The following is a 60,948-nucleotide window of genomic DNA, read 5'->3' on the forward strand; positions in this document are numbered from 1 at the left end:
CAAATGTCTTTTGAGACGCCCGACCAATGACGACAATTCGATATCAGGCAATAAAACATTCAGAGTAACAGATATATCGGCCTATCAAATTTTTTACATTTTCCATATAAAGACCAAATACCTGCTTTCGATGCTTGAATATTGATCCCAAACTTGTTCCAAAGATGTAGAGTGCAGGGCGACACCCACTCTCATCTCAGTAAACACAAAGTCTCTCTGACAGAGTCAGCATTTACAAAGCAACCCATTTATTGAAATAGGACTCACGGTAGAGCTGCCATTGGTGTGCGTTACATTACACAGTGTCTACATAAGAGCTCAGTGAGTGTGTGTCTGCAGGCGAGAGGCAGGTGGATGAACAGCATCATAAAAGTCTCTCCTACAACAGGATTTGAAACGCGCCTCTCGCCTGCGTTCACATTTTCTTTCCTCCATGAAGTTCAAACAAGAAAGTTTTAATCTCACAAACTCGTTATCATAAACTAACCATCGAGGCTAACCGCTCGGCATTACTACGCATGCGCTGTTGGCTTTTCAGACCCTACGCTACTTCCCTCTCACTCTGTGGGGTGCTGTGGAGCAACATGAGAGGAGTCAGAGCGCCCCCTACTGGATACACAAGGGCACCATTTCTAGGAAAACCCCACACTCATGGCATTTCATTACTGAAAATTACAAATTAAAATCAGCGTCAAACAGCCAAATTTTGGCAGATTACCAATGACGCTCTAAAGGCGTTGAGCGGCCGATTAACTGGTCAGGCGCTACGAGTGCGTTGGTTAAGTGTAAACTTTAGCCAGAATCAACTCTCCAACCCCCCAAACATGACCAAGGTAACATGTTAACACAGCCAGGAGCTGAAGACCCCCAGGTCCTGAGCGACGCCGAGGATCGGAGCCTGCCGACGCCAACCGAGCAGCTGGGGTGGATTTTCAGTGAAAGGTGTCTTGTCCTCCAACCTCCTCATTAGAGTCAGTGCTGGTGGAGGTTTATATGAGGGTTTATTTTAAAGGGATTCTTAATTGGTAATCAAGTTGTGATGCATCTTGTGATGTTCTTGAGTCACCCCAATGAAACATAACTACGAATCATTTCTACTGAAATGTTACATCGGACTGTTCCATGGTTAGGGTGAAGATCGAAAAACATTTCAGGGAGGGGCTGAGCCAGACCTCGATGGAGCAACTTGAAGACAGCAGAGCTCCATTCATATACAGTAAACTGGCGCGTTTACATGAGTGAAGGACTTTGAGCAGAAGAGAACCGGACTCAAACCGTCATTCATTTCATTTCATTCATTTACTGGACGTACCAGTTATTTGCATTGAAAGGGAAACACAGTGTGCAGATTTCCTGTTGTGTCAGCGCTGAAGTACACAACCCTATGATGAGAAAACAACGTCAGGGATGAGGAGGAGCATGAAAGATTCTTTTTCTTTTCAAGATAAGAGTTTTTCACCCTCACGTCAAACCAGCTGTTCCATACATGTTTCAGTTTTGAGTTTTATATATGACTTGATTTGCATGGATGTATGTTACGATTGTAATTTTACTCCTGTAGTGTGCGGCTGCTACCAGCGAGCTGATTGGGGTGTCGATCCAGGTGGTTTCAGGCGGAGTAGAGCTTCCTGAGGCTGTGCTGAGCCTTCTGAGCTCGTCTGGTTCTCTCCTCAAAGAAACTTTGTTGGTGCTGATTCCTCTGATCCAACCAGACCAACCACTGCTCTCTCAGCCTGGAGACAGACAGACGGACAGATAGAGAGATGCCAGGAGACAGCAAAGGAGAGGAAGGGGGAGGGAGGGGAAGGATGTCAGTGGAGAAAATCAAATTAGCCTTGTTGAAATTAGACTTGCGTCAGTAGTGTCAAGGACCAGGGAGACAAACCAACCCTTTATAGAACCCCTCAAGGGCCCATCATCAACCCAACTGGGCTAACTACGATGGGTCTCCATGGAAACTAAAGACAGATTTGTCTCGGCCCCAGCTGGCAGTCCCAGAAGGGCCCCACGTGTGTGATCAGGCTGCCAACTGGGCCAACAACTATTTTCACTGGACCTCAAAGTTTCAGAAGCATTTATGAATTCCAGCAAGCAAGGAGGTGATGCGTTTGCTTTGTTCTGTTCTGTTGTTTGAGTCTCATCACTATGACCTGACGCTAAACATGTCAGCCCACCGAACAAAAACAGGAGACATCTGGGGAAACAAGGAAAGTACACCACACACACACACACACACACACACACACACACACACACACACACACACACACACATAGCCTGTCTTCAGTATAAGAAGGGATGTCACGCTCTGGAACGTTGGAAGACATCTCTGACTACGTTGCTAGTAGGGTTGCTGTTCATAAAGAGATTCCTCACCCAACACCTGTGGCCCGGTCCTATGATTCTTCTGATCGACCTCTTTCTGCCTCAACACTTGTAAATTGCTCTCATATTACACAAAAACTCAACAGTCCAGATCCAATATGAAACAACATCCCTAGAACCTTCTCAGAACGTTGCAGTTAGGACATTTAAGCTGATAGGAACATTATTTGAAATGAGTTAACATCATTAAAACCTTCTGCATCTGTCCTTTAACTCCTACATTCATCAAATCTCCAGGACGCCTTCTTCCATCTACGTAACATCTCTAAGATCAGACACATCCTGGCTCAAGAAGACGCAGAAAAACTAGTCCCTGCTTTTGTCACTTCCAGGCTGGATTACTGCACCTCCCTCCTATCAGACCGGACTAATAAGTCCCTAAAGACTCTCCAGCTGGTCCAGAACACTGCTGCCATGTGTTGACTAGAACTGGTAGCAGAGACCAGGTCTCTCCTGGACTGCTTCTCTGCATGGCTCCCTGTCAGATTCAGAACAGAATTTAAAATTCTTCTTCTACCATCAAAGTCCTCAACAATCAGGCTCCTTCATCCCTGACAGAGCTCCTAGTCCCCTATGATCCAGCTAGAACCCTACACTCCCAGGATGCAGGGTTCCTGCTGGTTCCTAGAGTTCTAGCAGTAGAATGGAGCCAGAGCCTTCAGCTATCAGGCCCCCCTCCTGTGGAACCGTCTCCCAGTTTCAGTCCGGGACCCAGACCCCCTCTCTAGGTTTAAGAGCAGACTTAAGACCTCCTTGTTGATCAGGCTTATAGTCAGGACTGCTTAGGCTGGCCGTTAAATCTGCTGCTATAGGCTCAGACTGCTGGGATCTCCCATGATGCACTGGGCTTCTCTCTCCTCCTCCTGTCCTCTGTCCCAACTCTCCCCTGCCCCCACATTGCACCACTGAGCACCACAGGCAATCATTCCTACTGGTGGCTATCCAACTGTTTAACTCTGTCCTCTAATCATCATCATCACCATCACATCATCATCATCATCATCACCATCACCATCACCACCACCACCACCACCACCATCACCATCACCATCACCACCACCACCACCATCACCATCATCATCACCACCACCATCACCACCACCACCACCACCACCACCACCACCACCATCACCATCACCATCACCACCACCACCACCATCACCATCATCATCACCACCACCATCACCACCACCACCACCACCACCACCATCACCACCATCATCATCATCATCATCATTAATCATATCATCTAAACCTATCAAGTCCCTTGCTGGGGGGTTCAGTCCCTCCCACACTGAGCACAGGTGAACACAGACGCTGGTCAGTCCGTCTGGCTCAGATCCTCAAGCCTCCTCTGTACTGTCTCTACCTTGGGCTGCTGCACGAGCATCTCTTCAAACTTGAGGTGGCCTTTTTGCTCAGTGCCCCCCCCCCCCAAGCCATTTGCTCAGGGGCTGTAACATCCCAACACTGCCAGGGTGGCAGACGTCTGACCCCTGGGACCCCCCTACTGGGCTAAGGAACCCTCAGAGGTCCAGGCAGCCATCACATCTCTGTCTTAGTGATGTGTCACATGCCCGGACCGTGTTGTTGGGTGTCCTGTGAGGTGACGTTTAGGATCGGTTGGCGGCAGCACATGTGGCAGTGCATTTGATCGTATCAAAGACAACAACATCATTGAGTAGATGTCCAGAAATTGTTTCCAGTGTGAATGCATTCATTGAGCTGAGAGGTCAACTGCATCCGCCCTTTCTTAGACCAGGTGAATGATGGATGAAATTCCCACGTTTGGACCAAAACTCACCAACATGTGTGCTGCTGCCACCATCTGATTCCTGGACGTCACAACTGAAGTGGCAATGAGGATGCATTCATTCAGCAGAGGTGGGTTTTGACCTGCCGAGAACTGCACCCCTGTTCCTTTTTTTTAGGCAGGAACAGTCAAACATGGACAAAATCCACATTGCTGAGCCAAAACTCCGTTAAAATGTGCTGATTACTTTAATCGTGATGTCCAGTAAAGTAGCCAAATAATGTAATTATTCATGGCCAGTACGGTGGTTATTTGTGTTGCAGTGGCTATTTCAGCACTTTAACAAAAGTTATTACCACAACAGAAAATGCCAGATACAAATTCAATCATCTGGGAACTCAAATTCTAAACATGCAGATATTAGGTCCAAGTTGTTTGGCCATTATGATTGTTGGCACACAGTTGTCGCCTGTCTTGAGTTCACGCTCAGCAATTTCATGCCTCTCTGTGGGCAACATCTGTGGAAACCGGGTTCACCGTATTTTGGATCGTCTCATTCTCTTGATCATTTTTAAAGATGTTAGTGGTCGAAAGTCAAGGCTCACTGTCACCTCACATAAACCCAACCTTGCTGAACACCTTGATGGAATTTGTCTGACATCTTCAGGAAATAATTTTCGATATCATATTTTACCATGAAGTTTAACCAAACCAAGACAGTGTTCAAACAAAACCATAAAAAGTTGGATCATGACATGCTTATATGCGTATTATTCGACTGTAAGATGTGATCTTGATTCATTGACAATTCTAGAATGATGCTGACCTGATTTTTTTTTAATCGTATCAATATACCGCTCAAATGTGCACTCTCTTTACAGCCCCGTCAACAGATAGAACCTGTAAAAATAAAACTGATTTTGTGAAGGCTGCATTCATTGTTTAATTCTGAATGACGTCACAACATCAGAGGCCAGTCTTCACCCCGGCACCAAACCTCCTGGGCTTAAATTAATTGAGCAGACATTCAGTGAAACCTGATCTGAAGACATTGCTGTCAGGGATAATTGTGTTAGAGGAAAAGAGCACCAGTGTGTGTGTGCGTGTGTGGGTGTGTGTGGGTGGGTTAGAGAGAGAGAGAGAGAGAGAGAGAGAGAGAGAGACTGCTACATGTGACAGGATTAAAACTGTTGTGTCTGTGTTAGCAAGCGCTCATCTGTCAACACGCGCCGTCATGTGTCAGCTAATCTGCGTCGTTCTGGGATGTCCACACTGATCTCCAGGATTCCGATGTATTGCCAGAGTGCCTCTAATCAACATTCTCAGGCTACCATGTGATGACAGACAGACGAGCTGCAAACATAACTGTGGCATTTTCACCCATAACTTGATTAGTTATGAGTGACGAAAGCTGGAGACAGTCATATAGTTTATTTTTAATGCTAATCCTTCCTCTCTGACCCTCGCACAGTTTATCCATGTAAGTCACCCCATGTTTGTTCAAACCCATAGACCTCTTCTTTAATTTGAATTGGAAATCCCAAAGTCTCCAAGGACATCAGATATGCTCTATTTAATTTGTCAGGAACTGTGACTGAATGATGCACAAGACATTAAGAAGAATTTTAAAGCCATAAAAAAGAATTTCCCACGGCATAAACATCAAAGCAGCCATGACCATGATGAAGCAAACTATAGTCTGGAGGGGGAAAAGTGGAAGTTATCCCTATTATGGCAGATCTAATTCAACTGCAAGGTTGATTCTAAGAGAGCTGAGTCATGTTTGTCATCTGTCACCATGACAGCAAGCTGACTTTTAAATTGAAATAACGAGCGGATTAGCCATGCGGTTTCAGTCAGCTAGAACTTTCTTGGCAAGGGACGGACGATGTATCACAGCCAGTCACATGGGGGAAAGCCAACATGACATTAACTTTGTTTTGACAACTTGTACAGTAACTTTACTACAGTAATATTTTCATACATGCATACTCTACATCTTGCAGCTTGCATCTAAATGTGTGGTTTTACCTTCGCATCATTGGATTTGATTTTTCTTACTTTTGTTCACAGTCTTTACATGATTGATTGATTTTAGTGCTCGTCATAATTCATAAATCAAAAAGGAAACTGTCCCTTAAATAGAATATATTAAAATATAAAGAATAAATAGATAAAATAAGTATAGTTCATCAATATTTTATCTTTTTACTCTACTCCTGTGTGCAACCTTATCACAAGCGTCATAAGTCAGCCTGATTACAGAATTAATAGCATTGAATTACAAGGTCTGATCACGAGAAAAGTTCAGAGAATATTATAATGTTGCATCAAAATATTTGTTGGATTTTTTTTAGGAACAAGCATTTTTTGCCATTTCTCTCTCTTCTGGTTTAATTACTGGCTGATGAGCATGTGGAAAGCATCACCAGCTGCGCCGCTCCCTCAGTAAAGAGAAAATGTCGCTTGATAATCAGCTGATTGCTCTCTTTCTCTCTCTCATTTTCTGCTTGTAATAAATACAAACTATTGCATGTAAATTTGCAGAATAAAAACCCTGAACAGAGCAAACAGAAGCACAATATGAGTGTTTATTCACCTACAGATCGGGCAGGTGGGATCCCATCACAGCAGAGGTATGTGGAGATGCATGTTAGGCCAGGAACAGTGACCACACCCAGCAGAGCTGTCCTCTTGTGATCGGATCACATCAAGGCCAGGGACAATCAAACATGTACAGCTTAACAACATCTTCGGTCCTTCTCAAGGTTTCTCTGCTACATTTGGTGACAGTGGTATGATGTTTTGTTGTCATAGTAGCTGACAAATACGGCATTATAACGCAAGGCTTGTACATAGAGCCATGCAGAATGACCAGGCCAGGGCCACATGACCTCACTCAGGAGGCCCTCTGGCTTGCTAGTGTAGACCAAGTCAAAGGGACGGATGCTAGCGAAGGTCCCAGATTCTTTGACCAAGGAATCATTGATCCACATTACTGCACTGATCCAGAAAAGAGAGGCCTACAAAAAGGAACGATGATGGAGGACAAGTGCAATTGAATCAGGTATGAGACAGAATGAAGAAAGCCAGGAGGCAAATGGACAGGAAGTGGTTTGAGCGAGGACACCCAGAAAAAGTGGACTCAGTGGCAGATGCAATGAAGAGATGTGTTGATAAAGGTTTAGAAAGCCAGACATAAAGTTTGCAGGCAAGACAATCTAAACCTGTCTCAAAGATCTTTGGAGGAAGTTGGAGAAATACTGATCCCGGAGCATCTACGAACTCTGTCCCCTGAGGTCAAAGCAAGGCAAGGCAAGGCAAGGCAATTTTATTTGTATAGCCTGTTTCCACCACCAGTTTGTCTCAAAGGGCTTCACATGGCATCATAACAACATCCTCTGCCCTCAGAGCCTCACATCGACTGAGGAAAAACTCCATAGAAAACCCTTTTAACAGGGAAAAATCTGAGAAACCTCAGGGTGAGGAGGGGAGGAGGATCCCTCACCAGGAGGGACAGACGTGCAGGAGATGTTGTTACAGACAAGAAAACAGTTTACAATGCAGAATGGAGGAAACATGGAAATGTTAATAACAGCTGAAGAAGGAAGCGTGGCTTAAACAACAGTACGTTGAGACTGGCCATCAAGCCTTGTCCAGGGTCCAGTCTGATGCGTTTGGTGGGAGTCATCCCGTTGTTGATGAGGGTAGTCAATGCAAAAGAGAGAGAAACTTTGCCATGAGAGCTGCAGAGTGTCTGGTGATGTGCCAGGCTAAAGTCATTCCTAAGGTCAGATAGTTGAAGTATCCCCTTTCCCCATGGGATACTGCAACTATCCAGTTATTAAAAATGACAAGGTTGAACAACAAAGAAGATGGCAAAGTAACTGGAGGTAAGCAGAACAGAGTCATCAAGTCAGTCATCAGGTGGGAGGTGCATAGGGGAAGAGAGGATGCAGCTCGGAAGGCAGTTTTTAGCAAAGCCTTGAGAAAGATGGAGGGCTGCCAGGAACAGCTCTGACACGGTGAAGTTATTTCCTGAATGATGGGTTGTTACATCACTGGTCAGAACTGGGATGTTGCTGCACCCAGTATGAAGGACCACTGTGTGAGAAAGCTAAGAGATGGCATACCTATGGGAACATGGAGAACCTTGGGACCAGAGAACTGTGATGGAGGATACACAAGGCAGAGTGCAATGGGTAGAGGGCACTGGTGCACCTGAGACCAGGACCAAGACCAGGATAAAGTCACAACATTGCACCATTGAATTTTTTGTTTTTGTGAAATTCCATACATTACTGGTCAGGGTTATCCAACTAATCCAATTAAGAAATCCACTTGGGTACCATTTACATTTGATCTGCTACCAGTAAATAATGGTACTTTTATCTGTACTTTATTTTGTAAGAACAACAATGACTTTCACAGATTAATGTATTCATTTCAACCATGAACACATTATTTCTTTATACCACCTCCATACATAAAAGTGATGCCTACCAATGGGTTTTGACCACTTTCAAATCAGCGTTACTTCTTGCTGTTGAAGTGCGAGTGTGATGTAATCACGCTCGCACAATGTGTTGGGTTCCTCTCCCTCTCTCTGTTTCTCCTCATTTTCTAACCATCACCATGATGCCTTTAGGTCCTGACATTTGGTACCATCTGATTTCATGTGTACCAGTACTCTGTTGTACTTGTACTGCCACAAGGGTATTGTTTCATTTCTGGTTCTGCTTTCAAAATTTCTAGTGCAGAGAGCCTAGTTTCATGGGAAGCCACAGATTATTTAATCTCAGACAGTGCTCTTAAAATGAAATTCTCCGATCTGTTGTCTTTTTCCTTGATGAGACACCTCTGATGGACGTGCACGCACCTTCACCTGGTAGACAAGGAGATCCATCTATCCAGATGAAAAGGAATCACTTCTCTGGAGTTGAAGTGCACAGGCCACTGATACAGCAACATACTAAGTCCTTCCTGGCACAACCTGGGCTTTACAGGGAATGACACAAGACCCTCTGATGGGTGTGACTGATGTCATGGCCTAATTAGGTGTCCAATGACGGCCTCTTTGGCCCGTGTGCTCTCATTACGCACCCTCGAAATACAAAAACCAAAGTTAGCACGCCCAGAATGCAGAGCACACGCCTGGAGCCACTTAAACAGGTTTGAGGGTGCTTTGGTTCCACGACAAAGTTGCAGCCACCTGGGAGTGGACTTGGAGCCGGTTCATTCGGATTGGTTGGTTGGTGGTCAAAAAGAGCCGTCCCTTTCTTCTGGTTTATCTCATCAGAACCACGTGCACGTCTCAGTTGTTCAAACTGGCCAGTTTCATGACGAGACATCTGTCCAAGAACTGCTTTTTGAACTCTGGGTTAGTATTTCAGGGGGAACTTTTTCAACTCAGTGATGTAAGCTGCTCAGTGAGGGCTGAGTTTGCAGTAAAATTAAAACAATGAACTCAAGTGAATCTTAAACTCTATAGTCTAAATTTTCATCCTCCTGGATTTATGTTGATGTTAGTTGCCTTCAATTCAATCTTAGCGCATAGAAATATTTGGAATGACCACAACATGGCACCACATCAATGACCTCATAAACATCGGCAGTAGAAAGTCAGGGAGGATCCTTTTGTGATGGAGACACAGATCCTTTTGAACACGTGAGTCTGTGATTCCACAAAGTCACACTGTGGGTGGTGGTTAATGTTGTTTAGTAGTTTCAAAACTTTATCATTATTTGCTGACAACAACCTCTTGAAAAGACATTCATGGTTGAAAAATTATGTTTTGAAATGTGTAACCAAAGTTAAGGTCTGGTTAGGTTCACTTTCAGGTGAGGGGAGTCATGGGATTTGTTCATTCACACCTCTCATTTATCCATTTCTAACTCTGCGGGACACAGCAAGTGTAAGTGGGTGTTTCAAGACAATATGTCAGTCTGAATGTAGCTGTGAGTGTGTAGCTGCTGTTCTATGTAACATCTCAAATGGGTAACAGCTGTCCTTCAGGACACGGCGGCGAGTGGCTGTTGAAGCTGCTGCTGACCGTGTAAGAGCGCTGCTCCTCAAGCGGATCTCCTCTTCATCCATCTGCTGGCTGTGCTGCTGGATCCTTCCCTCCCAGAAGGTCTTCAGCTTCTGTTTGTCATGGATCCGAGCTGCATTCATCGCCTGAGGTCACATGAAGGTGCGTGATACATAAGTCTCATCTGATCGACCAGCATTCTTCTCACGGTTGTTTCCATGGGTTCAAATTCTGTAAATCCAAAACTGTGTTTGGGTACTTACTCCTGTTTGTTCAAGCTTCTCTCTCTCTCTCTGCTCTCTCTCTCTCTCCTCTCGTTTTTCTCCACTCCTTCCCTCTCTATCTCGTGCTTTATTTGTCTTCTCAGCCTCTCATCATTCCTCCTCTTTGCTCCCCCATCCTCCTCTCTTTTCTCCTTCCTCTTCTTCTTTTATCTTCTTTTTGAACTCCTCCCCTCTCACCTTTCAGTTTCATCGCCTTCATCGCTCTATCTCCTCTTCCCTCCAACTTTTTTCTTCTTTTTTCTGCCTTCCGTTCTCTACATTTCTCATCCTATGCTCCCTCATCCTTCTTTCTTTTCACCTCTTTTTTACCTTTATTGTCCTTTCTTTATTTTTGGGGTCAATACCACATTTCCCCTCTCCCCACTTTACTTTCATTACTCTTCCATTCATCCTCCTCATGTTCATTTATTCCTCTCTTACTCACATTTTGATCTTTCTGCTGGTGCTTCTCTCTCTTGCTGGTCCTCTTCCTCTCCTCTTATGAGAGCAGATAGAAATATTTGACAGCATGTTTGGAATTGTTACCCATGACAGTCAAACCAAATATGACCCCTTGTTCTTTTATGCCATACTGAGCTAAGATGAGGGCAAAAGAACAGCTTTGTAGGGCAGTAATTCCACCTCCAGTGTGTGGTATGGAAAGTTGAAAACAGTGCAATGTTGCACTCCTCATTAAGCACAGAGCAAAGGCTAATAATTTGTTTTATTATTATTCACTGACAGGCGCTGTTTGAAACTCTACTCACTCTTGAGAGTGTGTCCAGACAGCCAGGGTTAGATATGTTGAAGGCCGTGGCACCCTGCTGAAAACCAGAGGGTTTTAAGGACATGAGCAGCAAATCTGCTTTTGTTGACAGGGAACTATTGAGGAAGTATCTCATGTCCGACCACGGAAGGGACATCTGAGCTCGTGGTGAATAACGGAATGATTTCCTATGTTTTCTGGCATTCAGCAAATGTAGGACGATCAAATCCTTCATTTCATGAATGAAATGTTTCTTCCTCACTCCAATAATCGTGTGGCTGTGGCTGGCCATGTTTGTTGTTGCTGGTGACTGTATCTGTGAGCTACATCCTTTACACATTCAAAGATGTAAAAGGCTGAGAGAAACCAGACTAAGAGAATATGTACACCAAGTAAAGGGACAATTGGGCAAAAAGCAACGTGTTTATTGGATTTTTTATAATCCAAAAAGGTCTTTGATCAATTGAATTAAGATGGTCCATACATGACCTCTTGAATAATTTTGTAACTCCAAAAATCAACAATGGTGAGTGTATTGGTGCGCATGTAAACATGGTATATCCAGGCCTTTGTCACTGTGCTCATGAGGGGGAGTCACCCGCTGAGTAATTCTGTGACAACATTAAAATACCTGCTACCTACCGGTAGAGAGGGGTGGTTACCACCAGCTGCAGAAGGAACCAGTGTGGTCCTTCCCCAAATCTAGTGATGAGCAGCTCAAACTGAATCAAGAAGACACACACAGGCACACACACGCATACAGGCACACACACACAGGCACACACACACACACACAGGCACACACACACACACAGGCACACACACTGATTGTACATGGAGACACAGATGTCACTTGGCTTAACAAAATGGCACCAGGCTTTTAATGGTAGCTTAGTCATCTTTACACCCCCAGTGTTGCAGAGCTGCTGTAATTATGTGAAATGTGTGTGTGCGCGTATGTGGGTATGTGCCTGTGTGCGTGCCTGTGTGTGTTTGTGGTTCAGACAGACCCTCTCTCAGTAAAGTGTCATGGGACAACGTTGACTTGAACTGTAGTTTTAGTACATATTCTCTGACATTTATTTCATATTTTCCGACTTGCTGTGTCATGATTTAACGTGTTGGTGAGCCAAACGGCACCACCCACTGGATCTTTGTATGCTTGTGTGCCACTGCCGCTCATTGCTTTCTGGTGTAATCCGCCTCATTCCTGTTAACATGATAACTCAGGAGCACCTTGAGGGCACTGCTTCAAATTTGGTATGAATGTCCTTTAGCTGGATCAGAGGTCAAGGGTCACTGTATCCTGGGCTGTGCATTAGCAAGGACTCCATGATACCAATGAAGATGGATATTCATCCATCAGTAGAGTATCTTCTGATTACTGGTCATATAATATCATGTGCATTATTAAGCCCAAAAGATATCTCTCCTTTTCACTCTCATTTTTTTCTGAAGCCAAGTTTTCTGGTAAGACTGACATGTTTGGTTCTGGTGTGCAGAACATTTGACAACAACTCCAGTTCACCTGAAGCAGAGTGACAGCCAACAGGTGAGGGTCACATGAGCCAGTAGCTCGGGACGTCCAGGCGTCGCTGGTAAGGGTCAACCTCTTTGCTGACTTTAAGGCTCTGCCTGCTTCATGTCACTGTACAGGTTACCGTGGTTCCACGTTTCAGGTGCTTCAGGTGCATCTCCTGCCTCATCAGCTGGGATCTTCACTGAAAATAACCACAAACTCACTTGTTTTATGTGCAACGCTGAGTCCGTTGTATTTGTTTGGGATCTGATGATGTAACATCAGGTTTTTAATCAAGTTTCTCTTTTTAAGACTCTCAGATCTGCAGTTTTATCCACCGCCGCCATTGTTGAACAGAGGGGTCTTTGTCTGGCGGAGGCTCCATACAATACAAAAAAGCTCTAGGCTGACTTCCACATGAGTGAAGAAACTTGATCACCATAAGAAATGAACTCTGCTTCCTTTCACAACTGTAAAACAAGGAGGTTATGAGAGTCAGTATGAGAGTTTCAAAATCAATGATAAAATCAGAAAAAATAATACTATTATACACGGAGGAAGATTATTTTTATCCACCCCTACAATCACCTCACACGTGTGTGGCAACTGTCATGTTCTGGTTCACACGATATCTCAGGAAGGCCCCTGAGACTTGCTTCAAATTTGGCTCAAACTTCCACTGGGACTCCAGAACTGAACTGGACTGAACATCTGGCAGTAACATGAACACGGTCTGAGTTTCTGCCGGGAGAATGAAGATGAGATGCTGCAGCAGAACACGCCTCTACTTAAGAGTCAGTCAGAAGACATGGATGGATGTGAATGATGCACAAGAATTATAGAAATGTAGACTTTGTGTGCTTGCTTGTGTGTGTGTGTGTGTGTGTGTGTGTGTGTGTGTGTGTGTGTGTGTGTGTGTGTGTGTGTGTGTGTGTGTGTGGCCACCTTGTGGCTGATGACAGAATCCCTCAACCAGCAAGTCAGATCAAAGGAATTCTGAAACTCGGATATCATATGACAAACACACACACACACACACACACACACACACACACACACACACACGATACCATTTACTCAAATCCATCCAAGCAGCTGGTCAGCACCACAGAGAAACCTAAGAACTGGTATCAAACCATGTCTGTTTCTGTGTGTCACTACTGAAGTAGGATGTTATGGGCCATTCCAAGTTAAAGGTCACGTGATGTCAGCAGGTACTTTATCCTGAACAAGGATGAGGATACATTTTCCTAAAAAATTTTGACCCCAATTTTTCTAAAAAAAAATGGCTTCAACTAAAGTGTTGCCACAGTAATTTTGATCCAGTAATAACTTTGACACTGTAAGATGTTGCTTCAAAATGCAGGGCTTCCAAAATGTCATTGTTCAGATGACAAATGGAGTTTCAACTCTGTAATGGAAGCTGATATCATTTGAAGTGGCTTTGCACCAACCAGTCATTTATTGATTTTTATACCATGGTCTGGATAAATACTCAATTCTGATGGGCTGGCAGGTGTCCGTTAAAAGTGATATATGGACACCTAATAAAGAAGTGCCGAATTACCTGATATCATCTTTGATATCATTGCACTGAATCAACTGCCAGTTGGTAACCACGGCAATGGAGGCTCAGAGCAAACTGTCTTACATGGCTTACTTTTTTTCCCTTAAGGTACACATATGATGAATTTAAATGGTTGTTAATATTTGCTGTTGACTTGTTAGTTTAATTAAACGTTGATAGCTTGAATGCTGTTACTATTTGCTGTTGACTTGTTAGTTTAATAAAACGTTGATAGTTTGAATGATGTTAATATTTGCTGTTGACTGTTAGTTTAATAAAACGTTGATAGTTTGATTGTTGTTACTATTTGCTGTTGACTGTTAGTTTAATAAAACGTTGATAGCTTGAATGCTGTTACTATTGGCTGTTGACTGTTAGTTTAATAAAACGTTGATAGTTTGAATGTTGTTACTATTTGCTGTTGACTTGTTAGTTTAATAAAACGTTGATAGTCTGAATGTTGTTAATATTGGCTGTTGACTGTTAGTTTAATAAAACGTTGATAGTTTGAATGCTGTTACTATTTGCTGTTGACTGTTAGTTTAATACAACGTTGATAGTTTGAATGATGTTAATATTTGCTGTTGACTGTTAGTTTAATAAAACGTTGATAGTTTGAATGCTGTTACTATTTGCTGTTGACTGTTAGTTTAATAAAACGTTGATAGTTTGAATGTTGTTACTATTTGCTGTTGACTGTTAGTTTAATAAAACGTTGATAGTTTGAATGCTGTTACTATTTGCTGTTGACTTGTTAGTTTAATAAAACGTTGATAGTTTGAATGCTGTTACTATTTGCTGTTGACTTGTTAGTTTAATAAAACGTTGATAGTTTGAATGCTGTTACTATTTGCTGTTGACTGTTAGTTTAATAAAACGTTGATAGTTTGAATGCTGTTACTATTTGCTGTTGACTGTTAGTTTAATAAAACGTTGATAGTTTGAATGTTGTTAATATTTGCTGTTGACTGTTAGTTTAATAAAACGTTGATAGTCTGAATGTTGTTACTATTTGCTGTTGACTGTTAGTTTAATAAAACGTTGATAGTTTGAATGTTGTTACTATTGGCTGTTGACTTGTTAGTTTAATAAAACGTTGATAGTTTGAATGCTGTTACTATTTGCTGTTGACTTGTTAGTTTAATAAAACGTTGATAGTCTGAATGTTGTTACTATTGGCTGTTGACTGTTAGTTTAATAAAACGTTGATAGTTTGAATGTTGTTACTATTTGCTGTTGACTTGTTAGTTTAATAAAACGTTGATAGTCTGAATGATGTTAATATTTGCTGTTGACTGTTAGTTTAATAAAACGTTGATAGTTTGAATGCTGTTACTATTTGCTGTTGACTGTTAGTTTAATAAAACGTTGATAGTTTGAATGTTGTTACTATTTGCTGTTGACTGTTAGTTTAATAAAACGTTGATAGTTTGAATGCTGTTACTATTTGCTGTTGACTGTTAGTTTAATAAAACGTTGATAGTTTGAATGCTGTTACTATTTGCTGTTGACTGTTAGTTTAATAAAACGTTGATAGTTTGAATGCTGTTACTATTTGCTGTTGACTGTTAGTTTAATAAAACGTTGATAGTTTGAATGCTGTTACTATTTGCTGTTGACTTGTTAGTTTAATAAAACGTTGATAGTTTGAATGCTGTTACTATTCGCTGTTGACTGTTAGTTTAATAAAACGTTGATAGTTTGAATGTTGTTACTATTTGCTGTTGACTTGTTAGTTTAATAAAACGTTGATAGTTTGAATGTTGTTACTATTGGCTGTTGACTGTTAGTTTAATAAAACGTTGATAGTTTGAATGTTGTTACTATTGGCTGTTGACTTGTTAGTTTAATAAAACGTTGATAGTTTGAATGTTGTTACTATTGGCTGTTGACTGTTAGTTTAATAAAACGTTGATAGTTTGAATGCTGTTACTATTGGCTGTTGACTGTTAGTTTAATAAAACGTTGATAGTTTGAATGTTGTTACTATTGGCTGTTGACTGTTAGTTTAATAAAACGTTGATAGTTTGAATGTTGTTACTATTTGCTGTTGACTTGTTAGTTTAATAAAACGTTGATAGTTTGAATGTTGTTACTATTGGCTGTTGACTTGTTAGTTTAATAAAACGTTGATAGTTTGAATGTTGTTACTATTGGCTGTTGACTGTTAGTTTAATAAAACGTTGATAGTTTGAATGTTGTTACTATTGGCTGTTGACTGTTAGTTTAATAAAACGTTGATAGTTTGAATGCTGTTACTATTTGCTGTTGACTGTTAGTTTAATACAACGTTGATAGTTTGAATGATGTTAATATTTGCTGTTGACTGTTAGTTTAATAAAACGTTGATAGTTTGAATGCTGTTACTATTTGCTGTTGACTGTTAGTTTAATAAAACGTTGATAGTTTGAATGTTGTTACTATTTGCTGTTGACTGTTAGTTTAATAAAACGTTGATAGTTTGAATGCTGTTACTATTTGCTGTTGACTTGTTAGTTTAATAAAACGTTGATAGTATGAATGTTGTTACTATTTGCTGTTGACTGTTAGTTTAATAAAACGTTGATAGTTTGAATGCTGTTACTATTGGCTGTTGACTGTTAGTTTAATAAAACGTTGATAGTTTGAATGTTGTTACTATTGGCTGTTGACTGTTAGTTTAATAAAACGTTGATAGTTTGAATGTTGTTACTATTTGCTGTTGACTTGTTAGTTTAATAAAACGTTGATAGTTTGAATGTTGTTACTATTGGCTGTTGACTTGTTAGTTTAATAAAACGTTGATAGTTTGAATGTTGTTACTATTGGCTGTTGACTGTTAGTTTAATAAAACGTTGATAGTTTGAATGTTGTTACTATTGGCTGTTGACTGTTAGTTTAATAAAACGTTGATAGTTTGAATGCTGTTACTATTTGCTGTTGACTGTTAGTTTAATACAACGTTGATAGTTTGAATGATGTTAATATTTGCTGTTGACTGTTAGTTTAATAAAACGTTGATAGTTTGAATGCTGTTACTATTTGCTGTTGACTGTTAGTTTAATAAAACGTTGATAGTTTGAATGTTGTTACTATTTGCTGTTGACTGTTAGTTTAATAAAACGTTGATAGTTTGAATGCTGTTACTATTTGCTGTTGACTTGTTAGTTTAATAAAACGTTGATAGTATGAATGTTGTTACTATTTGCTGTTGACTGTTAGTTTAATAAAACGTTGATAGTTTGAATGCTGTTACTATTGGCTGTTGACTGTTAGTTTAATAAAACGTTGATAGTTTGAATGTTGTTACTATTGGCTGTTGACTGTTAGTTTAATAAAACGTTGATAGTTTGAATGTTGTTACTATTTGCTGTTGACTTGTTAGTTTAATAAAACTTTGATAGTTTGAATGCTGTTACTATTTGCTGTTGACTGTTAGTTTAATAAAACGTTGATAGTTTGAATGTTGTTACTATTGGCTGTTGACTTGTTAGTTTAATAAAACGTTGATAGTTTGAATGTTGTTACTATTGGCTGTTGACTGTTAGTTTAATAAAACGTTGATAGTTTGAATGTTGTTACTATTTGCTGTTGACTTGTTAGTTTAATAAAACATTGATAGTTTGAATGTTGTTACTATTTGCTGTTGACTTGTTAGTTTAATAAAACGTTGATAGTTTGAATGTTGTTACTATTTGCTGTTGACTTGTTAGTTTAATAAAACGTTGATAGTTTGAATGTTGTTACTATTGGCTGTTGACTTGTTAGTTTAATAAAACGTTGATAGTTTGAATGTTGTTACTATTGGCTGTTGACTGTTAGTTTAATAAAACGTTGATAGTTTGAATGCTGTTACTATTTGCTGTTGACTTGTTAGTTTAATAAAACGTTGATAGTTTGATTGTTGTTACTATTGGCTGTTGACTGTTAGTTTAATAAAACGTTGATAGTTTGAATGCTGTTACTATTGGCTGTTGACTGTTAGTTTAATAAAACGTTGATAGTTTGAATGTTGTTACTATTTGCTGTTGACTTGTTAGTTTAATAAAACGTTGATAGTTTGAATGCTGTTACTATTTGCTGTTGACTGTTAGTTTAATAAAACGTTGATAGTTTGAATGTTGTTACTATTTGCTGTTGACTTGTTAGTTTAATAAAACGTTGATAGTTTGAATGTTGTTACTATTTGCTGTTGACTTGTTAGTTTAATAAAACGTTGATAGTTTGAATGTTGTTACTATTGGCTGTTGACTGTTAGTTTAATAAAACGTTGATAGTTTGAATGTTGTTACTATTTGCTGTTGACTGTTAGTTTAATAAAACGTTGATAGTTTGAATGTTGTTACTATTGGCTGTTGACTGTTAGTTTAATAAAACGTTGATAGTTTGAATGCTGTTACTATTGGCTGTTGACTGTTAGTTTAATAAAACGTTGATAGTTTGAATGTTGTTACTATTGGCTGTTGACTGTTAGTTTAATAAAACGTTGATAGTTTGAATGTTGTTACTATTTGCTGTTGACTTGTTAGTTTAATAAAACTTTGATAGTTTGAATGCTGTTACTATTTGCTGTTGACTGTTAGTTTAATAAAACGTTGATAGTTTGAATGTTGTTACTATTGGCTGTTGACTTGTTAGTTTAATAAAACGTTGATAGTTTGAATGTTGTTACTATTTGCTGTTGACTTGTTAGTTTAATAAAACGTTGATAGTTTGAATGTTGTTACTATTGGCTGTTGACTGTTAGTTTAATAAAACGTTGATAGTTTGAATGTTGTTACTATTTGCTGTTGACTTGTTAGTTTAATAAAACATTGATAGTTTGAATGTTGTTACTATTTGCTGTTGACTTGTTAGTTTAATAAAACGTTGATAGTTTGAATGATGTTAATATTTGCTGTTGACTGTTAGTTTAATAAAACGTTGATAGTTTGAATGTTGTTACTATTTGCTGTTGACTTGTTAGTTTAATAAAACGTTGATAGTTTGAATGCTGTTACTATTTGCTGTTGACTTGTTAGTTTAATAAAACGTTGATAGTTTGAATGCTGTTACTATTTGCTGTTGACTTGTTAGTTTAATAAAACGTTGATAGTTTGAATGTTGTTACTATTGGCTGTTGACTGTTAGTTTAATAAAACGTTGATAGTTTGAATGTTGTTACTATTTGCTGTTGACTTGTTAGTTTAATAAAACGTTGATAGTTTGAATGTTGTTACTTTTTGCTGTTGACTTGTTAGTTTAATAAAACGTTGATAGTTTGAATGTTGTTACTATTGGCTGTTGACTTGTTAGTTTAATAAAACGTTGATAGTTTGAATGTTGTTACTATTGGCTGTTGACTGTTAGTTTAATAAAACGTTGATAGTTTGAATGCTGTTACTATTTGCTGTTGACTTGTTAGTTTAATAAAACGTTGATAGTTTGATTGTTGTTACTATTGGCTGTTGACTGTTAGTTTAATAAAACGTTGATAGTTTGAATGCTGTTACTATTGGCTGTTGACTGTTAGTTTAATAAAACGTTGATAGTTTGAATGTTGTTACTATTTGCTGTTGACTTGTTAGTTTAATAAAACGTTGATAGTTTGAATGCTGTTACTATTTGCTGTTGACTGTTAGTTTAATAAAACGTTGATAGTTTGAATGTTGTTACTATTTGCTGTTGACTTGTTAGTTTAATAAAACGTTGATAGTTTGAATGTTGTTACTATTTGCTGTTGACTTGTTAGTTTAATAAAACGTTGATAGTTTGAATGTTGTTACTATTGGCTGTTGACTGTTAGTTTAATAAAACGTTGATAGTTTGAATGTTGTTACTATTTGCTGTTGACTTGTTAGTTTAATAAAACGTTGATAGTCTGAATGTTGTTACTATTGGCTGTTGACTGTTAGTTTAATAAAACGTTGATAGTTTGAATGCTGTTACTATTTGCTGTTGACTTGTTAGTTTAATAAAACGTTGATAGTTTGAATGTTGTTACTATTGGCTGTTGACTGTTAGTTTAATAAAACGTTGATAGTTTGAATGTTGTTACTATTTGCTGTTGACTTGTTAGTTTAATAAAACGTTGATAGTTTGAATGTTGTTACTATTGGCTGTTGACTGTTAGTTTAATAAAACGTTGATAGTTTGAATGCTGTTACTATTTGCTGTTGACTTGTTAGTTTAATAAAACGTTGATAGTTTGAATGCTGTTACTATTTGCTGTTGACTTGTTAGTTTAATTAAACGTTGATAGTTTGAATGTTGTTACTATTTGCTGTTGACTTGTTAGTTTAATAAAACGTTGATAGTTTGAATGTTGTTACTATTTGCTGTTGACTTGTTAGTTTAATAAAACGTTGATAGTTTGAATGTTGTTACTATTGGCTGTTGACTGTTAGTTTAATAAAACGTTGATAGTTTGAATGTTGTTACTATTTGCTGTTGACTGTTAGTTTAATAAAACGTTGATAGTTTGAATGTTGTTACTATTGGCTGTTGACTGTTAGTTTAATAAAACGTTGATCGTTTGAATGTTGTTACTATTTGCTGTTGACTGTTAGTTTCATAAAACGTTGATCGTTTGAATCTTGTGACCATGGTATAAGCGGGATCCTGCCCTTCGGTACGGCGGAGGCATTATCCCATACTTAAATAACATTTTCAGCATGGGTGAAAAAAGTAGACCCCAGGAAAGCTTGCAACTTTTTCTGACAACCGTAATGCTGAATTCCCACATCTCTTTCTTTCAGTCGACATATTTGATGCAGAAGAACAGGACAGCTCCTTGATGTCATTTTACAAACAACGTAATGTGAACTGGGCTGCTCCACTGAAGCGCAAGTTGAGAGGTTTTAAGTGCACCTTTTTTTTGATTAGAGATGGTCATGTGAAATAAATGTATACATTTCTTTGCTTTAAATCCCAGGAGTTGAGTGCATGTTCTGGTGTGTTACGGTGTGTATATACTGGATCATCATCTCGTTAACTGTACTCATCATCATCATCATCGTAATTTTCAAGGAGAAGCAGCAGTTGGCGAAGGTGTCAAAAGACATTTTTTGTCACTGGCCACGCTGAAACTAAAGACTGGCTTCTCTTCAAATTTAGGTTTGTGTGTGCAGAGTGTGCACATTACCTTCTGTAGGAATATCTGCATTTTTAAACATGTTGTGCTTGCAGTCTATTCCTTTGACATTAATTTCATTAAATACCAAAATAGTATTGACATGTAAAAACTCCGCTTCATTTAGATGAAACTCAAAAGAGGGAGTTTTGGCTTTTCTGATCTTGCATGTTTCAGTTCAGACAGACCGCAAAAGATCATGAAATTTATAATGCAGAAAAAGCATCCACAAGCAATCAGTCCATTATTCTACCCTGCAGGACAGCCCCTGTAACCTCTCCTAGCTTTACGCTGTTAAAGAGTTACACTGCAACAGACAGAAATTAGTTCTTTAACAGATTCATTTGACACCTGGAGATGTATGTACTCTGCCCAACATGACAGTAAAAGTTCATACTTTGAGTACAGAGTGTGAGATGGACAAAGTAGGTTTCAATTACCTGTTAGGATCTGCACTGATGTATAAATACTTTGTCCTTCTTATTTTATTAAGGCTCTGCTGCTTTGACAAGCGATTTTGAAGGGGAAGAAGAACGTCTGCTTCCCTCTCTAGCTGCTGTGCTTCGGGAAAGCAACCTATTTGAGAGGGCAGGTCGGATGACGGGTCCTTCTTTTCTGCATAGTGGTATTGATTTATCAGGACTCAGTTTGCCTGTGGTGACTCTGTTGACTGGTGGGAGCACTGACACTGCGGCAGCAGCCCTGGCACTGCAAGACCGTCCTGATCTTGATCATCGTGAAACTATCAGAGTTGCACTCACTCATGTTTGGATTGATGTGAGTGGCAGCATTCCCTGTCCTTGAGATTCCTCCAGATTTTGGCTTTCTTTGAGCTGTATGTTTAGCTGTATACCGTATTGTACTTTTCAAGATATCTTTGTATTTCACTCTTATTTTATTCTTACTTTTTGTGAATGTCCACCTGATTTAGCTCAGGAAAGCAGAACTGACTGCATCAGAAACCACCTGTATGACTCATCTTTCCTGTCCTTGGATCTTCCTGTTCCAACCTCCGCCAATCATGACTGACTGTTTCAGGAGCTCCTTACACATGTAGTAAGCAGTTCATGAATTACCTAACTGAAACAGTATGTCAACATGACACTATAACATATTATGATGTCTGTTGGCTTTGGTTTATGTAGTGGCACATTTGAGGCTTACGAAAGTAGTAGACTTAGAAGCCAGACTTTCATTGTCCTTTATTAAAGAGTATAATGTTTGTCCTTTGACCTGTCAAATCTGTTGACGACCTGTCAAATCTTGCCGCAGGTACTTCGTCGTGTCAAGTTAAACAGATCTGCAAAGGCCTGAAAGAAAAAGGAATCTTGCCACTTCTTTCAGAAAGGCTAGATGTCCATCCCATGACTTTCCAAGAAGTGAACGAGGAGCTCAACTCACACGTACGCTCCCTCTTGTCTATTGGATGTATATTGTTGCAGGGATTCAATTGCAAAGACTGTGCAATTGAATTTTATATTGATAAAATCTGTTACAGGAGTGTGTAAATTTATGAACAAGTCATCAGTTCTTTTTAAGATAATTCCACAGCTGTTTCAATGTTGACATGAAACACATTTGTATTGGATCCCCTGTCGACTGTGATCAAGCATATTGTCTGGCCTCAACCCAAGTGTGACAGTGACGAGGATGAAGATGACCCTGTTCCACTCCAGAAAGTCAGTCTCATCACTGGATTTCTGAGGAAGTCCATTGAGGAAGGTAACGGTCCTTGTATTGCATTCCTCATCTCATTTTGCACCTAATTGCTAGACAGCTATGTAAGTTAAAAAAAAAAAAGGGGCAAACATATTGCAGCTTAAGAGATGGCAGTGCTGAAGCACAATAATGAGCACAGAAATTTAGGGTACGATGCATGGATGGATGGATGGTTTACTTACAATTTGTCTTACTTCCAATCCTCAGGCAGTTTGTCCTATTAAATGCTTGAGAGAGAGATGTGGAAGTTGACTTAGTGTTTGTCTTATGCCGGTGCACTGTTATATGTTTGTTATTTTTTCATCTGTGCACTTGATCTCCAGTTATTGCCATTTTTCATTACCTTTAAATCTGGCTGCTAAGGTGCTTCTGTGATGGGATCATGAAGCAGCAGATATCCTGGACCTCTAGTTCCTCATGATGTGACATGCGGTTCTAATAATGCCACCAGTTTGTTCACCTAACTTGTGCATGACAAGTCTCTAAAATACAGGTTTTTTCTTTTAAAAACGAATTTTCCAATATTGATGTCATACCTTTTTATGAAACCAATACATGGAATGACATTTAAGGGCTGCACGGTGGTGCAGTGGTCAGCACTGTGGCCTCACAGCAAGAAGGTTCTGGGTTCAAGTCCCGGCTCGGGCGCGGGATCTTTCTGTGTGAGTCTCCATGTTCTCCCCGTGCCTGCGTGGGTTCTCTCTGGTACTCCAGCTTCCTCCCACCGTCCAAAGACATCAATTTGGGGACGAGGCTGATTGATACTCTAAATTGACCGTAGGTATGAATGTGAGTGTGAATGGTTGTCTGTCTCTGTATGTTGGCCCTGTGATGGACTGGCGACCTGTCCAGGGTGAACCCCGCCTCTCGCCCGTAGATGCTGGGATAGGCTCCAGCCCCCCTGCGACCCTTACTAGTAAGGAATAAGCGGAAGACGATGATGGATGGACATTTATTTACAGTTGTTTCCCAGATGGTATGCAAGGATCAACTGAAAATCAAGAACACAGCGGTTGATCAAAGATAACTATGGCCAATAAACTTAACTCTAGCACTGACATGTATATGTGTGTGTGTGTGTGTGTGTGTGCGTGTGTGTGCGTGCGCGCGCATGGAAGCAATTGTGTGTTCATGTTGCCCAACGTAGGCTCTCAACATATTGGACAGTGCTGAGATATGTGTCCACTCCAGAACAATCTGACTCTTGCAGTGGATCAATGTTGTCCTGCAGCTCCATCATTTGAGGCTCTGACTTTCCAAAGTAGGGACATTGATGGCAGGATAAACTTCGTGGATGAATCCACTCTCCTCCCATTTGATCTCTGGAATGAATAGACCCTGACAAAGACTGACTGCCTGCATAACTATGCAAGTAAAGTTTTTCTCGAAGTAATAATTAATTTGTAACATGTATTATTTACCTGGGGATCAGGAACTGCAATGGGCTCAGCTATCACTATTTCACGGAAGCTTAAATTAACACTTTGAAGACTGAGGCTTCTAAGGTCAACACAGTGGCGCAGCAGAGCCAGCAAGAGGAAGCGGTGTTCCCGACAACAAAAGAGAGGGAAGTGGGCGGGCGCACTCGCCCAACTAAAGGCCAGCAGACCACCAATACCTGCTCTTTTTCTGGCTAACGTCCGGTCACTGGACAACAAGGTGGACTTGCTTTGTCTGAGGCTGAGTGTTTCTGTGAGGAACTGTGCTGATCTTTGCCTCACAGAATCTTGGCTCAACAAAAGCATGCCGGACTCAGCCTTCCAGATCGACGGGATACAGCTCTTCTGAGTGGACCGCGACCACCGATCCAGGAAAAAACGGGGAGGAGGGCTCTGTGTGTACATGAATGAACGTTGGCGTACAAACTGTGGACTGGTAAAAAGCCACTGCTCCAAGGCGATAGAACTAATGACGGTAAAATGTCAGCCGTACTATCTGCCACGAGAGTTCACCGCAGTTTTTGTCACCATTGTTTACATCCCACCGGGTGCTAATGCTAACAAAGCATTGAAGGAGCTTCACAACACCATCAACTCGCTTCAAGCAAAACACCTGGAGGCGTTTTACGTGGCTGTGGGAGACTTTCATCATGTGAAACTGATGGACACTCTGCCCAATTTTTACCAGCATGTCACCTTCCCCACACTGGGAGGAAACACTCCGGACTGTGTGTACAGCAACATTCGCGGTGCATACAGAGCTCTTCCCTGCCCCCACCTTGGCCTCTCCGACCATATCTCCATCCTGCAGGCACCAACGTACCGCCCCCTGCTGAGACGGATCAGGCCAACAATGAAGACTGTCACTGTGTGGCCTAGTGATGCAGCCTCTGTGCTCCAGGATTGTTTTCAGTGCAAAGGCTGGCAGGTCTTCAGAGAGGCAGCCACCTTCGAGGGAGAGGTGAATCTGGAGGAACACACCTCCTCTGTCCTCGGCTACATCTCCAAGTGTGCTGATGATGTCACCGCCACCAGGACCGTAACCTGCTACCTGAACCAGAAACCCTGGCTGAATGCGGAAGTGAGAGTGCTGCTGAAAGCCAGGGATGCTGCGTTCAAGGCAGGTGAGGCATCAGCAGTCAAAGAGGCAAGGAAAGAATTGAAGGCAGGCATCACAAGGGGTAAAGCCACATACACCCAGAAAATCCAGGGTCACTTCAACACAAATGACCCCCGGCGCATGTGGAGGGGCATTAAGTGCATCACAGACTACAACACCAGGGATGCACAATGCCCAAGGGACCCCTCCTTCCAAGATGCACTCAACCTCTTTTATGCCTGCTTCGAGGACCCTGACACCCCCCCCCCCAGCACCAGACTCACACCACCACCTAACGACACGCCCCTCAGTGTGACCGCAGCAGACGTGAGGAAGACCCTTCGGGGAATCCACACTCGCAAAGCTGTAGGCCCTGACAACATCCCAGGGCGAGTACTGAAGGACTGTGCACAACAGCTGTCCGAGGTGCTGGCGGACATCTTCAACACCTCACTGGCGCTGTCATCTGTCCCTTCCCGCCTCAAGACTGCCACTATTGTCCCTGTCCCCAAATGCTCCACAGTGACAGGCCTAAATGTCTACCCACCCACTGCACTCACCCCGGTAGTCATGAAGTGCTTTGAGAGGCTGGTCAAGGCCCACATCAAGACCCCCATCGACGTCACTGTGGACCCCCAACAGTACACCTACAGGCAAAACCGCTCCACTGATGATTTCATTTCATCAGTTGTCCACAGGAGCAGGAACTCCTAGGTCCGCCTGCTCTTCCTGGACTTCTCCTCCGCCTTCAACACCATCATCCCACAGACCCGAGTGCAGAAGCTCTCCTCACTTGGATTGAGTGCCACATTGGGGAACTGGGTCCTAGACTTCCTGACCAACAGACCCCAAACCGTCAGAATCCACAACACTGTCTCCTCATCCATCACCCTCAGCACCAGCTCGCCACAGGGCTGTGTGTTGAGCCCCCTCCTGTTCACTCTGCTGACGTACGACTGTATGACGAGACACTCCAGCTGCCATATAGTCAAGTTTGCAGATGACACAGCAGTAGTAGGACGCATCACCAACAACGATGAGTCCAAATACAGAGAGGAGGTGGAAGACCTGGTGCAGTGGTGCAGAGCGAACAACCTCTGCATCAACGTCCAGAAGACTAAGGAGATGGTGGTGGACTTTCGAAGGGACAAGCACCCTCCCCCTCCCCTGCACATTGGTGGCGCAGCTGTAGAAGTGGTCTCCAGCTACAAGTACCTGGGTATGCACATATCCAATGACCTCACCTGGAGTGCCAACACTTCCCATCTAGTCAGGAAGGCCCACCAGAGCCTCTACTTCCTCAGGAAGCTACAGAGAGCTGGACTGGGGAGCTCCGTCCTGAGGAACTTCTACCGCTGTGTGGTGGAGAGCGTCCTCTGCACCTGCATCACCATGTGGCACGGCAGCTACACAGCGGCAGAACAGAAGACTCTGCAAAGGGTGGTCAAGGCTGCACAGAGAACTGTGGGGAGCAGTCTTCCCTCCATCTCTGACCTCTACACCTCACGATGCAAGGGGAGGCCCTCTGCATCATGAAGGACTCCACCCATTCTGCCCACAGTCTGTTATATCCTCTCCCCTCTGGCAGGCGATTGAGGAGCATATCCAATATCTCGTCTCTCATCCTCTAAGTGCAATATCCCTCAACTTGAAACTTGGGCATACACATTCTTGCCTTGTACATATACATTGTTCTTATCTATTTATATATTTAAAATCATATATATATATATGAAATATATACTAGAAAGATATTTACAGAAGGAGATATATATATATATATATATATATATATATATATATATATATATATACACATATATATATATCCTTCTGTAAATATCTTTCTGTTCTGTAAATTCCTATTTCTGTTCTCTACTCTCTTATTATGCTATCTCTTGCTATCCCGGGACCAGAGTCCAATTTTTGTACCACCAACATGAAAATGTGAGTGGTATGACAATAAAGATCCTTGAACCATTGAATCCTTGAATTCAGGGCCTGTCCCACCTGCCACAAAACTAAAGGCTGATGGCAAACAAACTGCAATCCTTCCAGGTCAAGGGGTTGCCTCTCCAGGACGTGGATCAGTCATTCATGTAGTCTCTGAAAGATGTCATGCTTCAGTGATTCCTAGGGGATAGATCAATAAAGACATCAGGTCCAAAACTGAACTAGTTCATAGTTCAATATGTTGCTGCAAGATATTATTTTTCAAAATATTGCTACTGCCCATATTGAGGCACAGCCAGCAATTTTTCAGTTGTAACACTGAAATTATGCATCAGATTTCATCTTCTTTTGATGATGCATGCGGCGGTGTGACTCTGTGGTGGCTAGTGTTGTCAGATTGCGTGTTTTTCCTGCTACATATTAAAGCATGTCTTAGCAGGGGCTCTTACAGTGCGTTCAGTTCACATTCGCCCAGAAAATGAACCAGTTCATAAACACTGTCTGTGACACATACAGTGTTACAGACAGTGGTGCAGAGTGGCAGTGGGAGGAAATGAGAGCTGTTACTTTCCTCCCATGTTACTTTTGACAGGGCTCTCCCCGAACACTGCAGTGTATGCCCAACTTATTGTGGCTAGCCCCCTACCATGTTTCAAATAATTCTCTAACAATCTGAGTTAACGTCATAATTTATGATAAACAATCGTTCATTATTCTAAAACATTACTTACGTAAGATATTTTTTCACTTACATTTGAGGGACCAGAGGCCATCTGGCCGAAGTCTCCTGTCTTCTTTTCTCCAGTAGTGGCGTGCTAAAGACCTCCAGCCTCTTGCCCAAGTACATTGATGCTCTGGCTGTCTCCCCGCGTTTTAATGACGTCATAAATCAAAAGGTGAGACATCTGATTGGCTACAGACAATCTCCTTTTAGAAAAAATGCATTTGTGGGTTGTAGTCACGTCAGGGGAGTCTCAAAAGTCTCACACACAAATGCAGCGAGGTTTACAAATTAAAAGCAATTTGTAAATGCAGGTCCAAGAGTTTTATTTGAATGTAGCAAGCTACAAATATGTATTTGATGAATTTGCAAATACTTTTACATGCATATATTTGTGAATTTTTTTCTATGTGTGTGTTCATCAGAAATATGTTTATGAATCTTATTTTTATATGTGAATATTTTTTACTTATATATGGAATGACACATATTTGTGTGTGCATTGAAAATACATTTGTGAATCTTTTGTCCATTTATTCCTTTCTGTGCACACCCTAGCCAGACACTCCTTCGAGGGAGTGTCTGGCTAGGGTTTGACTGATTTCTGTATTTTTTTTCATGTCATGAGAAATGCATGCAAATGTAGATTTGACTGGATTTAAAATGTATTCATCCTGCACAAATCAACAGTGCAGCATTGATTTATTGTGGTTCAGTGTAAGAATTGAACCTGAACATTGAGTTGTATTTCCACAGAACTCACTTTTAACTGACCATTTAATGCCATTTGAGATACAGGTTGATGGACTTCCTGCTGGGCATTGTGCCTGACGCACCTCCACCGGTGCCTTGATGTGCAGGTGTGTTCCCAAGAGGCGCCTGCCTGGGGACGCCTCTGTAAACACATTACTGGGCCTAAAATGGTCATCAGCTGGGGCCCACCAGTCATTGATGTTTTGCTCCTTTAACCCCAGTACATCTCTTAGTGGCAGAGGGATGGCAGGTATCGCTCCCTGCTATCCCCATGCTGATGCCCTAGGTGTTGTTTGGCCCCCAACTCCTGTGCTTCCTTCAAAGCCACAACCACAACCATCAATCAATCACTTTTGAATTTGTACTAATCAACTTCACTCCACTCAGGAAAACTGTAGTTTCCAGATGTTTGTCTGATCAGGCCACACCTGGATTTAAGGAAGTGGTTCCATTGGTGCTAAATTCAGTGTCATGTCCCACTGTAACAGAGGAGGCTGTTGTCCACCTTAGTCCCTCCCAAACTGATCATTTTATCCATAGAGCAGCAGGCACCGTAGCAACAACTCTGGAATCTACTGGCCCACTAAAGAAGAAAACTATGAATCCAAGGAAACAAGCACCTTGGTACGGTTCTGGAACCTGACAGCTTCAACAAGAAACCCAGAATCTGGAGAGAAGATGGTGCTGCTCCAAACTGGAGGAGTCACATGTAGTCTGGCAAGATGGCCTTAGAACCTAGAAGAAAGCCCTTGGTAGAACCAGAGCAGCCAGATGATGGAGAGAACCACAAGTTCCAGAGGATGCCATGCCTGCCTGCTCACACCCATCAGTTCACCCTGAAAGCTGCCACAAAGCACCCAAATACTGATTCACTCATATCAAGGGCAAGAAACCTAGTACGTGCAGTGAAGACATCGTCAGTGGCAAATGAAGCAATGATCAAAAAGTGCGGCAAAACTCTGGTTCAAGATTGTAGCACAAGTTGGAACAGCACTTTTGATATGCTGAGAAGGCTGCTGGAGATCAGAACTGAACCTAACCCTAACCAAGTACTTGGTGTTAGTTTATAAGTTTGGAGAGCTGAGTGGATGCGGTTGTGTTCCCTTCTCTTCCCATCTGTTTTGGAAGGGATATTTTGTGCTCTGTTTGAGAGTTCAGATCACCCCTAGTTTGTGCTTGAGTGGGTGGTGTGAGTCAAACAGGAGATACTGATCCGTGTGGGTGGGTTTCCTGTAGACCCCAATGTTAAGTTCCCCTATTGTTTTCAATGTGCACCGCACAGTCTAGAAAAGCCAAACAGCTGTCTTTGACATCTTCCCTCGTGAATGTATTGTTCTTGTCCACCGGGTTAAGGTGTTCAGTGAAAGGCTCAACTTCACCCTTCCTGATGGTGACCCAGGTGTCATCTATGTATCTATACCAATGTCTCGGCGGGTGGCCTCTGAATGTTCTCAAGGCTACACTCTCCATCTCTTCCATGTACAGGTTTGCTACAATGGGGGTTACCGGAGATCCCATCGTACAGCCGTGTTTTTGCCTGTAGAAACCATTGTTGTATTGGAAGTAGGTGGTGCTGAGGCAAAGGTCAAGAAGGTCACACACCTGTTCAGGTGAGAGGTTGGTCCTTTTCGCTAGAGTTTTGTCTCTCTGGAGTTTTCTCTTGACTGTCTGTACAGCATCTCCCGTGGGGATGCATGTGAACAGAGATGTCACATCCTAAGAAACCATGGTTTCTTCAGGGTCTAGACTGATTTGTCTGATTTTGTCTGCAAAATCCATGGAATTTATTATGTGGTGGGGGGTGTTACCCACCAGAGGAGAAAGGAGGGAGCTTCTTTACGGCAGTGTTTGTCGTCTTTGGAAAGGGGAGAAGCTACTGAATCGATCGACACCTACCATTCCAAGAACTACAAATCCCAGCTACGTAAAACTTCGAGCGTAAACCTACGCAAACTATGCACTCTCGCCGTCTTTTACACACAGCGCCCGAAAGACGAAGGCAGACCGCTGAACAAAAGCCAAAAGCTCCAATAGTTAGTAGTAGACAACTAAAATTAAAATTTATTGTAATTTGGAGCCAGTTTTCATCAGAGGTAGAAAATTATCCCTTTGGCACAATTTGAAAACTGAGTTCTCTCCAGGGTGTATCCTTACAAAATCCATGATGTAGGCTTCACTGTTGGCCAAATTCTATCAACTTTGGTAAATTTGTGGTCAAGGAGTGGATGAAGCTAATCAGTGGTGTCTGGGTGCATGAAATCATTGCTGGCATAGTGTTTTCCTCTGTCAAAAAAATAAAATATTTTGGCGAGAGTAAAAAAACGTAATTATTCCTCTGGTTTATTCCAATTTACTCAGGCTTAATGACAGATACAACACTTCTGACACTTGGAACACATTCTCTGAAGTCTCTAGATGTCCAAGGACACCAAGAACATGCATATAACCTTTAGTAAAGTGTAGTAATTACACATTTACTATGGGTATGTCTTTTTAGGTGTTTTTTTTCCCTGAAAATATGCTGTGAGTGGAAGAGATTAAGAGTCTCATAGGTTGCTGTGTCACACTGCTCACTCTGGAGTGGTAATGGGCCGTGTGAAGGACCACTGTGCATCTCCCTTTGTCTGCTGGTAAGATTGTGATGTTGGGATCTTTTGCAGTGTGCTGAGTGCCTGTTTCTCCTGTCTGGAGAGGTTTGATGGAGGAAGTTTGGCACTGGAGAGTGCTGCCGATACCTTAAGCCTAAGCTGCTCCGCCTCTGTGTCTGACAACTTGTTGTTTCTTATAGCCAACTCTGTGGCTGTAACCAGATCCACCACCGGTAGCTCATCCGGTGTCACCACAAAGTTTAGTCCTTTGGCTAGGACTTGCAATTCGGCTGGAGCGAGTACTCTGTCTGACAAATTCTTAACTCATTTTTCCTGGGTGTCCTGTTCCGCAACACTGCTCTGTGTTACCTGTCAGGAATTGAGGTTGATGATGATGGAGACCCAATTGCAGACAGTGAGAGCGGTGCACAAAAGAGGTTTATTGAAAGGGGGGAACGGGAGACGTGGCGTGAGGGCGAAGGCTGGAGACGTGGCGTGAAGGCGAAGGCTGGAGACTTGGCGTGAGGCTGGAGACATGGCGTGAGGCAGGAGGCTTGACGTGAGGCAGGAGGCTTGACGTGACAAAAACTATAACTGTGACGACAACAGCAATTGACGACAATGACCCAACCCGTAACTGAGAAAACACACAGGTTAAATACAAGAGGGGAAACAAGACACAGGTGGAGGAGGCTACAGACCTGAAGAGGCTCCAGCTGCCACCCGTAGCTCCACCTGCTCACGTCCCCGTCTGTCCATCAGTCTCTCCTCCTTTCTCTCCCTCTTTATCTCTGTCCCTCTCTTTCCTTCTGTCTCTCTGTCTTCCTCCATTCTCTGTCTTTGTCTCTGTCCAGCTCTCCTCCTCTCTCTCTCTCTCCCTCCAGCAGATTAAAGCAAATGTCCATCTCCGCTGATCCTGGATCTGCTCCAACTTCCAGACTGGTAAAGGAAGGTTTTCGTCACCCGTTTGTCGTTTGCATAACAGTGAACATTAATGGAGTGTTTCCTTATCATGTGACCTAGAGGAAGCAGGTATAGGGTAAAGAGGACTGGTCCAAGCTCAGACCCTTGTGGAACACCAGAACTGACTGTAGTGGTCGCAGAGGAACCATCATTAACTAGTACCAACTGAGATGGACCTAGTAAATATGACCTGAACCAGTTCAGTGCGGTTCCTTTAATACCAGTGACAGGTTCCAGTCTCTGTTGAAGGATATGGTGGTCAATGGTATCAAAGCTGCACTGAGATCTAATCAGACGAGCACAGAGACCAGTCCCTCATCTGGTACCAGTAGGAGGTCACTGGTACCTTTGACTAGTTCTGTGTCTGTGCTAGGATGAACCTGGAACCTGACTGAATCCTCCAATCAGCTGTTGCTGTGGAGAAGTCACAGAGCTGTTTAGCAGCTGCTTTCTCCAGAACCTTGGAGAGAAAAGGAAGATGTGATGTTGGTCTGTAGTTGGTAGAACTTCTGGATCCAGGGTTGGTTTTTGAGGAGGGTTTAATTCCTGCTACTTTAAAGGACTGAGGGACAGAACCAGATACCAGCACCACATTGATCATATCTAAGAGGGAGGGGCTAACAAGGGGAGAGAGTCTTGGAGCAGCTTAGTTGGGATGGGGTCCAGGAGACAGCTGGAGGTTTAGAGGAGGACATTATTGAACTGAGCTCATGAAGGCTGATGGGAGAAAAACTATCCAGGTGTGTGTCTGGTCCTCTAGCTGCCTCTAAGGTTCTGGGTTCTAGGTGCCATGTTGTCAGCTGATGGCAGCAGGAGAAGAAGTTTCTCTCTAATCAGGAGAATTTTGTCATTAAAGAAGTCCATGAACTCTTTGCTGCCCAGGGAAACAGGACTACTTGGTTCAGTAGAGCTCTGTCAGTCTGGCTCCAATACTGAAGAGGAACCTGGGGTTGTTCTTGTGTTCCTCTGTTAGTGCTGATGTGATGCCCATGAGTGATCACATTTGTGATTTCAAATGTAATTTTCTTATGAATATATTCTTTGTGTGATTTGTGGTCGGAAAACTGGTTACCGTAAATTCCGGACGATAGAGCGCACCGTTATGTAAGCGGCAGATGCTTATTTTAGGGAAAAAAATCAACTTTGTACACGTATAAGCCGCACCGGTAAATAAGCCGCGGTGCACGGTGGAAAAACCTCGGCCGCCCGTTCTCTGCGTGTTGACCCAGTCTTCCAGAGCGTTTTCAAGTTCGGGCCATCTGCTATTATGACCTCTGAAAGCTTTTGTAGTCTTTTTGCATTGGGTCAGTTCGTCATGTTGCCGCCTCCAGCGTCTCACCATCAATTCGTTTATGCCAAACTTACGGGCTGCAGCTCTATTTCCATCTTTAACCGCCAGATTGATTGCCTTTAACTTGAAAGGTGCATCATAAGCATTCCTTCTTCTGCTCTCCATCTTGAGGGTGAGTACAAATGACTGAAAATATCGTGTGATGCTCTTTTTACACTGCACCGCGGCATGGACTGGACGGTCCAAGTACAGTACTTAGAGAAATTACCATAACATTTGGCCAGGAATTTCCCTAAGTACGGTACTTGGAGCTACCATCAGGAACAATAGGGAATTACTGCCCGCTGCCGCTGCCCGCCACACCCCAGGGTGAAGGTAAAATCCTCGTATAAGACGCACCGGAGTATAAGCCGCAGGGCATGAAGCATCGAAAAAAAGTCGTGGCTTATAGTCCAGAATTTACGGTAATTGTGTTTAGAGCACATGTAGCTTAGTGTTTTGAGCAGCAGGGGGCAGTGCGAGGCAGGGTGTTGGGTACCGACCAGAATGTTGCGACAGAGCAAGTTGCGTTGCAGCCGTCCTCGTTCCATGTGCTGTCGGAGAGGAAAGATGTGACGTGCCCGTGTCTTCGTTTGTATTTTAGTCCAGGTCAGGTACGTTGTTGGAAGAGCAAACATTTATTATCTGCTACGTCCACGGGACCCGTTACAGATTTTTGGAGTCGAGTGATGCCAATCCCAAAAAGATGATCAGCCCAGGATTGATGCCACCAGTCAGCCAGCGTGCGTGGAACCCTAAGGAGACTTTCCAGCCACTAGGATCCACAAGGGGTGAGGGTGAGTCATGAGGAGCTGTGGGAGCCAGGAGGAATTGTGAGCTGAGAGGAGCAGCGAGGAAACACATGTACTATGAGGGTCATGTGCCTACAGCCTCAGCATCCATTCTAGTAGCCTACAGCTGCAGTAAATGCTTCATTGGTTTGATGGTGGGATCTCTGCAGTTCCAATGGGTTTAATAGGTTCTTCAGGTGGTGAAACACTCAACATGTAGAAGCTCATATGGGAAATAAAGATGGAGCTACACACTTTAACAGCACGCCAACTGTTTGAACTGACATGGTATGTCCAGTTACCAGGTCTTGACTCATCTGCAGTAAATGAAAGTGATGAAGAAAGTTGTTTTGATTACCTCTGTTCAAATATGCAAAGTGAAACGTTGCTGGTTGCAGAAGACAAGGGATTCTCTCACCTGCTAGAGTTGAGAGATGTGGTTTTTGGCCTCAGAGCTTTTAAAGAAATTGCCAAAGAGAATTTGGCTGTGAATGATGATTTTGAATACTGAATACTTGAATACCTGTGGATACTGATGCTGGGAACTTGCCCGTAGAGTCCCATGTTGAAACTAACAGCCTTCTGTTTTAAGCGGTATTCACTCAGGTATAACACACAGTGACACAACTAGCACCAAGCTAAGGGCTGAAACACTAACCAAAGAGTATCAAAAGTTACTGTCGTGTTATGAAGAGTTGAGTAGGAAGTTAGCAGCATGTCAGACTTCACCTGCTTCTGCCACACCTGATCATCCGTGCTCCCCAGAGCCGCGTAACATGACACCCACACAGCACACCCGTACTTCCAATCCTGCTGGTGCAGCACAGTTGGGCTGATGCTATTTTCTCCTTAAGAGACTTGTCATTGTTGCAGTGCAGGGAGTTCAAAATCCACAGGGTTCAGATAGGTGACCATTCATCCGACATCAGCTACAGCAGTCTGTGTAAGCAGATTGAAGAGGGCCTAATGAGTAACCACACAGAGAGTGAAATTATTCAAGGGATCTTCCGTGTCATCAAGCCTGGACAATTCAAAGACATGCTCATCAACATGGATAAAATGACACTGGCTGAGCTGAAAAGTTTTATTCAGTCCAACCTGAGCAAGAGAAACAGTACAGAGCTCTTCCAAGAGTTAATGAGCACCTGATAGCATGACCATGAAACCCCTCAACAGTTTCTCTATCGAGTAATCGGACTGAAACAGAAAGTGTTATTTGCATCACGATGTGCTAATGCTGACATTAAATATGATCCGCGCAATGTCCAAACTGTCTTTCTTCGAACCATCCACCAGGACCTTTCTCCAAAATACAGTGAAATGAGAACTGAACTGAGACAGTCCCCAGCCCTCTGTATTGAGACCACCAAGTGCTAACACTCACATGCAAGCCAAAGACACCACCAAGACAAAACAAACAAAGATCAATAACGTGAATGCGACAGTGAGTGTGCAATCCCAAATCAAGTGAAGCAACCTGCACAGGCCCAAGTAGCTGAACTGGTAGGGAAGAAATGCTTGCTGAAATGCTACCTGAATGGATATGCTACTACTGCACTCTTTGACACAGGCTCACAAGTGAGTATTGCTGACCACAATTGGAGGAAAACATACTTACCAGGACACCAACTCCGACCTCTGGATGAGCTCCTATGAACCAAGCTTCTCAATATCTTGGCTGTGACTGGAAAACCTGTGCCTTATGACGGATGATTGGAGATGACTGTGAACTTACCGGGAAAAAGTGACCCCAACTTGTCCATCCAAGTGCCATTCCTGGTAGGAAACGTGTCCCTTGAATATCCTCTTATTGGATGCAATGTGGTTGAGCACATTGTAAAAGCACAGAAGAACAGAGGATATGTCCTCCACCATTGTCAGCCTTCTCTGTAGTGCTATGGAGATTGAGGAAGACAGGGCAACCACAGTTGTTAACCTCATCCAAACGCAGCAGGTCACGAGACTGGGTGAAGCTATGGTCAAAGTTGGACTACATGATGTTGTTATCTGTGGCTGGGCAGGTGGCCCATGTCAAATGTAAGGTTCCATCCAATCTCGACCCCATCGAGCCTGTCTGGCTGTTTGAAACCAACCAAGAAGAGTCACAGTTACAACAACTTGATATTGGCGATGGTTTGGTGGAGGGCTGTAACACAGAAAGCCCCTTTGTCAGCGTCCCCATCGCATATTACACCAGCAAAAATGTGGTCTTGTGTCAAAAGACTGTGCTGGGGAGTATTCAACCTTTTGACAAAATAATGGAGACAGACCAGCCTGAAGTGAAAATCACACAGAGGTTAACATTAACACTGAAACTTACCTAAGCGCCAGTTAGAGTGAGCCAGCTGAAAAGTGGGATCCCCCAGTTGATCTAACTCACCTTAAAGAGGCGCAACAGAGCATTGTGAGAAAGATGTTGCTTGAGGAATCATTGGCATTTGCTCACAGTGATGATGACATGGGCTCCATCCCTAGCCTACAGATGTCCATAACACTCAAGGATGATATTCCAGTTCAGGAGTTGTACACCTCAGTGCCAAAACCCCTGTATCAGGAGGTCAAGGAATACATCCAAGATCTCCAGGCAAAAGGCTGGATTGTGAAATCTAAATCCCCGTACGCAGCTCCAGTGGTGTGCGTCCGAAAGAAGGATGGCATGCTAAGGCTGTGTATAGACTATAGACTTCTCAATCAGAAGACTGTCCCTGATAGGCATCCCCCACCCAGGCCCTCATGGACAAACTTGGTGGCTACAGCTGGTTTTTAGTCCTTGATCAGGAGAAGGCTTATCATCAAGGGTTCATGGCAGTAGGCTCACGTCACTTGACAGCATTTATCACACCTTGGGGGTTCTACGAGTGGGTAAGGATACCCTTTGGCCTGACCAACGCCCCAGCCGCATTTCAACGAAGCATGGAGGAAATGCTGGACTCCCTAAGGGATGAATGTTGTGTGCCATACCTGGACGACATCCTCTGCTATGCCCAAACCTTTGAGGAACATGTGAACGGGTTGAGAAAAGTTCTTCAAGCCCTCCAAAGGCATGGTGTCAAGCTTAGACCAACCAAGTATGAGCTGTTACAGCAGGAGGTTCACTATGTGGGTCGGCTAGTGTCTGCTGATGGTGTCCAGATTGATCCAAAAGATTTGGATACTGTGCATGTTCTGAGGGACAAGACACCTTCCACGATTGTAGATCTCCAGCGTGTACTGGGCTTCCTGAGTTATTACAGAGCCTACATCCAAGACTTTTCCAGGATCACCACGCCACTTTGTGAGTTGCTGCAGCTTAAAAATGCCAGCACTGAGACCTTTCCCTAACAAACTCAAAGCAGGGAAGAAGAAAGGTGCACAGCTGCCTTCATGAACCCTGTGATGTGGAAGGAGGAACATCAGCAAGTGTTATGCAAATTGACTGGGGCCCTAATGACTCCCCCAATTCTCTCTGACCCAGACTTCAACTCCCCCTTCACATTGCTCATGGATGCCTCAGAGGAAGTGTTGGGAGCGGTCCTATACCAGTGACAGGACTGGAGGATGAGAGTTATTGGTTATGGCTCCTGAACACTTACTGCCGCTCAAGTGGTCCATCTGTGAAAAGTTCAGAGATTATCTGTTTTACACACCACATTTCACAGTGTATACAGATAATAACCCCTTGATGTATGTGCTCAGCACAGCCAAGCTGAATGCCATGGGTCACAGATGGGTGGGAGAATTGGCTGACTTCAGGTTCGACATTAAGTATCGGCCAGGGAAAAGTAATGTGGATGCGGACTCTCTCTCCCGCTGACATTGACCAGTACATCAGTCAGTGCACAGAGAAGTTGCCCCAAGAGGTTGTCACTGCTACCTGGGAAGGTAGGAGAGCAACGGAAATGCAGGAGGTTGCTAGGGTTGTGTGGTACCCCGATTCCTCACCAGCTTTTAATCATGATAAATTGGTTAAAGCTCAGCAAACTGATTCAGCCATTGGACCTATCATCAAACTCAAGGACAGCAATGGGACATTGACCGATGAAATTCGACAAAGTGTTAAGGGGTCAACCAAAAAGATGATGCATGAGTGGAGAAAACTCAAAATTGAAAACAGGCTTCTGTACAGGAAGACAAGCCAGTCAGCTTGTCAGCTTGTCCTACCTGCCCAGTACAAGTAGCTTGTACTGCATCAACTCCATAATGACATGGGGCATGTGGGTGTGGAGAGAGTCCTGAACCTGGCTCGAGAACGTTTCTATTGACTGTATATGAAATGAGAAGTGGAAGATTATGTGACCAAAAGATGTCCCTGCATAAAACAAAAGAAACCAGCCACTCAGGTCAGGGCTCCAATGGGCAGCATCACCACTACTTCACCCTTGGAGTTAGTCTCCATTGATTTCTTGCACCTTGAATCCAGCAAAGGGGGTTATGAGTACATCCTGGCCATAGTTGATCACTTGACGAGATTTGCCCAAGCCTATGCAACCTAAAATAAATCTGGAAAAACGGCAGTAGAAAGGATATTCAGTGACTTCATTCCTCGGTTTGGTTATCCAGCAAGACTGCATCATGACCAAGGTAGAGAGTTCGAACATGAACTGTTTCTTTGTTTCTTATATTCTTTGTGTGATTTGTGGTTGGAAAACCGGTTAATTGTGTTTAGAGAACAATTGTGTGTGTGGGCCAATGTTAGTTGCGAAATGCAGCGGCCATAGGCGGCAGTCGGCGGTGCCCGTCCAAGTCCATGTCCGTGTCTGACTGCGTGTGTGTTGTGATTGTGATTTGTGTATTTGTTTACTCCGGGTTTCAGTGAAGAGAGGAAACGGTTAATAAGCTGTTTTGTCAGCAATGTCTAAGTCGAAGTAAATGCTAAATGATTTTGAGCAAAGTGAAGAGTCTATGAGAGAGAGTATGTATAATTGATGAGTGACGATTGAGAAGATAATCTCAGGTTGTATGAAACTGTGTGTTGTTCAATAAATCTATTCTCTTTCCATGACTTGACATGCCCGTGTCTTCATTTTCTATTTAGTCCAGGTCAGGTACATTGTTTTTGAGTTAATTTAGTGGTTGTGTTAACTTTGATCAGGTTTTTCTGATTGACTCCTCTACAGTCCAACTGGAGTGGATAAACTGACGTGGTGGACAGACACAGTCTCTATGGGGTTGTGAGTGGGTAACTGCCCCCTAGTGGACGCGCAGAGAAGCATGTAAGACAGCAGCTCTGCTTCCTGGTCTGAACTCTGGGTTCTCAGGGTTCTGGTTCTATTATAAACTGGGCCATATTTCTAGAAATGAGAGCAGCTCCGTCCAACGTGGGATGGATGCCGTCTCTCCTAATCAGACCAGGTCTCCCCCAGAAAGTTTTCCAATTCTCAATGAAGCCCACTTGGTTTGCTGGACGCCACCTCGACAGCCAGCGGTTGAATGATGACATGTGGTGAAACATGTGGTCGCTGGTCCGATTAGGCAGGGGTCCAGAGACACTATGGAGTCTGACATTGTCTTCACAAGTGTACACACTGGCTCAATATTCATTTTTGTGACCTCCGACTGGAGTAGTCTGATGTCATTACCGCCGACGTGGATAATGATTTTATCATATTTACGTGAACTTTTAGCCAGCAATTTTAAATTTGACTCGACGTCGCCCCGTCTGGCCCCTGGAATGCACTTCGCTATGGTCACTGGTGTCACTAATTTCATGTTTCTCAGAATGGAACTTCCAAGTTCCAGGGTTGTTTTTTCAGCAGATGTGTCGCAGTGTGGGGAGAACCTGTTAGAGGCGTGAAGTCATGGTTGGTCACTGACCGCAGGCTTCTGCTTAGGACGATGCTTCCTATGGACAGTCACCCAGCCGCCCTGGTTTGGGGAGCGCTAGTCGGGGCTAAGCTAAGACAGTCCGCACCAGATAACGGGGACTGGCTAGCTCGAGCGGATAATTGATTGGATCCATCGGTGCGGAGCAGCCGCAGGTCCAATTCAACCTCGCTAAGCCTCACGTCCAACGCTACAAACAAAGTCCACTGAACGCACTTATCAGTATCACGAAAGAGGCAGAGGAGTAACTAAACATGTGGGGGAAGCCATCACTAGCTTAGAGTGGAGAGTTTACAGAAATAAAGGCTGTCGTTATAATCGTTATAAGACAGAAAGTCTTTCTTTTTTTTTTATTAACCTGTCCTGTTCAGTAGCTGGGGCAAGCAGCATCCATGTTCCTGGTGCCTTGTTGTACTGAAGCAGTTTTATTCTGCATAGGAGGAATCTGATAAACTCCTCCTATTGCCATTTATGTTTAACTTTATAAGGAATGGTGTTGGTTCATTGATGAAGCGACCGGACTGAGGCTCAGGAGTGGACAGGAAGAGAGAACAGGGACAGGATAGGGAAGACAAGGGGGAGGGGGGAGACAAAAACAACAACAATAGCAGAAACAAACAAACAAACAAAGAAACAAAAAGTAACAAACAAACAAAAAAACATTGGTTGCAGAATTTCCGGTGCAGGCTTACCATTTGGTTTAATATAATTTTAAGATAAATGTCTGAGTGTGTGATTATGGGTCAGTTGTGCGCCCCATGCGTGTATGTGTGTATATGCGTGTGTATGTGTGTGTGCTACGGTTTGTCTTGGATGCTGTGCGTAGCTGGCTGTAGCTGATGTGGGGGGGCCAGGACATCGCACCCCCAGTCCAGGATAGCAGGTAGAAACAGCCACAGGCCCAACCCATGCCAGGACCTGTAGGAAAGCATAGGAGCAGCAACCCCCACCTGGAAGCAACCTACAGAGAGACAGGGCAGAGAGGACCCCGGTCCCGCCGGGCACCCCCCACACACACACACACACAGCATGAGCAGAGCTCAGGGGCGCAGGGCCCCTCTGGCCCGAGACCCGACCAGAGCCCCCCAAGAGGTCCGCCAGCGGCGAGGCCAACACCCACCCACACCCCACACCCAGGCGGGGCAGCCACAGCCCACCACAATGACCAGGCACACCACCCCCAAACAGAGCTATCCCCCCGATCCCACGATCCCCATCCCCTCCACCCATCCCCTGTTCTCCCCCTCCCCCCAGAGCAGGCGGGCTTCAGGCTATAGGGCACCACCAGCCAGCCAGCCGGGACCCTCCACTCCCCCGAGAGACCCAGCCCACCCGCCGGGGTGAGTCGAAGGCACGCTAGCCATCGCTAGCTTAGAGTGGAGAGTTTACAGAAATAAAGGCTGTCGTTATAAGACAGAAAGTCTTTAAACTTAGGCCAAATAAAGCAAATAGATATGTAGTTTGTGCAGGTAATAAGTCAACAAAAAAGGAATTAGCAGGGATGATCACACTTTAGCTAGCACAGCAAGCAATGCACTATGTTCAGCAATGTACAGAGACAGGAAGTGAGGTCACACGCATACCGCAACGTAGGTCAGAGCTGTCTGCCCAGGTCTGAAAACCTCTATATGCCTGTGACAGAAGCCCTTACAGACACCTGTGAGGCTGCAAAGGCCCGTTCAATGCTGCATGCAGCTTTAATTAGGTCCATGCACTCCCCTCAGTTTACTCCTCATGCTGCCTGATCTGGTATGTAGATTTTATGGCGCTAATGTTATCCTTTTTTGGTTATTTACTTGTTAATATGTTTCTTTATATATATTAGGAATAGACCGATTATCGGCCGGACCGATATTCGGCATTTTGAGGCATATCGGCATCTGCCTTTTTTAAAAATCCGACGGCCAATAAAAGATCAATTTAAAACTGGGTTATTTTGGCTCTGATGCAGCCACTCTGTCTCCCCACCCACAGCACCATCTGATTGGTTACACACAGAGCCACAGCACGGGTAACAGCCAGTCAGCAGTGAAGTGAAGCTATTTATTTGTTGGTTTTCATTTGACTTTATAAGACATGCTGCTGAGGCTGGGAGCTTCCTGCACTTTTTGTTAATTAATTTCAAAACAAAGATGTCTGTTTGTTCTACAATGTTTAATAATCATATTCTCAAAGGCATATAAACTAAGTTAAGTGTTGGAGTTTGTATTTTGACGCCAATATATTCACTGTTACTGCAAATGAATATCGGCTCAAAATATCGGTTAAAAAAACATCGGTTTATCTCTTATATATATGTATACATACATATATATATACACACACACATATATATGTATGTATACATATATATATATAGATATAGATATATATGGAGTGTTGTGAAATTTCACGTTACGATATTTCGCAAAAATAAAAAATTGACGAAATACAATTCAAAGACACATAAAATAAATATCAATGTAAACAAAAAAAACAATTCATCACTATACCAATGATTTCTGACCCTCTCACCTACTGTATTCACACACACACACACACACACACCAGGGTCTGTTAAATTACTCCATGGGAGGGTTAGGGTTTAGCTAACCGCATCCAGAAACAGTGCTGCATAGCTGAATTATACAGCTTTGCCTGTACCGCCGTGGCTCTGCTGGCTTCAGCGATCAATGCTGTGCCCCGTTCAACTGTTTCAAGCAGTCATGCTGTACCCACCAGTGCCTGTTATCCTGCTAGATGGTGGTCCCTCAACCGCTCTTCTTAACCATCTTTGATAGGCTGCTATGGTGTGGTCCCAGGGGTGTGATTTTTCCAGATTTTGCCAGAAATCAGGCTTTTTTGGCCTGAAAATTATGCTCTTGTTAATCATGCAAACCCGATGTCTTTTCGGGTGATTTATGACTATTGATGGGCCTGATTAGTTGCCCAGCTTTGTATCCTTTGTATCATATGGTTGCTAGTGTGTGCAAGTGATTCAGGGAACCCCCTTTTAATCAATTCTCTGTCTCTGACTATTAGAAGCTGAGCGCTTAATACCCCTTTTCTCACTGTAAAACACGCGTCAACGCAGTGGTGCACGATTGGACCGTGTATGATCATCTCTTCCCAACAGAGTGAACACAATACAATGCAGTATTCTTGTAATGTTCCAGTTGTAAGTTATTTGTGGTTAAAATTGACACTTAACCACAATACCAGCAACCATCTGGGGCAACCATCCATCAACCACACAATATCTACTGAGGAAAAACAGCTACACACAGAAGGTGAACCCATCATTGACATGTAATTACCTTTAAAGTGATTGCAAAGTAGCTTTCACTTTCCCTGCTTGCACTCCTGCAAGGTGCCTGGAGTTTGTCAGCAGGCGTGTGGAACTCAGAATCACTGACAAACAGATTTACTTCCACATGGAGAATCGTTCGTCAAACAAAATAAGCAGGCTGGAGACTCAGAGATGCTTCTTGTAATACCTTTTCTCACTGAAAGACACGCGTCAACGCCGGTTTTTGGACCCTCCTTTGCTCAGCATCAGGGCTCATTCCAGCTTCCAGCAGACCCTGGTCTGAACTCCCCCTGTGAGGCTGCGTGCCTGTGTTTTTCTCTCTTCACGTCATCGCGCTGACCACGTCATCGTTACACGTAAACGTGCGCCGAACACTGAGAGGTAAACAAACAACAACGTGGACGTTGTGGAGTCAAACGTTGGCGTTGCGTGCATCGCAATGTCGTCTCTTCTGCAAAGCAGACAAACTCGGCGCAGATGGAAAATGTCTGAGCGCCACTGCAGCAGAGGAGGATGGAGTTTTTGGGTCGACAGGAAGGGAGCAGCAGAAGCTCCAGGTGAAGCCTGACAGGCGGCACAGAGACACGGTCAGGATGTGATGGGAAGGTCGCCTGAAACCTGAAACGACCCGGGTTGCCTTTTTCACACTGCAGGCGAGCCGAGCCGAGCCGCTAAACACCCAAACTCAACGTGGAGAGAAAAACACAGGCACGCAGCCTCACAGGGGGAGTTCAGACCAGGGTCTGCTGGAAGCTGGAATGAGCCCTGATGCTGAGCAAAGGAGGGTCCAAAAACCGGCGTTGACGCGTGTCTTTCAGTGAGAAAAGGTATTACAAGAAGCTTTCTCTGCTCTCCACGCAATAATTTAGTGCTTTACTCTCCCACCTCTGTCACAGAGATCACAATGGCTGTGTCCGTTTCCCAATCAACTGATTGATCTGAATAGTTCACGAGACACCTGCTAAGACAACTTTTAATACCAACCTTCACATGGTTTCACTCTCGGTGGGCCACAGCTGCTATGGATGTCGTCAAACAACCACCTGCACAGGCAAGGTAATAAATTAATTGCACTTACCTCGGTTGTTGTTCTGGTGAGATCCTGCACGTGATGCCAATTTGTAGCAGAATTTTGAGCTATAAAGGAATGTATAGGACACAAGACACAGGCTGGAGACTCAGAGATGCTAACACTGGACACTTTACTGGACGGCCATAACAGAGGTGCAGGGGGAGCTGACTCAGCCTCATCTCACAACCAACCCTGTGCCTCTGTTAGGGATGTCCAGTGTAAGCATCTCTGAGTCTCCAGCCTGCTTATTTTGTTTGACGAACGATTCTCCATGTGGAAGTAAATCTGTTTGTCAGTGATTCTGAGTTCCACACGCCTGCTGACAAACTCCAGGCACCTTGCAGGAGTGCAAGCAAGGAAAGTGAAAGCTACTTTGTGTCAATTTTAACCACAAATAACTTACAACTGGAACATTACAAGAAAACTGCATTGTATTGTGTTCACTCTGTTGGGAACAAGACAAGGCAATTTTATTTGTAGAGCCTGTTTCCACCACCAGTTTGTCTCCAGGCTTCATGGCATCATAACAACATCCTCTGCCCTCAGAGCCTCACATCGACTGAGGAAAAACTCCATAGAAAACCTTTAACAGGGAAAAATGGGAGAAACCTCAGGGTGAGGAGGGGAGGAGGATCCCTCACCAGGAGGGACAGACGTGCAGGAGATGTTGGTACAGAGAAGAAAACAGTTTATAACACAGAATGGAGGAAACATGGAAATGTTAATAACAGCTGAAGAAGGAAGCTTCTGGAAGGGGAGGCAGGGAGAGCAAGCCAGCTTGATGGGGGACTGGATTGTAGACTGGTTCATGGGAGGGGAGGCAGGGAGAGCAAGCCAGCTTGATGGGGGACTGGATGGTAGACTGGTTCATGGGAGGGGAGGCAGGGAGAGCAAGCCAGCTTGATGGGGGACTGGATGGTAGACTGGTTCATGGAAGGGGAGGCAGGGAGAGCAAGCCAGCTTGATGGGGGACTGGATGGTAGACTGGTTCATGGAAGGGGAGGCAGGGAGAGCAAGCCAGCTTGATGGGGGACTGGATGGTAGACTGGTTCATGGAAGGGGAGGCAGGGAGAGCAAGCCAGCTTGATGGGGGACTGGATGGTAGACTGGTTCATGGAAGGGGAGGCAGGGAGAGCAAGCCAGCTTGATGGGGGACTGGATGGTAGACTGGTTCATGGGAGGGGAGGCAGGGAGAGCAAGCCAGCTTGATGGGGGACTGGATGGTAGACTGGTTCATGGAAGGGGAGGCAGGGAGAGCAAGCCAGCTTGATGGGGGACTGGATGGTAGACTGGTTCATGGAAGGGGAGGCAGGGAGAGCAAGCCAGCTTGATGGGGGACTGGATGGTAGACTGGTTCATGGAAGGGGAGGCAGGGAGAGCAAGCCAGCTTGATGGGGGACTGGATGGTAGACTGGTTCATGGGAGGGGAGGCAGGGAGAGCAAGCCAGCTTGATGGGGGACTGGATGGTAGACTGGTTCATGGAAGGGGAGGCAGGGAGAGCAAGCCAGCTTGATGGGGGACTGGATGGTAGACTGGTTCATGGAAGGGGAGGCAGGGAGAGCAAGCCAGGTTGATGGGGGACTGGATGGTAGACTGGTTCATGGAAGGGGAGGCAGGGAGAGCAAGCCAGCTTGATGGGGGACTGGATGGTAGACTGGTTCATGGAAGGGGAGGCAGGGAGAGCAAGCCAGCTTGATGGGGGACTGGATTGTAGACTGGTTCATGGAAGGGGAGCGCAGGCCGGTGTAACAGTAGGGAATAAGAGGGGGGGGGGGGGCGATGCAGGCGGCGGTTGGGGCTCTGGTGGATCTGTGGAAACACAGAGAGACTGAGAGACACCAAGGCCAAACTACAAAGTGAAACAAGTAGTGGTAGTGACAGTTCCAAAAATGAGCAGGGAGGAGAGGAGGGGAGAGGAGAGGAGAGGAGAGGAGAGGAGAAGAGAGGAGAGGAGGAGAGAGGGGGAGAGGAGGGGAGGGCTCCATGTAACCTGATGTGTCCCCCAGCAGTCTAAGCCTGTAGCAGCATAGCTATCAATGGTTCAGAGCTACCTGAACCAGTCCTAACTGAAGGCTCTGTCATAGAGGAAGGTCTTAAGCCTGGACTTAAACGTAGTTAAAGTGTCTGCCTCTCTGGTTCCACAGTAGAGGAACCGGTACCTGAAGGCTCTACCTCCCAGTCTGTTTTAGAGATACTGGGAATCACTAACAGACCTGCATTCTGGGAGCGGAGTGCTCTGGTAGGACAGTAGGGACTAATGAGTTCTTTCAGAGAGGATGGAGCTTCATCATTGAAAGCCTGATGAGTCAGCAGAAGGACTTTGAAGTGGATTCTAGATCCTACAGGAAGGAGAGAAGCTAAAGTGGAGAAATGTGTTCTCTCTTCTTAACTCCTGTCAGAACCCTGGCTGCAGCGTTCTGGACCAGCTGGAGACTCTTTAGAGAGTATTTAGGACATCCTGACAGGAGAGAGTTGCAGTGGTCCAGCCTAGATGTGATAAATGCATGCACCAGTTTTTCAGCATCACTCTGGGAAAGGATGTTCCTAATCTTAGTGATACTGCAGATGGAAGAAGGCGGTCCTGGTCACATGCTTTATGTGGGAGCTGAAGGAAAGGTCCTGGTCAAAAATGACTCCAAGGTTCCTTGCAGTTGTCCTCAGGGTCAGGGTGATGCCATCTAGAGTAGAGATCTGGTTAGAGAGGTGTCCCTGAGGGGTTCAGGTCCAAACACGATGACCTCAGTTTTATCTGAATTGAGCATTAAGAAGTTAGAGGACATCCAGGATTTCATGTCTTTCAGGCAGTCTTGCAGATTAGTAAACTGGCTTGTGTCGTCTGGCTCCATCGACCAGTAGAGTTGTGTGTCATCCTCATAACAGTGGAAGTTGATCGAGTGCTTCTGGATTATGTCACCTAATGGGAGCATGTAAAGAGTGAAGAGAATCGGTCCTAAAACTGAACCCTGTGGTCCACCATATGTAACTCTGCTGTACTCTGAATGGTCATTATTAACATGAACAAACTGAAACCTGTCTGATAAGTAGGACTTAAACCATTTTAGGGCAGGTCCTTTAATCCCAATGTCATGGTCTAGTCTCTGTAGCAGGATGCTGTGGTCGATGGTGTCAAATGCAGCACTGAGGTCCAAAAGGACAAGCACAGAGACAAGACCTCTGTCTGAAGCTATAAGAAGATCATTAGAGACTCTGACCAGTGCTGGTTCAGTGCTATGGTGTTCCCTGAATCCAGACTGGAAGGCTTCAAAGAGCTCGCTGCTGTGCAGATGTTCATGTAGCTGCTCCAGGACAACCTTCTCAAGGATCTTGGAGATGTAGGGGAGGCTGGATATTGGCCTATAGTTGGCTAACACATCTGGGTCAAGAGAAGGTTTTTAAGTAAAGGGTTGATGACAGCCACCTTAAAGGCCTGTGGCTCATAACCTGTGACTAAGGAAAGATTCATTTGGTTCAACATAGAAGTGTTGACTAGAGGGAAGGCATCCTTAAGGAGGCTTGTTGGGATGGGATCCAGCAGACAAGTGGCTGACTTGGAGGAACCGACTGCAGAAGTTAATTCTGACAGGTCGATGGGGGAGAAGCTGTCCAACTGCAGCTCTGCCTGCTGGTCTGAACTCTGGGTGCTTGTCAGGGATTAGTATGACTAACAAACTGGCCTCTGTTCCTAGATAAGAGAGATGCACCATCCAAAGTAGGATGGACGCCATCCCAGTCTACCATCCAGTCCCCCATCATCTCCCATCTCCCAATCAGACCAGGCTTTCCCCAGAAGGAGCTCCAATTGTCTGTGAGCCACGTTGTTACCTCAGCACCACCTGGACATCCAGCGATGGAATGAACGCATGCGGCTAAACATGTCGTCACTCGCTAAATTGGGCAGCGGGCCAGAGAAAATTACGGAGTCCGACATTGTTTTAGCGTAGTTGCCCACCGAAGCCATGTTAACTTCAGTTAATTCCGACTGGTGTAGCCGGGTGTCATTAGCGCCGACATGTATCACAATCTTACTGTATTTAACCTCACGTTTTGCCAGCATCTTTAGCCTCAGCGTCGCCCGCTCTGGCCCCTGGGATGCACTTTATGCTCGCTGGAGTCTCCACCTTCACGTTGCGGAGAACAGAGCTGCCAATGACTGATGTCGGCTTCACAGCGGGGCTGCGAGCAACAGAGCCGACATGAAGAGTTTCACTCTCAGCGGGTGTGTCGCTGAGTGGGAAAGCGGTTGGAAACATGAAGGGTTGGTGGGCAAACACGGGCTCACTGCGTCTAGGTTTCCCTCGTGATGTCACCCAGCGGGACTGGCTAGTTCCCGGCTGCTCGGGAGCTGCTAGCGGTGGCTAGGCTAGGTGGCTCCGCACCCGCTAAGGTGGACTGAGCAGCTCCTGAAGGTTAAGGACTAGCGCTAGCCTCCATGGTGTGGAGCCGAGTCTCTAACTCACTAAGCCTCGCCTCCAGGACTACAAACAAACTACACTTTTTACACTAAAGGAGGCAGAAGAGTCACTAAACATCTGGCACATGGAGCAGGAGAGGGAGGGAGAGGTGGGGGAGAGGCGGAAAGAGAGAGAGCGGCCATAGCGAGTATGCTAAGGTGAGCTAGCGGACCTGTGGCAAATAGAACAAATAGAACGAGGAATTTCAGAGCAAAGTCCTGCTAAAGAGTTAAGTGACAGAAACCTCTGTATTACACCAAAACGTCGTATACAGTGGTGCTTAAAGCGATGAAGTTAGCAGTACACCTGAGGGAGGATTGAGAGTCGAACCACACAGCGACAGGATTACAGGCAGGAAATGACGTAACACGCTCACCGGTATCGGGTCAGGGGAGGAGCATCCCGACCTGACCATGAACAGATGATCATACACAGTCCAATCGTGCACCACTGCGTTGACGCGTGTTTTACAGTGAGAAAAGGGGTATTAAGCGCTCAGCTTCTAATAGTCAGAGACAGAGAATTGATTAAAAGGGGGTTCCCTGAATCACTTGCACACACTAGCAACCATATGATACAAAGGATACAAAGCTGGGCAACTAATCAGGCCCATCAATAGTCATAAATCACCCGAAAAGACATCGGGTTTGCATGATTCGTGCACAATCAATCAATCGTGCACCACTGAGGACTGTTTTGATATTTTGTTAGTGTGTTGCTCCTAAACATTACGATACTTTTTGGCAATACATGATTACTGATAGTATTGGCAGGTACTGGGAAATATTGGAGGATGCTTGCATTGCGTTTCAGGGTTCAGCCTGTAGATGTCAGCAGTGTAGCATGAAGAGCTCCTGCTGCCGTCTGACTGAAGACTCGCTTGTTCGGCATGAAAGCACTGGAGGAAAAAAATACCATTCTCTGAGGTCTTGCGTTGAATTTGTATGCAAACGGTGCAGACCCGGATAAAAATCTGTCTTAAAAAGGTACCAAAATGAGGGCACTAAAAAAGAATTATATCAAATAAAATAATTTTATATGACAAGTGTATGCTTTGTTATTAAAATTATAAATTTACAGAATACGTGATTAATATTAATTGAGAATAACACAATGATAAAATACTGACAGTCACTGGAAATAGATGAAAGTAATGTTTGAATGAACAAATAAAGAATTCATAAAGCTTCTAACTTCTTGGGGTGATGTAAGAACAGTAATAAAACTAAAGGACTTCAAACTTTCTGCCCTAGAAACTTCAGTTGGAGCCCCACTGAAGCGCAGTGTCACATGAGCCAACAGAGGGATGTTTGTGTGCTTCCCTCATGCATTTTCAAGTCATGTAAAGACGTGGAGGGTTAATAAGGCTTAGGGTTTCAAAACTGTCAGGCCTCAGATGTGCCTGAAGCCATGGTGGGAAAATTCCACAAGTCCATCTCTTCAAAGACCTAACGTTGTTTTTAAATCCGTGAGAGGGTTTTGCCATTGGGGTGACCGGGTCTGTAACGTGGTTTTCCAATTAATTTTAGAATGAAGTTCAAGCACCGATTGAAATTAGGGAGTTAGATGGTAGTTAAGTTCTGGTTATTAACTCTGGTCCTCACAAAGGGGGGCAGATATCTGCCGTGTGCCAGCACATGAAGCTGATAGCAACTGGTTGGAACCTGGAGAGATAAGAGTTTCCTCTCAATAAAAGCAGCTTTCGCTCTCTCTCTCTCTCTCGCTCTCTCTCTCTCTCCCATCTGATGATGGATTCTATCTGACCACGTTGATTACAGCGATGTTCGTCAGGCATTGAGGCACATGAAGACGTCTCTAAAAGCGGTGGAGGCTTGGGAAGCTGGGATCAAATCCTTTTAAATTCCTCCTCATTCACGTCCTCTTGAATCCCTCGAATCAGCTCCCACACCTCCTGCTGCTCCGCCTCTGTTCAAACTCCCAACTCTCCCTCCAACACCACCTGTAGCTCCACAAATCTCCTGCAAAGGATCCAGAGTATAAATGAGTTCTTCTTCATGCAAAGGGTTCCCACTGAAGGCCAGTCTTCATCCGAGCGGACCAATCGCTGGCCCCCCGTGGGTATCCAGGCATACATGGCCACCACACAAAGATGTCTCACTAAATCCCAGCTTACACCTTCATCAAACAGGACTGGCTGAGGAACAGAGATTCCTGTGGGATTTCTCTGAGGAAAAGAACATCCTCACCCACATTTCCTCCTCCACCTCCGACCCCAGACGGCAGAAAGCAAAACCAGTCTTATTCAGCTCTTTTGTAATCGCAGTTTGGCAGTCATGTTCCATATTAGACAAGTTTGGTCTCAAACATCATCATCTCATCGTCTGCCATCCAGTCCCCCATCATCATCATCAAGCGCCAGGTTTCAAAGTGATCCTGGACCATGTTTGTCGTGACGTCGCCGTGCTCCCAGGCTCATCAGTGCTCCACAGACACGTCGGTGTGGAGCTTTGGTTTGCCTCCCTATCTGATAGGTCTGTGAACAAGAAGCTTGATGAAGGTCTGCTCCACTCCTCCCTGCAGGTGAGCAGACGTGGAATCAAATGCTGCATTTGTATATGTAGCACCGATGAGTTGAAGGCAAAGTGACTGACGTGTCACGGTCCAGGATTTAGGGTCCAAAAAACTGACACTAAAGAAAGGCAAGAAGTGCTGGTGAGGGCAACATATGGAAACATCCTCCGAAAAAATGCAGAAACCCTGTACTTTTCTGTCTTTTCATGGTCACTTCAGTCTTATTATCCCCCTCTAATGTTGTATTTTTGTCAAATCCATGGCGTTTTACCAAAACTTCTAATTAAAGGCTGCTACATTTGCCTTTTCTCTTCTTCTGAATCAAAAATGATGAGCAAGACTTGTTCCTGTTTTGAAGGTTTGACAGTTTATTTACCATAAACGGCCTGACATGAAAAACTGAACACAGATATCCAAAACCCCTCAACGAGCACCTAAGAGTCTAAAATATGTCAACGAAATGAGTTCTCCAAGTACAAGCCTCTGGAAAGACAGGAAAGTTTGTGGGTTTTTAATTTGATTTCTGCCATTTGCCTTTTTTAGCACAATTTAACATTTGTCATGTAGTAACTACCTTTATGTAAGCAAGTCATTCACAGGGATGATTGGTGGTGATGTCGATTCTTAAAAACAACACATGCACTTTAATAGAATAGGAAGAACTGTTCAGGATAATTATTCCTGTGCGAGCCCATTCAAGAGCTGGCGTCAGGCCACCAGACTGAAGTGTGTGTTCAAGATAAGGGAGCAGCAGATAATCACCTCCGACCTCATCAATAAACCCTGCAGATAAGAGCAAGAGAGGAAGAGCAACTCTCACTGCAAATACCTTCAGATAAGAGAGCCAAGAGGAGGGGCGCTGGGCAAGAATCAGCTCACCAAACTTGAGTTGTGCAACCATGAGAGAGGAAATGCATGTTAACTAGACAGAAGAGAGGGAGCAGGCCTTTGGCACGCAGAAAATGAGTCTTACACTTCCCACTAAATCTCATCAGAACCTGAGAGTTTTCATCACTTCCTCCCATGTAAAGAGATGGCTCATCCAGGCCACACACACCATCCAAACCACCCCCTTCTTACCAGTTGTGTAAGTTTGTTTCTCATCATCGGACCACAGCTTGATAAATGTGACACAAGCACAGGACACACTCGCTTAAGTTGGCTTCCATTTCGAAGGACAGAGGTCACATCAGTGTGCAAGCAGACAGAAGGCAAAGTTCAAACTGCATCTTCTTTTACAAAGAAAAACATCGGTGACGGATGCTAAACTGCCCAAAATATAGACTTTGCATAAAAATCTTATGTACAGCTTCCTTCACGTTTCGTATTGTTTCTTCATCAGAGACACACAGACACACTGCAAAGACTTCGGAAACATTTAAAAGACTGAGGAAGTTTGAAACGTGTTGACATCTGGGGAGGGATTGCTGCAGTCACTGAGTTCCCTGAAAGCAACCACCAACCAAACATGAGAATCTGCCAGTGAAGTTGAAATATTTCCAAAGCGTCCAGGATGGAAGGGACTGGCACTGTGAGCCGAACACTCGCTGGCTGTCCTCCCAAGGTTTCAGCTCGTACGGTTTCTTCAGCACTCAAACAACAGCATCACGGACGTCCTCATGAAGCACAACACACCCCCACCGCTTGGTGGTTTATGGGGACACGTCGCTATTTTTTAAATGACAAACTCCCAGTGTCCAGTTTCAGTACTTTTCTCCTCCATCACAGCAGCATTTGGGGAGACTAAAATAAATATTTGTACAAAGCTTGTGAAGCTGCAACTGGATTAGAAAATTCATCTTTAGTCTGAAGAAGCAGCTTTAGTGTTTGAGATTAATCTCCCAATTTCAGTCCAGCAGGATCTTTTCTTTTCAAGCGTCCAGGAAGAGCAGCAGGGGGAGCAGCGTCAGAGTCAGCAGGCAGCCCGTCGGTGCCGTCCTGACCGCCGAGGAGCGATACCAGCGCACCTCCTCAGACTCGTCTGGAGACCAGAGAGAGACGAGGGTTAGCTTCATGTGCACCACACAACTCAAGAGTGGGTTGTTAGGTTAGTAACCCTCTGTATCCCTTCATCTGCTGGCGGGTCTCCTACCTTATTAGTGACAGCAAAATAACACCATTTATCATTATCAACACACAAAGTATCATGAGATTTGAAACTTTTGGAGCAGTGCTGCCCTGAGTGGAGCCCAGGGGCCGAGAGGGGCTGCCATACTGATCACAAGGTTTTCATCGCATATCACAGAGATAAAACAGTTTTAGAATGGTAGTGGCACTGTTTTGTACAACGGCTTCTGCCATGTTGGGAGGTAAATGCTCTTAAATGTGCTGGAACAAGAGTGACTTCTCCGTAATTTGAGGAGGATCCAGGACCTCAGTCCCGTAGTGACCTTGGTCTTCATCGCTGAACTCCTCCCTCACGTTACATTCGTGTTCTCTTGAGCCCCTTTCACACTGCACCAAAAACGCGGGTCAACACGGGTGTTTGGGCACTCTGAAAGGGTCGACTCTGCATCTGGACCCGCGTCGACCGACCCAACAAGCGACCCGGGTGTTTAGCGGCTCGGCTCAACTCGGCTGCAGTGTGAAAAAGGCAACCCGCGTCGTCTCAGGTTTCAGGCGACCTTCCCATCACATCCTGACCGTGTCTCTGTGCCGCCTGTCAGGCTTCACCTGGAGCTTCTGCTGCTCCCTTCCTGTCGACCCAAAAACTCCATCCTCCTCCGCTGCAGTGGCGCTCAGACATTTTCCATCTGCGCCGAGTTTGTCTGCTTAGCAGAAGAGACGACATTGCGATGCACGCAACGCCAACGTTCGACTCCACGACGTCCACGTTGTTGTTTGTTTACCTCTCAGTGTTCGGCGCACGTTTACGTGTAACGATGACGTGGTCAGCGCGATGACGTGGAGAGAGAAAAACACAGGCACGCAGCCTCACAGGGGGAGTTCAGACCAGGGTCTGCTGGAAGCTGGAATGAGCCCTGATGCTGAGCAAAGGAGGGTCCAAAAACCGGCGTTGATGCGTGTCTTTCAGTGTGAAAAAGGTATTAGTTTGGACTGACTAAGAACCACCTGCACTTGAACAATCAGGATTTTGACTCTGACAGTAAACCGAATTCACTGATGTGCACTGAATTCATGAAAACGAAACAGCAGGTTTGTTCATGTGAAACGTGAATGACGGATAAAAACTCTGGAGGTCGAACAACTGGATCTTACCACAGTCTTTATGGAAGACGCCAGGGAAGCAGTGCAGGACGCCGTAGCCACAGCGACAGTAGGAGCAGCCTTTCTGAACCCACTCACCGTGAGGAATCAAGCCACACCTCCTACACACACACACGCACGGATACACAAACACCACATGAATGACGAAAACACACACGTAATAGACACTGATATTTTTAAAGCCTTGCAAATTCAATGAACTCTGTCACTTTATTACCCCAAAAGAAAAATCTTGTGAAAACATTTACTTTTAACTAGAAACACTTAATGAAATGTGTGTGTGTGTGTGTGTGTGTGTGTGTGTCTGTGTGTGTGTGTGTGTGTGTGTGTGTGTGTGTGACCTGATGCGCTGGTCGTACTCGCAGCTCCTGCCAGTGAAGAAGGGTGGACATGCACAGAAGCTGCCCAGGATGCAGGTCCCTCCGTTCTTGCAGCAGCTGCGACTCTGATCTGCACCTGAGCAAAAGCACCAAGACGCTGTCAGCTTGGTTCCCAATACACACACGTTCTAAGACCAGGGTTCTCAACCTGAGGATCCAGACATCACATCACTTCTATTGGGGCGCCTACTGGTTGTGGGGAAAACGCAACATCTCGATTTGAATTCTGCTGCCTGAGACACTGAAACAAAAGGGTGAGGACGGACGTGTGTCGCTCTGCCACCGCGGCCTGGGAGACTGGAGGGTTCATTCCTACGGATTAAGAGGCCCGAGGTGGGAACGCCTTTCCTCCGATTCTTGTTGTCGACTGCAATGATACATGATTCAGTTTCACCTTAAACCCAAAATGGAATTAGTTGTTCCTTCAGCGGGAAAAATTAATGTGAGGTCGTTCCTCAAGGCAAAGTTAGATGAAGTCCATGAATTCACTTACAAGCAAGCAAAAGGTCAAAGGTCACTGAGGGTAACACTCAGCCAGTGTTTCACTCGCCTCTGTTCAGTTTCAAGCATCTTATTTGTTTTTGGTGTATTTGTGTCTCTGCCCCTCCCCCCATGACGTAAACCAGATTCTCCATCCGGCAGCACATTCTTGTCGTACTTCTGCTTTACATCAGCAGACAAACACTCCGAGTGGCAACAAACATCTGGAAATAACAGGGAAGCTACAAAACAAACAGACATCCAGCAGAAAAATCCAGAGAATCTTGGTCAGCTTCATTTGAGACTGAAGACCGAACCGGCAGGTCCTGAATCTGCTTGTGGTCGCGGTCGCAGGTTTTCACGGTGTGCAGTTCTGTCCTGTCTTTGTTTCTTCAAGTCAGAAACATGGTGAGCGACTCTGAAGTGACGCAGCTTGGCACAGGCTGAAGCCACACGTGTCACAGGAAAAGCAACAGTAACAACAGCATCTCACCTTTCTTGACTGAGCATGTACATCGTTTAGGGTGAGCCAAGATGCGTTGCTCTATATTACTGAACTTTGTATACTTGGAAAAAAGCACTGATTGGTTGGGGCTCGGGTTTTTCAAGGATTGGTGTATGAGCATTCATACTGGAGTTATTTCTGCTTCCAACCATTATTGGCTTGTGCCAAAAGGGGGCGGGGCTTTGTAATACAGAGCGTCGCAACAAGAAAAACCTGGCAACTTTCTCATTTATATATTTCGTGTCTTCTGCTCGAACTGAGAGCTTCAAGCGTGCAGGCTCACACTCATCTGTTCTACAGGCTGTGACATGACGGCGCCCATCTTGGGATATTCAGTGGTGTCTGTGTGGGCAGATGTAGCGCCTCCATCTGTGCACACAGCGGCGGTGAAGTGTGAACTTACTGCTGGTGAGGCCGATGAAGGGCAGGACGGCGCTGGCGTCACGGTGTTTACGGTCCCCGCTGTTTGGTGAGCTCACCTGGGTAAACTGATCCAGGAAGTCCTGAGACGGCTGCTGGGTTTTCACCACAGAAGAAGACAGAGGAGGCAACAGAGAGGAGGTCTCGCTTCCGATGCACTCACCTCCCTCACAGTCTGAGAATGAAAAGGTCAGATCTGAGGCCTGTATTCCCCAAACACAGTGACTGCAAAGAGGAACTGTGTGTGTGTGTGTGTGTGTGTGTCTGTGTGTCTGTGAGGCAGCAAGTAGCTCCACCAACACTGAGTTAATGGACTGACAAGTGAAGCAAATGTAGGGTTGTTGTCTCTTTGTTCTGCTGACCCCCAGTGCATCGGCGGGTGAACCCGTTTCCCCCTCCATCGCCTGTGTGCTGAACACAACAGCGGCTTCTTATTTTGTGGATCACAAAGCTGCAGTCCCCTCACTGGAGCCATCAAAGCTGGTGTCAACAGGCTTTCTGTACTTTCTGCAGTGTAGTTCAGATCTGCTGAAACCCTGCTGACAGAACTGGGCTGCAGCCCCGAGAACCCCATCCAACCAAAGAAACTCGCTTGATGGTGGGACAGGATGTGACCGACTGCTACGAAGGCCTCCTCGTCTTGGGACAATATGGCAGCACTTTAGATTCTGGGTCTTGCATCCATCCGTCGCTACATGATCATTAATAGATTGGCACTACGGGTGGGTGAGGGAGACCATCTCACATTCTCCGAAGAATTTGAAATGAATTTTTATGTTGTGACAGTGAGTGTGGAGCTGAACATTAAATCAGCATGTATGAACGGGGGGGCTACAGCCCCTGGATGGCGTTGAACACCTATGATATGAACCCCAACCTCCATAATCAAACAAAGCAGGGACCATCTGGTAGGTTGAAGCTGGGCTGTTGTGGTGCTCCAACACCTTCTTAAGAAACTTTTCTTGACTGTTCTCCTATCCGTGGGTTTGGGTGGTGAACTGACCTGAGGTCGGCGCAGCAGTGGAGCGGAGGCAGATCACGAGCCACAGCAGGAGCCTGAAAACACCCACCGACAACTTGAGCCAGCACAGACTCACAACATGTCCAGCACACACTCACATGTCCAGCACACACTCACATGTCCAGCACAGACTCACAACATGTCCAGCACAGACTCACAACATGTCCAGCACAGACTCACAACATGTCCAGCACACACTCACATGTCCAGCACACACTCACAACATGTCCAGCACACACTCACATGTCCAGCACACACTCACATGTCCAGCACACACTCACATGTCCAGCACACACTCACATGTCCAGCTCGCCACATCCCTGGGGTCTCTCACTCTCACCTGAACAGCTGCGTCATTGTGCCTGAGCGCTGGAGACTCCACCGGGCTCCTTCCTTCACAATCGCAACACCAATCAATTTAAGAAATACTACAAATTAAATAACAAATAAAAAACAGTTGCCGAACAAAAAGCCCCGGCCGGGAAAATAAAGTTGTTCTAAAACACATAAAATGATGTCCCACGCAGTAGGAATGTTTGCTGTCCCCTCGAGACCAAGGAACGGGGATGAGCTGATTTTCTTCGCATGAACCCTGAGTTCGCTCCCAGGCTCAGCAGCTCTCCGGCCCTGTGCGCCGAGGTGGAATCAGCAGCGGCGCGGCTCCTCGGGGACGTCCTGTGGCTCCTGCTGTGTCTGCCGACCAGGTGCCTCTCATCCTGGAGGATGTCCCCGGAAGTCCCGCCCACCAACTGCGTGTCCGCAGAGATGAGCTGCATCAGCAATAGAATAAATAAATTCAAAACAAGCCAAACATCACCATGCAGTGGCTTCAAGTTATTATTATTGTTTTTGTGTATTATGATTTCATTTAGCTGCTGTGTGGGTCATTAGAGCAACAATCACTTTAAAAGGCCTGCCCAAAATCAGCCGCCATCTTTGAGCCTTGGTCCTGGTTGCTAGTCATAGATATTTGAGGCGGTCTGGAGGAAAACCAGCTGTGCAGCAGTGATGAGCAGGGGCGTCCACGGCGGCGCAGGCGTGTGCAGAGCCAGCTGCTCCTCATCTGAGGTGTGGGTTTCACTGAATCTTTTATGACACTGAGGTCCATAACTTGAGTTCTTCTTGTTGCTGCTGAGAACTTGACATTCCTGTCTGGTGGTGGGCCTCCCCTTCTGTTTCTGCCCCCCATACACATGGATATGAGCCTCACTCGCCCACTGAGCCTCATTCTCATGCTGATGAGCCTGACGCTGCTGCCAGGAGGAGGAAGTCCACCTGGGAGGAAGCAGCAGACAGAGACTGACTCGTGTTTGGACACAGGCGTGACTGCGTCACTTCATTTATCTCATGTTGAAGGTGATAAAGGACACAAAAACATTTCAGCAGAAAAAGCTTTGATTTCTAGGCATGGGGATGGTTCTCTGCATGTGGAATCTATTTTACAAAAAACAACGCAACATGTCAGCATTTTCTCAGATTTTATACAATCAGTATATTTTATGTGTTGTAAAATTGCTCCACCTTTGCGTCTGCAGTCCTGATAATTTCCTTCAAAGGGTTACCGTGGTGACGTAATCCCTTAGATGAAAATAAACATCATGTAAACACGGTTGCTACTTTGGAATGGAGAGACTCTACGTTTGTTTAATTATGTCATTGGTTGATTTTAACTTTCGTCTTTTTTAACAAAATGGAAAGTGTTTACAAAAAAGTCCAGAGACAAGAAGTCAGGGAGTTCCATTAAAACTCCCTTGGACCCCCCCACCCCCATCCAGCTCTGCCTAATCTGTCTCTGCTTTGACCACAGAGGAACAATCAGAGGTGGAAATGGGCGTTTATTCATCTGAGCAGAGTCACAATGCAGTCTGAGCTCCTGCTAATACACAGCAGGAGTGTCAGCAGCAGGAGGGACACCTGATCCCCACGCAGCAGGAAATCTGCATCCCAAAGCTGCAGGAAGTCCTGATGGAGCAAAGACGGCCGCTGAAAGTTTGGAAGAGGTTTACATTTTTAATACGTGCAAAAGCTTTGTATGAGCACATTCCAGAGTGTGTGTGTGTGTGTGTGTGTGTGTGTGATGTGTGATCAGAGAAGTTTGTTTCCTGACCTGCTCCCCTCTCAGCTTCACCTAAATGATGATGAGGACTGTGGACAATTTCATTCCTGCTGCAGTCAAAGCAGTACTAAAACACAAAAGTTCCTCCAGTCTTCAACATGAGTGGAACTGAAGGTACCGAGCCTCATATCGACCAGCATGGACACATGAGGACTGCAGAGAGTGAGATGATGAGCTGCTGGTCCTGTTCTGTTCACATGGCACCACCATATCAGGAGCTGATTGTGTATCAGTACATGTCCTGATTGTTTGGGTTAAGTTGTGCAGGCTGCTAGCTGCACCCGAACTGTCAAGGCTGAATGACAAGAATAATGGGACAAGACAAAGTGTGCAGGAGTACTAATCAAGAAGTGTGATATGCATGAGTGTAAAATTACGTATGCAAAAAAGGTGCGGCTTCAAGCATATATTCACTGTCTGTTAATATCTTATTCAGACTCTGCTGCACTCTCAAGGTGCCTGCAGTGGGTCTCCAGATAGATCTGTGTCTGCTTTGTTGGGTGACATGAAGGGTTGATGTGTCTGAAGCAGACGACTGTGGTTGATCTCTTCTCATCAACGGACCGGTGAAGTCGGCGCACTTCAACATGGGTCGTTTGAGTTGGGTGCCAGACACACGTGCTCCTTACTCACAACATACAAGTGGAACATCTTTGTGATGAAGGTCGACAGCTGCTAGGAAAACTCCCCAAGATCAAGAAGCACAAGAATAAGACAATTAATACAAAATAATATGTAGAGACAGCTGCACACAAGGTGAGACACTCGAGAGGGAAGGACACAGAAGCTTCACAACCACCGACTTTGCTGGGGGTCCTGCTCCTGTTTCCTCTCTTTATTATCTCCTTTCAGTCACTCCACCATGGGAACTAAAATGAGTGGAGTACATTCCTGTACGTTACCTCTCCTGGGGACAGACG

General features: G+C 44.5%; 2 protein-coding genes across 2 annotated transcripts; both read right to left on the bottom strand.

Moving 5' to 3' along the window:
- Positions 1-434: 434 nt before the first annotated feature.
- On the bottom strand, positions 435-10,550 carry LOC147244482 (protein FAM240C-like). The gene is made up of 3 exons (XM_086187331.1): positions 10,434-10,550; positions 10,192-10,316; positions 435-1,733 (listed from the first exon to the last, which is right to left on the bottom strand). Exons 2-3 carry the CDS (start codon positions 10,311-10,313, stop codon positions 1,610-1,612), a joined length of 246 nt encoding a protein of 81 aa, XP_086043457.1. The 5' UTR covers positions 10,314-10,316; positions 10,434-10,550; the 3' UTR covers positions 435-1,609.
- Positions 10,551-52,222: 41,672 nt separating this feature from the next.
- On the bottom strand, positions 52,223-58,694 carry tdgf1 (teratocarcinoma-derived growth factor 1). Its single transcript, XM_086187114.1, has 6 exons — positions 58,253-58,694; positions 57,895-57,947; positions 56,875-57,066; positions 55,448-55,562; positions 55,098-55,207; positions 52,223-53,859 (listed from the first exon to the last, which is right to left on the bottom strand). Exons 1-6 carry the CDS (start codon positions 58,267-58,269, stop codon positions 53,750-53,752), a joined length of 597 nt encoding a protein of 198 aa, XP_086043240.1. The 5' UTR covers positions 58,270-58,694; the 3' UTR covers positions 52,223-53,749.
- Positions 58,695-60,948: the final 2,254 nt, after the last annotated feature.

The sequence above is a fragment of the Aulostomus chinensis genome, chromosome 19 (assembly GCF_037954235.1).
Source record: "Aulostomus chinensis isolate RoL2024-O1b breed Wild chromosome 19, RoL_Achi_v1.0, whole genome shotgun sequence".
NCBI lineage: Eukaryota > Metazoa > Chordata > Actinopteri > Syngnathiformes > Aulostomidae > Aulostomus > Aulostomus chinensis.

Excerpts from the sequence above, each read along its gene's own strand:
- tdgf1 (XM_086187114.1), bottom strand. Across the intron at positions 55,563-56,874 it reads CTTCATCGGCCTCACCAGCA|GTGCAGATCAGAGTCGCAGC; the intron begins GTAAGTTCACAC and ends GCTTTTGCTCAG. Across the intron at positions 55,208-55,447 it reads GAGTACGACCAGCGCATCAG|GAGGTGTGGCTTGATTCCTC; the intron begins GTCACACACACA and ends GTGTGTGTGTAG.
- LOC147244482 (XM_086187331.1), bottom strand. The coding sequence starts at position 10,313 with ATGAATGCAGCTCGGATCCATGACAAACAGAAGCTGAAGACCTTCTGG. Across the intron at positions 1,734-10,191 it reads AGGAGCAGCGCTCTTACACG|GCTGAGAGAGCAGTGGTTGG; the intron begins GTCAGCAGCAGC and ends GTCTGTCTCCAG.